The 72,089-nt window shown below is 42.7% G+C and overlaps 2 protein-coding genes, 2 long non-coding RNA genes and 1 pseudogene across 5 annotated transcripts; 4 read left to right on the top strand and 1 right to left on the bottom strand.

Annotated features, from left to right (window-relative positions):
* Positions 1 to 5,482: 5,482 nt before the first annotated feature.
* On the top strand, positions 5,483 to 11,729 carry LOC138957195 (uncharacterized; annotated as a pseudogene).
* A 969-nt stretch (positions 11,730 to 12,698) lies between these two features.
* LOC138957200 (sodium-dependent glucose transporter 1A-like) lies at positions 12,699 to 15,334 on the top strand. The gene has a single exon (XM_070328356.1). The coding sequence runs from the start codon at positions 12,782 to 12,784 to the stop codon at positions 14,324 to 14,326; it is 1,545 nt and encodes a 514-aa protein (XP_070184457.1). The 5' UTR covers positions 12,699 to 12,781; the 3' UTR covers positions 14,327 to 15,334.
* Positions 15,335 to 29,359: 14,025 nt separating this feature from the next.
* On the top strand, positions 29,360 to 41,379 carry LOC138957196 (acyl-coenzyme A thioesterase 2, mitochondrial-like). The gene is made up of 8 exons (XM_070328354.1): positions 29,360 to 29,628; positions 30,198 to 30,367; positions 30,701 to 30,814; positions 33,113 to 33,201; positions 34,877 to 34,945; positions 35,911 to 35,995; positions 37,384 to 37,585; positions 40,488 to 41,379. Exons 1-8 carry the CDS (start codon positions 29,370 to 29,372, stop codon positions 40,592 to 40,594), a joined length of 1,095 nt encoding a protein of 364 aa, XP_070184455.1. The 5' UTR covers positions 29,360 to 29,369; the 3' UTR covers positions 40,595 to 41,379.
* A 5,283-nt stretch (positions 41,380 to 46,662) lies between these two features.
* Positions 46,663 to 52,748, bottom strand: LOC138957198 (uncharacterized). Its single transcript, XR_011452958.1, has 6 exons — positions 52,465 to 52,748; positions 51,891 to 51,986; positions 51,326 to 51,420; positions 50,642 to 50,704; positions 50,206 to 50,299; positions 46,663 to 46,878 (listed from the first exon to the last, which is right to left on the bottom strand). It is a non-coding gene; the product is annotated as an uncharacterized lncRNA (long non-coding RNA).
* A 4,064-nt stretch (positions 52,749 to 56,812) lies between these two features.
* Positions 56,813 to 68,080, top strand: LOC138957201 (uncharacterized). Of its 2 annotated transcripts, XR_011452960.1 has the most exons (6): positions 56,813 to 57,326; positions 58,029 to 58,094; positions 58,627 to 58,707; positions 66,139 to 66,230; positions 66,889 to 66,974; positions 67,568 to 68,080. It is a non-coding gene; the product is annotated as an uncharacterized lncRNA (long non-coding RNA). The 2 variants fall into 2 exon arrangements; XR_011452961.1 differs by lacking the exons at positions 56,813 to 57,326; positions 58,029 to 58,094 and adding an exon at positions 58,382 to 58,403.
* The last annotated feature ends 4,009 nt before the right edge of the window (positions 68,081 to 72,089 follow it).

The raw sequence follows: 72,089 nt of genomic DNA, 5'->3' as shown, positions 1-72,089 counted from the left end.
GGCAGGCATGTGGCGACCCGTGGGAGCTAGAGCCGACGCAGTGTCATTTTTGTGTGTGTGCCGTGTTTGTGTTTTTAACATTTTTGTTTTTACTGTGTGTGTGTGTGTGTGTGTGTGTGTGTGCGTGTGCAGTGTGTGTGTGTTTGTGTGTGAGGTAGTGTGTGTGTGTGTGTGTGTGTGTGCGTGTGTGTGTGTGTGTGTGTGTCACTGTGTGTGTGTGTGTGTGTGTGTGTGTGTGTAAAATGCGTAATTATGCATCAGCCCTTCCCTGAGACTGGGGTGGCCCAAAACGAACATCATATATAGAGAAAAGCGATTACGCTTGGTTTAGTGTTGGACTTAATAATTCGCTTGTACAATTATATTCAGCTCAGAGCTTCTCTTCCTTTAGGCTGAGAAAAAGCGTTTGAAATGTGAGCATAGGTAATCAGTATCTGGGTGGCCGTACTCTGTTTATCAACTCTTCTTGCATCTCGTATTAATCTTATAATTCCTACCCGGCGATAACATCTTTGTTTGTATGGTGTGTGACTAGTTCGCGAGGCACCGATTTAGTTTAATCACAAGGACTTTAATTTAGTAACGATCTCTTCAATAACACACGGCACACACACACGGCACACACACACGGCACACACACACACGGAGCCCCGGAACCCCCCCCCCCCCCTGGATCCGCCCCTGGATATTGATAACACGGACTGTATAAGTAAAAAAGTACCACACTATGTACTATAGTATACCATAGTGGCCGCGAGGCAATGGGGCGTTGCTCTACTCTGACCTTTTATCGGCCACGGTCCGATCAGTACATCCTCACTGTTATGCCCCCTCCCTCCCTTCATTTTTCTCTCCATGAATTTTGTGTGTGTGAAAACATGTTACAGACAGTCCCAGGATTCGTATGTTTAAAGAGAGATGATATGGCTATTGGTAAGCAAGTAAAACTTACCATACACCCTTTATCAAATTATTTTGTTATCTTTTTCCCCCCTCCAAACTATACTTTTATTTCAAATATAAAATGTACGTTCTTTCTAGATCGGGCCAGGAACTCCATACGCAACTTTCGCCGGATCAGTTTTAAAAGTTCCCAAATGTAAAATATGCAACTATGATACTGACATACGATATGAAAGACAAAACAAATCCTTTGCAGAAAAAAACAATGCTTCGGCGGATGATGGCATTATTCAAAAATGCTGCAGAAATTTTTTTTTCTTCTGCAGCAGCATTTCTGTTTTTCTGCAGAATAACCGAATAAAGTCATAATCCGCTTAGGATACAAAACGATAGGGAGAGAAACACAAGGAGCCCAGTCAGTGTTCTCCGTCAAAATGTAATTTGTTTAAAAAGCAGTGTTTACATTAAACTGTGTAAGGTCAGGATATACCTCTCCACCTAGACCGGGCCACAAATCAACACTCAGTCCTGACTCAGGGTGACAATGACCGAGTCAGTGTTCGTTGTTCAGAGTTTCAGTGATTTAACGTTTGTACATGATAAAAGTAAAGTTTCTCAGGCAGTACCAGAGGTTCAAGTTTTAAGCGGAAAGTATATATATTCTAAAAAGAAATTCTGACTTGGAACACTGATATTGACTCGGCAGCCAGACTGTTGAATTTTGGTACGTATCGGGGGTGGGGGGGGGGGGGGGGGGGTGGTATGGTATTAGTCACATATACTGCCAAAAGATGGGATGAGAATATTGAGTACATGACACTTTTGACATGGCCGCCACTTGACCATCAGGTAGGGTGCATACCGCGCAGGATCCTTCCTGTGGTAGGATGCACCAAAGACGCTGCTCAATACCGCTCGGACCAAACGGTAGCAGAAGGGGGGAGAGTGAGAGAGAGAGAGAGAGAGAGAGGGGGGGGGGGCACGACTAAGAGTGGTGGACCAAAGAGACTCCCGAGCTAAACCGTGCAGATCAGTGATCAGCGAAACACTAGCGTATGTGTTTACTCAGACTTTTATTGCGGTGCCTCCGTCTGTCTGTTCAGTGTCTGTCTGTCTGTCTATCTGTCTGTATGTCTGTCTTTCGTGCACACTACTCTCAAACAAAAACGTGACTGGCAGAGATCAATATTCATTGAAACCTTTTGACCGTGAGACCTGGCTCACAGGTGATGACCTTAATTGGCTTGAACGGAGTAAGAACACCCCTGTCTCCCATTTAGAATTCCAAAATGTGGTTTTGGTGACAAAAAACAATGCCCTGTGTAAAAGTATTCCAGTTGTGATTAACTGAGCGGCTGAGGTGCTTTCTTGGCATTATTTTGCTAGCGCATTCTGTTATCAATGTCAAAGTCAGTTTTTAACACTTTCAACTTCTAAAGAGCATACTTAGTTCATGCGAGAAAAAAACACAATAACAACCCACACAAAATATAAACCAACTGCACGCAACCCCCTATCCTCAACTGTATTATGTTAACCAACCATACTCGGCGTAAACTAAGGCAACAACTCCCAACAAAATCTTCACTTCAACCCCCATTTTGAAATATCGCAACAACAGCTTTCCAGAACTATTGCTTTTGTTCCAATTACCAAACCATGGCGCTGTGTGTTTTGTGTGGTGATCCGCTCAACCTTGGAGAGAAGACTGTTGTGCCAACAGACAGAGGAAGAGATACCATAAACAAGGCTAGTCTGGAACGTGGTGATGCCGTTTGTCTATCAGAAGGTGAAGCAGTGCACGAGGTTTGTCGTCGCAATTACACGAATGCACGTAACATTCAGAGCGTTTTGAAGAAGAAAGCAGAAAAAGAGAACGCTTTATCAAATCTAGCACAGAATTTGCGCTCACAGAAAGAATGTTTTGACTTTGCTAAATGTTGCCTTTTTTGCGGCAAGGAAGCAAACCTTGACTCGCGCTCTGGTCCCAAAGTGTATCCAGTTAGGACACTTGACTTTGAACGCACAATTTTTCAAGTTTGTTCGCAGCGCTGTGATGAATGGGCAGACATTGTACGAAGCAGACTGGAGTGTGTATCAGATTTGCCAGCTGCTGATGCAGTCTACCATCAAAACTGTAGTCTTTGCTTTCGGAGCAGGAAAAGACCACCACAGTTTACTCAGTCGCATCAAGGCAACAAACAGGTGAAACTTGGTCGACCGAAAGATGAGAGGAAAGCTGAAGCGTTTGAGAAAGTTGCTACCTACCTGGTTCAAAATGAAAACGAACAGATAACAGTGAACGACCTGATTATCAAAATGAAGGAGTTTACAGATGATGCTTATAGCCACCCCAAGATGAAACTAGAACTTCAAAATTATTTTGGTGAGCAGCTCATCGTCACGGAAGTCAACGGCAAGTCAAATGTCGTAACATTCAGGAAGACGGCCTCTTCGATTCTTCATAACTTTTATGCAAAAAAGGTCAAAGATGAGGATGCACAGAAAGAGCTGATTCTCATCAAAACCGCTGCAGAACTGCTAAAGAGTGACATAAGAGCAGTGCCGACATCCCGTGCAATGTACCCCAGTGATGATGACATTTCATCATGTGGCGTCAACTTAGAGTTTGTTCCAAAGTCCTTACAGATTCTTCTTGAAAACATCTTCAGTGGAAAGGAAACCAGCGTGAAAGTCTCATCGATTGGACAGGCAATTATGCAGGCATCTCGCCCACGATTGTTGCTGTGTCCCCTACAGATCGGACTAGCTGTGCAAATGCATCACTGTTTTGATTCAAAGTTTCTCATTGACACATTGTATTCTCTGGGATTCTGTTCATCGTACAAGGAGGTTCTGACCTATGAAATGAATGCTGCCGTTTCAGAAAACAACGTTGCGTTTCAAGTTGATGGCCATTTTACCCAATATATTGCAGACAACCTCGACCACAACACAGCAACACTTGACGGGTGCAACACATTTCATGGAATGGGAATGATCGCCACTGTCACTCCGACCATCGGAAAAACAGACAGGATCAGAAGAAGAACTGACGTCAAGCCAGAAGAAATAGTGAAAAGAGCGAAAGTTGACATTCAGTACTACAACAGACAAGCGTGTGATGGCCTGCTGAAGCTGAAATTTGAACATCTTGAAAACGTGTTTGTAGAAGATGTAACATCAAAGGTGGATCTGCTGTGGAAAGCTTGCTGGCTGTTGCAACCCGACAGACCATCTTGGTCTGGTTTCATGCAAGCCATCCACAAGGGCAGATATCCCGGACAGTCATCCATAATATTTATGCCAATGATCGACATGAATCCCAGTGACCCCACGTGCATATTTTCTACCCTGCATTTCATCAGTGCTCAGGCAAAGCGCAGCAACACGACACCTGTGTTGACATTTGACCAACCCTTATGGTGGAAAGCTCTTGGCATCATCTCCAGCGAGCCAGATGGCAGCGACCTTAAAGCCATTGTCCTTAAAGCCATTGTCCTTCGCCTTGGACCCTTCCATCTGGAAATGAGTTTCCTGGCGTGTATTGGCCATCTAATGGAAGAAACGGGTCTTCATGAAGTGCTGTCTACTGTGTACGCACCAAACGCAGCGAGCAACATGCTTCAAGGGCACGTTCGAGGACACATACTTGTTGACGCAGCACTAAGTATGCTGTTGCTGTCTGACATATTCCGTGTGCCACTGCCACTGTCACTGCCCGAAAGTGACACAGAAAAGAATAGAGATAAAAACACGCAAGATGAGCAGACAGGAACACTTTCGAACCCTTACGAGTCTGAACTCAATGTGAACCAAGTTGACGCACTGAGCATTGATAAGGACACTGCTGTGCAGCTTCACGGTGTTCTAGAGTTAGAACCAGTTTCCCAGCTCCCCTCTGATGTGAAGGGAATAGTGAGAGATGCACTGCGTGACTTCGAAGGTAGAGAAGATTTGAAGGCTGCTTCTTCTCTTCATGACCAACTTCTGAGGGGAGAGCTGACTCCAGAGTCGATCCAGAACAGCCAACATCTTGTCACAATCAGAACGAAACTACAGGAAAGAACACTTTCATTTTGCAGTAAAACCAGTGAACTCTGGTTACTGTACATGGCAATGGTTGACATCTTGAAGCGCTTTTTGAAAGCTGAGAGGACGGGAGATTGGTTTCTTCACCTTTCTGTTGTAAAGGAGATGCTGCCATATCTAGCAGCAACTGGACACAACTCGTATACCAAGTCAGCCTATCTGTACCTGCAGATGATGAACCAACTTGACAAAACCAGCCCTGATGTCTACAAAAGCTTCACAGAAGGAAATCACGTTGTGAGACGAAGTGACCGCCAATGGGCTGGGATCTCATCAGATCTTGCGATAGAACAGACCCTGATGCGGGATGCAAAGACAACAGGTGGCCTAACAAGAGGGAGAGGCATTCAAAGTGGGTGCTCTCCATGCCAGCCTGCGCTCAGGTGAACAATGCCATGCAAGAAGTCACAGGCACACGGCGACTTTCAAGTGACCAGCATATATAGAAATGGGGTCAGCAAGAACAGCTCGGGACACAAACGACATGATGGCTATCACGTCTTACCTGCTGGACAGAAACCCTTTTGCTGATGATCAGGCCCTCAGGAACATTGCAACTGGAGTTGTTGGGTCAAGTCAAGTCAAGTCAAGTTTTTATTGTTCATTACCCAGGGGCATTATAAACAATATTCGCAAATTCAAAAATGCACAAAGTACCAAGTGATCAAAAAAAGAAAAAGAAAAAAAAGAACACAAAAAGAAAAATAGAAGATAAGAAAAGAAAAAATGAAATAAATATTTGGAAAACAAAAGTACACAAACAGTGAACACAAAATATTATAGTACAGAAAATGCAAACACACACACACACACATTGATTCCTGGCAATGGGAGACACAAAACGAAAATACGGTTAACAAATCCCAGCACTATGAAAAATTGCTACTAATTAATTTTATAAATTCCAAGAGTTTCGTCAACAATTTCTTATTTCTTGATACAAACAGTTTTTTGTATTTAAGTGAATTTGGTTTTTTCCAGTAGAATGGTGGAATAAGTTCTGCTCTTTTTTCATTGAAAAAGTCACAAACAAACAAATAATGATACTCATCTCCTATATCTTCTGATGTACATTTTCTGCAAATGCGATTCGCTCTAGGTATATTAAGGTATCTTTCTTTCTGTACTGGCAGGTTGTTATTTGTAGTTCTAAATTTCATGAGTGTAACGACTTTTTGGAACGACAAGGATTTAATGTAGTCTTCACACACAAAACTATCTTTAAACATTCTATAATTACAAAAAATGTCTTTTGTATCCATTTCTGAGAACCAATTGTGAATATACTGGTCATATAAACACCGCTTTACTTTTTCTTTAAACCAAGTAGATGTATATTGAGAAACAAATTCTTGTTGTATCCAAAGCCCAGAAAGACCTATATCACTTAACGTTTTTTCTATGCATGACAGATAATCAGAAGTAAACATCTTTTGCGAATATAGTCTATAGGTAAATCTGTAAGCAACACTTGAAAATTTATTTTTGTTAACTGGGTCAATTAGTTTATACCAATAACAGAGCATTCTACATTTCATATTGACATCTAAGGGATATTTTCCAAGTTCGCCAAAAACCATTGCATTAGGGGTGGATTTTCTTAGTTTGAAAACTATCTTATAAAAACGCAACTGAAGCTTCGTAGCTAAATCGCAAGAACCTGAACCCCAAATTTCACAGCCATATAGTAAAATCGGAACAATCATTTTGTCAAATAGATCAATCTGTATATCCACGGGCAATGAGAGTTGTCTACATGTGCGAAGAAGAGCAAACATAGCCCTTGACGCACGGTCATACAAATTTTTTTGTGCTACCGAAAATTTATTATTATAATTAATCTGTAACCCTAAGTACATCACATCAAGGACTACCTCAATTGGCTTATCATCATACGTAAATTTAGGTATAATTCTTATTTTACCCCTTGAAAAAACAATGACTTTCGTTTTTTTAACATTAATATTCAGTTTCCATTTCAAGCAGTAGGCATGCATTTTATCTAAACATTCTTGCAATTTCGTTTCAGACTCAGCACAAATCACAGTGTCATCAGCGTACAATAATACAAACAGTTGAAACATTACATTCACATCAGCATCATCCATACCAAGAGAAACAGCTTCTCTAGAGAGAGAAGTCAATCCATCACTAGTTTCCCCTAAATACGGCTTTAGGTCATTTAAAAACAAAGCAAAAAACAAGGGAGGCAAATTTTCTCCTTGTCTGACCCCACAAATGCTAGGAAAATAACCAGAACATTCACCTTTAACTTTAATACATGATTTTGCTTTATCATACATATTTTTAACAGTTTTCAAAAAATTTCCATAAACATCAAAGCTAACTAATTTCTCCCATAAAAGTGCTCGCCGAACTTTATCGAACGCTTTCTCATAGTCGACAAATGCACAATACAAACGCTTTTTCTTTTGGAGAAAAAAATTTATAACGCAATGCAAAGTAAAGATATGATCTAATGTTGAAAAACCAGCACGAAATCCAGTCTGTTCTTGACCTAACTTATCATTAAGTTCCAAGAAAGTCGATAATCTGGTATTTAAAATCTAAGTGAATAGTTTACCAAAGCAGCTAAGTATTGTTATTCCTCTATAATTAGTTGGGTCTGTTTGGGAACCCTTATTTTTATACAGCGGGATAATTTCGCCAATGGACCACTGAGTAGGAACATTACCAGACTGTAACACAACATTAAACAACTTAACAACAATATCAGTCATCCCATCGTTAAAGGCTTTCAAATACTCATTAATAACTTTATCTTGACCACACGCTTTGTTGTTTTTCAATTTTTTTACACATTTTATAAATTCCTCTTTTGTAATGGGTGCATTCAGAACTTCATTATTTACACTATTATCACCAAACAGATCTCTTTCTTCATCCACATCATCTTCGTCACATTCCTGTAACTTTGTAAAGTGTTCTAAAAATGCTGAGCAAGAAGGAAACTTAGTACTTTTGTTATTATTCTTATTCTTATTTAGCTCATTCCAATACGCCTTTGGATCGCAAGTTTTCATTTTTCTTAGTTTCTTCACAAATTCTTTATGATACAACTTACATTCTTTTTTTATTGTTGTTTTATAGTCCTTAAAGGCATTCTTCTTTTCATACTCAGAAAAAATATTTCTAAAACGCTTAACTTTGTTTTTTGCACGTACAAATATTTTCCTTTTTTCTTTACAAACTGCATTGAACCAAGGCTGGTGTGGTTTTCGTTTCTTACTATTTACTTGTTTTATCTTATTCTTTTTCTTAATTACTCCAATTTTTCCGCAGAACGCTTTAGAATGTCACATATATTAGTAGTTACATTATCAATGTCCTCTGCAGACACATCAATAACAGAGCTCAACATGTTTGCTAATTGAATATCTATATCACTAATATCAGTTTCCTCTAAAGAGGTTGTGAAAGCTAACTTACTCCCTTCATTCCAATTTGGTTTTGTATATTCAACGTTATTTTCGATACGCTCTAAGTTCTCATTTGGATTTCTCATGTCATTCACGCAATCAATCCTTTCATCGTTTCTATCAGACTCATCGCACCTAAAGAAAGATAGGGCGAGCGGGCAATGAACGTCCGAGTACATTTCACAAAAATCCAAAACAGCAAAAGTTTCAACTTTAACAAATAAATTGCTTGACAGAATACAATAGTCAACAACACTTTTATCTTTACAAGTACATCTGCCAAGGTTAGCATCATCACCAGCTCTACCGTTAGCAATTATTAAACCAGTTGTCCTACAGAAGTCAATTAACTTAAATCCAAAGTTGTTTGTTCTATTATCTTGTGAAACACGCTCACCAATATCCGTGATATCAAAGCCATTATCTACAACACCTTCTACATACTTATCATCATCGGACAAAATTTCATTCAAATTCCCAGTGCGAGAGTTGAAATCCCCTAAAAAACAAACATAGTCGTTTTCCACACCAAAGTTTATGTATGCTTCCTCTAGTTCACTATAGACATCTTTATTTAGATAAGGCGAGCCTTCAGGAGGAATATATACAGCGCAAAAGAGTGTGTCACGACCAAGCACTTTCTTTCCCAACTTAAAAAATAGGGCATTCTCACACAGTTCAATATCCAAAAATCTATACCACATCTTTACGTCTTCCGTTATCTTATGAGAAAGCTTTCTTTCTTCAAAAACAGTGATACTATCTGCGAAGCATTCACGTATAAGAACTAAGATACCTCCTGATTTTCTTCTAAATTTACCTCTATTTTTATAGAATGCTACATAACCTGGCACGTCAACCTTGTCTACGTCATCTAACTTGCTTTCACTAAGACAAATTACATCATATTTCACAATGAATTCTACAAAATCAGGAAATTTCAATTTTGATATAACTCCACATACGTTCAGCGATAAACAGGAAAGAACATTATTTTTACTACTAAGTAAATCCACACTATCACCCAAGGCATCACTTCCAGACATATCACTACCATATGCGTCGAACGTATCAACCACGTCAACGCTACCCATACTAACATCATCATCACATCTATGCTCATTGTCAACATGCACATCAGACACATCCTCAGTACCAAGCAAAACATCACATCTAATTTCATTATCCACATGCACATCAGACACATCATCAGCACCAAGCAAAACATCACATCTATTTTCATTATCAACATGCACATCAGACACATCTTCAGTACCAAGCAAAACATCATCACATCTAATTTCATTATCCACATGCACATCAGACACATCATCAACGACAAGCAAAACATCATCATCACATCTATTTTCATTATCCACATGCACATCAGACAAATCATCAGCACCATCAACACCAAGTGACACATCAACATTCACCTTTCTCTCTCTACCTTCATCCTCACCGCACATAGTCTTCTCTCCACCTCCCTCTTCATCACCACCAACGCGCAAAGTCCTATCTCCACCTCCCTCTTCATCATCACCACCATCGCACAAAATATTATCGCCACCTCCCTCTTCATCACCACCGCCATCGCGCACAGTCCTACCTCCACCTCCCTCTTCATCATCACCACGCACAGTCCTGTCTCCACCTCCCTCTTCATCATCACCGCCATCGCGCACAGTCCTATCTCCACCTCCCTCTTCATCATCACAACACAAAGTCCTCTCTCCGCCTCCCTTGGGGAAGCGGCTGTAAACGTTACCAAGGCCAGAGAGGTCGGGTGTGGCATAATGCAGGCCATGGAAGGGAAAACAGTGTCGGATCTCGTCTTGAAAAAGAAGGATCAAGTCATAACACTGGGAACAAAAAAGTCACTGAAGGTTGATGGACATCCGATCACAGTCGACCCTCAGCTTCTCTTCCAGAGATTCATAACAGTGGCAAACACAACATACGAGGACAAGAAAGAACTCTTTCAGTTTGAACTGTGCAGCTTCCCCTCAGCCCTGTTTGAATCCCATGAATTTTTGAGACAGCCGAACAAAGCTACCCTGGCGGATGAACTGTGGAAGCTGGTTATTGCCCATGCAGGTTCTCCCAGCTCAAACTTTCCTGCCGACGTACAGTTCGTCATTGACGGTGGCTCTTTGCTTCAAAGACTGCAAGGATCGTGGACGCGGGGAAACACCTTCCAGAGCATCATAGATGGTTATACACAGTTCGTCAACTCCCGGTACCCACATGCCGTCATTGTCTTTGATGGCTATATGTCTGGGCCATCAACGAAGGACAAGACTCACCTGCGGAGGACAAAGGGGCGTAGAGGGGCTGCTGTCCATTTCTCACTGGACATGGTTCTCAGATCCAAAAAAGAGCAGTTTCTTGCAAACGCAGAGAACGAACAGCGTTTCATCTGTGCACTTGGTACAGCTTTGGACAAAAACTGCACAGTTATCCATGCCAAAGCAGACGCTGACGTGCAGATAGTCCTCTCAGCAACACACTGCGCCAGAGAAAAAGTCACTGCAGTAATTGCCGAAGACACGGATCTGTTGGTATTGTTAGGCCACCATGCATGTGCAGACGCACATGACATCCTGCTCTTTTCTGACAAACAGGCCGGTAAATCTTCAAAGTTCTGGAACATCAAACAGCTGATTGCAGCTCTTGGCAACGTGCGCCACTTGCTCCTGTTTCTCCACGCCTTTACCGGCAGCGACACAACCTCTAGGCCCAATGGCCTCGATGAAGAAACTCAGAAACAACCTACAGTTGCAAACACTTGCTGAAGTGTTCCTCCAAGACAATGCGACCTTAGAGGATATCCTATCAGCAGACGAAAAGGCGTTAGTGCTGCTCTACAACGGTAGTTCCAGAGAGGGTCTCGATGAACTTCGCTACCGACTCTTCTGTTCAAAGGTAGCTGTTGGAACAACGTTTGTGCAAGTTCACACTCTGCCACCCACCTCAGCAGCTGCCCGATTCCACAGCATGCGAGTGTACTTGCAAGTACAAGAATGGATGGGACTCAAAGTGGCCATGGATCCCACGGACTACGGCTGGAAACTTGAGCATGGCATCCTTGTTCCAGTGACAACAGATCTGCCGGCAGCACCAGCCGATGTGTTAAAGGTGATTCGCTGCACATGCAAAAGTGGTTGTGACACAAAGCGGTGTAGCTGCAGGCAACACGGACTAGAGTGCACATCTGGATGTGGGGAATGTCGCGGTGTTGGCTGCTGCAACTCGCCTCTACCGTCTTTTGAAATCGAGAGTGAAACATCGTAACCATCATGTTTTCCTCAAAAGGTAGGCCTATTGTGTTATGCACTCTTTTCTTCACCTGTAGATGACTTTGAATGAAAGCCGTCCTAGGAAGTATTCTGCTGAAGAAGACAAAGGGATAGGAATAGGTATAGTCATATTAAAGAATGCGTATTTCTTTTATCGTCCATACGTGAACAACGCATTGCAATGCGTTATTGTTCATTTCATTATTTTATTATCCCAGGGCTGGGAAATTCGGGTAGCTTCCTCCAAATGAAAGCTTGCAGCAACAAGAGTGGTGCTAACCAGGTGTGCGCGTGTTAAGGTGTAATCAGCTAACTGCACTAATAGCAGAAGGACCAAGGTCTTTTACGTTTTACTGTGGTGACACGGGGGTGGGACATGGATACCGTTTCTTAGTCTGCACATACAGTTGACCCTTGTCCGTCCACCGGCTTAATAAAGTGTTCCTTATCGATGATGGTAGGCTAATGAAGCGCCGTAGAGTGGAATTTTGCGGCGTTATTGGCAGAAACAAGGGTTTTTATATGTGACGTAATCAAACCGTCATAAAAAAGTTATGCAGAGGCTGCCAACGGTATAACTTGCTGGGAATGTTGAGACAGGCAACCAAATGCGTTGCAACAAAAAAACTTTCTGTAACCATTTGTTATGGGTCTAAGTATAATTCTGGACTGACAGGCTCCCCACGCTATTACCTTGCAAGTGTGAACAAACATGAGTTGAACAGCGCGCTCTGAAACTTTAAAAAAACAAAATGGCTGACAGTAACTTGTAAGAGGAACTGTAGGAGTTGGGTTAGAATAGTTATATAACTTATAATCATTCGTAATTAAAGGGGTCTTTGATAAAACGGGGAGGAATGTAAGAGAAACCGTGACTATCAAAAGGGTTGTGAATACCAAGACAGCAGACGTAATTAATATAGGGAAGGAATGACGCAATGGAAATGACGTGCAGATTCTCGACTAAGGAAAGATCGCAGTTTATCAGAGAACCAGACAGACGTTACGTCGCCCCGCAAGGGATCCCCGTATCAAATCTGAACTGAAATGGGCGACGGAGAGAGAAGCGACGGTGCAGGAAACAGATCTGAAGCAGTCGAACATTGCAAAGAGAATGCTGGGGGGGATGTCGATCCTCCGGATCCCAAAGCTAGCATCAAGGAAAAGCTGAAGCAGCCTGACTACAGGAGTAAAGTCTGGCGAACAGTTTGGCTGGGTGCTGCTTTCTGGGCACTTGGTTTTGCCATCGGTCAGCGAGGCCCGGCTTTCCTGGACATTCAGATCATCACCCAGACGGACGTGGAGGCCGCCTCGTTCTTCTTCACCTCTAGCTCTGTGGGCTACCTGGTGGGCTCGCTGGTGGCAGGGGTGGTGTACGACAAGCTGAACAAGTCGCTGCTCTTGCTGATGTGTGTGCTGGGCATGGGGGTGACCACTGTGGCCTTGCCCTGGTGCGCCATCTACGCCATGATGATCTTCATCCAATTCATGGTGTCTCTCTTTGGTGGAGGCTTGGACACAGTTGGCAATTCAGAATTGGTGCGCATCTGGGGAAAGGAAGGAGAGACTGCGATGCAAACCATACACTTTGCCTTTGCCTTTGGCGGTATCATTGGTCCTTTAGCTACAGAGCCTTTCCTCACACCAACTCCTGAGGGCAGTCTTGATCTTACCAGTACTGCGGCTCCCTCCCTCTACAACTCAACTCTCAGCATGCTAAATTCAACAGTGACTGCAGAAAGCTCTAACGTCACAACCAACTCCACCGTCCCTGCTGCACCTGTCACCACGATCGTTCACTACGCGTATCTCATCTCCGGAAGCATTATCCTGCTGATTGTGCTACCGTTCGTTGTGCAGCTGTGCACGGACAGGTCGGAGAAAAGAAGACAAGATCATACCGATGAGAAGAAGAGTGTTACCAAGCAACCCTTGCCGACTGGCGTCTTCATCTTCGTTTTGATTACTTTTTGTTGCTTTTACTTCTTGTACTGCTCTGTAGAGGACACGTTTGCAGCGTATCTGTCAACGTTTGTCGTCAAGCATTTGCACTGGAGCAAGACAGAAGCAGCTCAACTTACCTCAGTATTTTGGGCGTCATTTGCCATTGGTCGTTTTTTTGGCATATTTGCAGTTCAGGTCTTGTCTTCGGTCAAACTTCTGTTCCTCCTCGGTCTTTCCTTGGCTCTCTCTTTATTCTCATTTTTGTGGTTTTCACAAGAGGGTGTAGGCTTGGGTGTATGGATATGTACCGTTATGGTAGGGGCATCGATGTCTGCAATTTTTCCAACAGGGTTTTCGTGGATGGAAGAAAAATTTCTCAGAGTAACAGGTCGGGTGGCATCAAGCATACTGATAGCCTCATCATCAGGAACCATGGCAAACCCCATCGTGCTGGGTTATCTGATGCAGGAGTTGACACCCATGTGGTTTTCATACATTCTCTTTGGGCAGGCTGTTCTATGTTTTTGTACCTTTCTCTTTCTCCTAGTTTTGTCTCGCTTTTATATTCAAAAGCATTATTCTGTTAACAGAGAATCAAAATCACTGGAAATTGCTATTCCCACTCTAAATAATGAAGAAAATATTTGAAACAGTACAGCTGCCAATAGCAGTGTAGTATGTAAAGTCACCGGTGAAAGAATTGATTGGAATTAGATAGAAAAGATGACAGTTAAAGATAAGGTGGCTTGTTGTCAGACCAACTTTTTTGTGGGTCTAAGAGGGGAGCATATTGTCTTCTGCAGCCATGGGAATTGAAAAAAGTAAAAACGGCTGAAAATGTGTAAGTAATATCAAAGTCGAAGGCGCGAAGTGCCTAGCCTTACTAGGGGAGGTCCGGGGGCATGCTCTCTCCCCCCCCCCCCCCAACACTTTTTTCTCCAAAGAACCCAAATTGTGCAATTTGGTGTCATGTGAGCTCCAAGTTTGCCATTAAATTCAGTATTCAGAACAATTTTTGCCTCCCCCATTTATTTTTTCGGCGGACACTGAGATTTTTGGCGGAAAAAAAATATATTTCGGCGGAAATTTGCCTTTCGGCGGACAATTCAAATGCCTGCTTCTGATACATCTTTCTCTACACATACTTAGAATTGTCACATATCCACATTATTTTTTGTTACCCAGCTTCTTATGAATGAAAATTTGTGAAAAAATTGTCACAAAATTGTTTGTAGTCCGAGAGTTTTAAGAACATTTTTCAATGAAATTAGTTAGTGTTGGAAATACATGTGCATGTACTGCTGTCTGAAGTTCTTCCTTAAATCAGTGCAATTTGTCCTTGTAACCAGTGCTTTAAAAACATAAAATACATGACTTGAAGCCGTAAGATGAGAAAGATTATATTCTGAGTCATATCTGACTGTGTCATTTTTCCCCCCAAAGAAGAAATAGAGCATACCCCATTATTAGAGGGAAGGAATTTTCTAAAGAGGCGACATTACATTTTTTGTGCTATTTGTCTGAAACACACAATATTGATATATTTTGAAGGCAGAAAGCTTTACCAGGACTAATCTGGTAAATTCTCACTCAGATCTGCCCTTTTCTGTGAGCAATGCCATGCTAAATGTAAAAATAAATTGTTTGAAAAAAGAAGCCGCCTGTTGGAGGGTTGTCAAGTTGTTTCTTTTATCTTTTCCATTCTTTTTACTTTTGTTACTTAGTTTGAAATAACTGTGGGTCCCCGTCCCCCCCCCCCCCCCCCTCCCTCTGTTTGGCTTTTTGTACTTTCTGTTGATTGAAGTATAGTTGGACTTAATATTTTAATTTATTGTTACCACTCTGTGTCATTTTGCTTCATCACAGTGATTTTCGATGAATTTAATGTCCGGTGATCTTTTTAGTCGTGTGATTATTACATGTTTTACATTTTACAGTGTTCCATTGGCACTGTTTCTGTTGGTCCTTTAAGTTTAAACCATTGCTGTCTGTACCTGTAACATCCTCTTGAGACAGCTTGTATTTGTTGTACAGTCGAGATCGCTTTACACGAAATGAAAGGGACCTATATTTTTTTCGAGTTAACGTTTTTTTGCGATAACAAAAATGATCAAACTGATCACGTAGACGGAGCCGCTCTAAATCCTCGTTTTGCCGGGTATCGAGTAGAGGATGGCGCTTTGTCACTAAAACACACTGTCGGCGAATGGTGCATTTGAACACGGAGCATAATCAAAGGCAAGTGGAGACCAAGACGTTCAAATCACATCGAGCTTTGAGTGACACGTAAGAGTGGTCATCTGTAAAACTGTCACAGCCTGAACTGCGGTGGCAGGGCGAACTTATCCGTGCCCATGTTTCCGTTTTTATAGCGGGAGGATAAGGAACTTGAGACCAAGACGCTCAGTTCAACACCAAGTTCCTGGTGTTGGGAAGCTGAGACTAATAAGTTTTGTCTCAGGACACTGACAGTTGCGATCCGTAGTCACATGAGAGTGGTCTTTGTGTTTCTAACATTGTCAGAACTGCAGTGGCAGTCCAATTCTCCATACCCATGTTCCCGTTTTCACAGCGGGTGGAGACAGAATTTGAGACCGATAACACACCCAATTTTGACACATTTCCAAAAAATATCATTAAATATCTGATGCACTTACATTAAATTGGTTTGCTTTTGTGAAATATTTGATTCTTAAATGTTTCTAATTAACATAACATGTACGAGGGTAAATTTAACACATAATCCAAATATTTTCAAAGAAATTGGTATATTATTGGTTTTCGGAAAAAGTTTTGCTCTTTGAGACACCAACACACTTTTGGGTGGGGTTGGAAACACACTTCCAGGTAGAAAACGGTTCATGGGAAACAACTCATCCTTTCTGGCCTATTTAGCAAACTGGCAGTGGAAACGATTGCCTCCCTTTACCTGTCTCTGGTGTCTGTGAATTTTTTTTAATACATTTTTCTTCCTACCGCCAGTATACAGGTGCTATGTCGTGAAAAAGTTTCGGGTAGCTGAGAATAGTTGTGTCTCAGAACACCGCCGCAGCATGCAGTTACGCTCCGTGGTCCTGTTTTTCAGAAAGGGTGAAAAGGGAGACAGTGGCACCAAATGCCTATCGCAGACAGCCTAAGGGTGGGGGCCTGTCTTCAAATACTGGTAGTGCTCCCCAGAGAAGCTTTTATAGGTCAACACCAAAGAAGGAGATACTCAAACATTTCCCAGCAGCTCAAGTTCCCTGCAGTGTTCGGTGGTTTTGCACCAACTGTAGGTAAAAGAAGAGTGGCCATGCACGTGCACATATATATATATCAGTTATCTAGTGTAACGAAGCATTTCACATGTGATGGGGGATGTTTCTATTTCTGCAGGTAGCAGGAAAGCCTGAAGTTTGATATAAGAATGAAGAGGGTGTCTCGTACAGATGAAAAGAAGATACGCAAATAAAAATCATATAAGCTGCTGATCTGCTGATAAAAAGAACAATTCAGGTCTGCAGTGATGTTTAAAAAAACCAAACAAGAGCAGTACACAAAGAAAAAACAGATGCTTGGAAAGGAATTTGACATGTGTTGCAAAATGGAAAGGTATTGCCAAAAAGAGGATGGACATGGAAAGAAGGAGAGGGGTTCACTAGTCCGAGGGTTCACTAGTCCGAGGGTCCACTAGTCCGAGGGTTCACTAGTCCGAGGGTTCACTAGTCCGAGGGTCCACTAGTCCGAGGGTTCACTAGTCCGAGGGTTCACTAGTCCGAGGGTTCACTATAGACGCTTGAACAAAGGATATTCAATTTGATTTGTTTTTATTTTGTGTGTGTATGTGTGCGTGGATGTGCGTGTGCGTGCGTGCGTATGTTTTTCACTACTGTGGGAACCAAATCGAAGAATATTCTCATAAAAACACTGAGTTGTGGTGTTTTATATTTGACTGAAGAAATCTCAGACTATTTCCCCCAAGAAACTTAGTTATTTATATTTTGACTGAAGAAAGGATATTCAATTTATCAGGATACCGCCCCGACTGGACAATTACGTGATCGAACTGCCTACAGTTTTTAGTCATATTATATAGCACCTCGGGTTTCCTTTTGCCCGTGAGGGTCAATTAGTTATCCCACCGACCTGAATTATGGAGAGGATCGAGCCTGGGTTGTACTACAGCCTCACACATAATTTCATTGAAATCGGTTATCAAACATCGGATATCTATTTGCGGACAGACAGACAGACAGACACACACACACACACACACACACACACACACACACACACACACACACACACACACACAGACACACACACAGACAGACAGACACAGTGAAACCTATATACCGCCTTTTAAGGGGCGGTATAATAACTGAAAAATCAAGCGTCTATAGTGAACCCTCGGACTAGTGAACCCTCGGACTAGTGAACCCTCGGACTAGTGGGACGAACTGGAAAATCAAACGTCTATAGTAAACCCTCGGACTAGTAAACCCTCAGACTAGTGAACCCTCGGACTAGTGAACCCTCGGACTAGTGGGACGTTCCCGAAAGGAAGGCTTTGTCCTGGAAAGATGATGGAAATGGAAAAAGAAAAGAAAAAATGGCACTACCATGGAAAGAAATGTATTGTCCTGGAAAGATGCTGGACATGGAAAGAAAAGAAAAAATGGCATTGCCATGGAAAGAAATGTATTGTCCTGGAAAAATGCTGGACATGGAAAGGAAAGAAAAAATGGCATTACCATGAAAAGAAATGTATTGTCCTGGAAAATTGCTGGACATGGAAAGAGAAGAAAAAAATGGCATTGCCGGTGCCATGGAAAGATGCTGGACATGGAAAGAAAAGAAAAAATGGCATTGCCATGGAAAGAAAGGTATTGTCCTGGAAAGATGATGGAAATGAAGAGAACGGTATTGCTGTGGAAATGGAAGAATTTAGAAAGTTTCAGGAATGGTTTCACCATGGTCGGTGCGAACTGCCAGAGAATGGCAACAATGTGAACGTTTTTTAACAAGAACAAGCAAAAGAAGGAAACTTGAAGAAAAATCTAATTTGAAGAACTAGCAGCTCAGGCACACGCCTTTAGCCATATTACATTTACAGTAAATCAGATCTACAGTCACACAGATACACAGTGTCTAACTCATGTTTCTGAGACTGAGATTTTCAGTTGGGTGCTATACAGGGAAACTTATTTGAAGAATCCTTGCAGTCAGTATGCTTTATAGACATCAGAAATTCCGCACTAATTTATTTTCTATAACAGAATTCTGGTTGAACGCTGAAGAACAATAAAATCAGAATTTTACAGCTTTATTGGAAAATGATCAATGTTTCTGGGTTCTTTTAATGTTAGTGAAACCAAATGCAGGAAATGCACATATTTCCACACCTGGAAAAGTTTTGATTGCCTTCTAACTTGAAAATAAGAGATAGATTAGAATAGGGTCATGTCACTTCAGGGAAAAGTGCTCTTGAAATGTTGTGGGATTGTGGTCTCTGGTAATGCCTAAAATGCAATGGGAGAGCAGAAGTAGTGAATTGTAGTGCAAGACCAACTGCCATTTTATTAGAAAGAAGGGTAAGGGGTCCCAAGATTTCTGACGATTGGTCAGGTTTCTCGTCGAGTCGCGACAGGACTAATGTCAAAACACTGAATTACTTGGTATCAAGTGGTAGTTGTGTAAGAATCTACTGAGTGAAGTAGGACTAGGAGACTCAGTCTGTTGCATTCTAGTTCAGGGATGTTTATTTTCATTTAAGTGGAATTAATCTTTGAAAATAGATTGAACAAAATCTGAAAGGTCATGTAACTGAGATTAAGATTTTGGAAAAGCTGTGAATTTAACGCAGAAGAAAGTAGTCCTCTCTAAAGCTATGTGTGCAATGCTCCTTTGTAAAGTTGTAACAGAAAGTTAGCAGTAGCATACTGTATCAACAGAAATTATTATGAGGATAATGTGCACTTTGTGGCTGATTTAGCCAACAGAGAGTTTAGGAACTCATCTACTTGTGTTACCATATTGGAATAGTGAATAATTGATAATTTCGGAAATCAGAAAACCTATTACATCACAGCCGGTATTTTAGAAAATAATGTGGGGTTTACAACTTGGGATGCATATTGTTGTGGAGATCGCTAGATACCACTGGAATCGAATAGAAGGATATAGAACATTATAGAACTTACTTTGATTAAGTGCGCAGTCACTCATGACGTAAGCGTAGACGCTCATCCAACAGACGGAACTGTGTAGATCTAACCAGATTAGTGTCGATGTTTCCCGAATATTCTCGTATGTCCATTAACTATATAAGTAGGGCTGCGCACACGTATTGTTGTTCTTTACCAGTCTTGCACTTGTTCTTTCTTACACTGTGCTGAGAGATATTGTCACCGTTGTTCCAGCTGTTAATAAATCTACAGAACCTACACAAATCGTTGTGTCTCCTTTGCGACTGAGAGTGACGAAAGGAAAAACACGACAACTGGCGTCGCCGACAGTTACTTCCCTTGTCTATTCGGAGTGACTTATTACTGCAAAATGACGGAAACAGAGCAGCTGATAACGCTTTTAAGGGAGCAGTTGGAGCAACAGCAACGCCAACACAAGGAAGATATGGAGCAACAAATGCACCAGATGCAGATGATGATGAAAGTGTTCAGTGGTGCCGCAGCTTCTGCCAGGGAGGAAAGCTACGACGATCCGAGTGCTTCGAATCTACGTTTTCCCATTACTACACAGGCAGCTGCAATCCCATCTTTTGTTGCGTTTGATGCAACATCGGAACTGTGGCCTGACTACTGGTCAAGATTTTGCACGTTTGTGGTCGCCAACTCCGTGCCGGAGCAGCGCAAGGCTCAAGTTTTCTTGACGAATCAGACTGCTACGGTCTACAAACAACTGGCAAATCTGGCTACTCAGCAAAATCCGCCCAAGGACATCAACAGTTTGACAATGGACGAAATTGTCAAATTCATGAAAGAACAGTTCGACCCGAAACTCTTCATAGTGCGTGAACGTTTCAAGTTCTGGAGTGACATGAAACGGAAGCCAGGCGAAACTCTCCAGGAGTTAGCAGCGCGCATACGCCAAGACGCCGCTACCTGTGACTTTCCTTCGATCAAAAACCCACAAGACGAAGCTCTGAGACAGAGATTCATATGTTCTGTCAACAATGAGGCTGTCTTAAAGGCTCTATTCAAGATCAAGGACACAGAGCTGGATTTCGCACGTGCTGTCCAAGTCGCGATTGAGACTGAAGACGCAGCGAAGGTTGCCAAGGAAACTGTCTACGGTTCCAAGACCATGCCAGTCAACAAGGTCCACCAGAACAAGACTACGGGTCCACGAAAGAACCACAAGCAGTCTAATTCCACAGACAGGAAGTGCTACCGATGTGGAAAGGCCCACAAAGCAACAGACTGCCCCTACAAAGAAGCCAAATGCCGATACTGTGACGTCACAGGACATTTGGAAGCTGTCTGTAGAAAAAAGCAACATCAGAATCGGGAACGACATTCCCAGGCTTCCGTGAAGAGAGTCACGAAAGCAGAGCTTGTCAACGCGATCCTCGGTGAAGTTCCCCAAGATACTCCTAGGTTGGATGTACCCATAACAATCCAGGACCGACAGTTCACCATGGAACTGGACACCGCAACTACGGGAAATTTTGTTTCTCTTCCGGTCTGGAGACAACTAGGAAAACCGAAGCTGGATGACGTCACACATCGTTACGAATCTGCCAGCAAGCACGACCTGCCCGTGCTGGGAACTTTCATGGGCCAAACCAAGGATCCAGTGACTGGTAAGCAAAGCTCAATTCCGTACATCGTCACCAAGATTCCTCATCTGAATCTGCTAGGACGCAACGCAATCCAGACTCTGGGAATTTCTGTGGACAATGCTCTAGGACTGAGGAGCATAGAGAGTCACGCTAAGAGTGAGGGTGCAAAACCTACGCATCCAGCGACCTTCAACGCGCCTTATGCTGCCCTGCAACGAGATTGTCACAGACTGTCTGATAAATTCCCAAATCTCTTCAAACAAGAATTGGGATGTCTCAAGGACTTCGAACTGGACGTGAAGTTCAAGTCTGATGCGAAGCCGGTTTTTCACAAGGCACGTCCGGTACCTTTCGCTCTTCGTGATGACCTCGCCAAAGGCTACGAAGAAGGCATCGCCAAAGGAGTCTGGAAGCCAGTCCAGTTCAACGAATACGGAACGCCAGTGGTACCAATTCGTAAGGCACAAACCTCGGGCACCCTGAAGCCCAAGCTACGGATCTGTGGTGACTACTCAGTGGGCATCAATGATCAGCTTGAAGATCACCGTCATCCAATGCCACTCCCAGAGGAACTGATGCAGAAGCTAGGAGGTGGATTCGGATACACCAAGATCGATCTTGCTGATGCCTACAACCAGATCAAGCTGGCACCAGAGAGTCAACGCAGGCTAGCCCTCAGCACTCACCGTGGGGTACTCCTGCAGCAACGACTTCCTTTCGGGATAAAGTCAGCACCTGGTTACTTTCAAGAGATCATGGAAAACCTGACCTGTGATCTACCTGGTGTTGCCGTCTTCCAAGATGATATACTCGTCAGCGGGAAGGACGCCAACGACCACCTGAGCAACCTGGAACGTTTGCTCACTCGTCTGAACGACAAAGGACTCAGATGTCGTCGTGAAAAGTGCGAGTTCGCACAAGCCAGTGTGGAATACCTTGGACATACCTTATCGGCCGAAGGGATCTCCAAAGGATCGAAGGTCGAGGCAGTTTTGAAAATGCCAGCCCCTACGGACGTCTCAAGCTTGAAGTCTTTCTTGGGCTCAGTTCAGTTTTACGGGAAATTCATCCCTAACCTGGCCAGCATGGCAGAGCCGCTTTACCGCCTGACGAAGAAGGCGAACCCCTGGAAGTGGGGAGATGAGGAACAGGCAGCATTTGAACAGTTGAAAAATGTGCTTTCCTCGGATCAAGTTCTGGTACACTTCGATCCAAACAAGACTTTGGGACTAGCTTGTGACGCGTCCAACGTTGGAATTGGAGCAGTCCTATTTCATCGCTATCCAGATGGAAGCGAGCGCCCAATCGCCAACGTGTCCAAGACTCTCACGGCTGCAGAAAGGAACTACAGCCAAATCCACAAGGAAAGGATCGACACTCTGCTGCCCTCGCCAGCCCACATCGCTCAGGGCAAGCAATCCAAGGAGGCATCCAAGTCTCAGATGACTCCAGACTTGAAAGCTGTCGTCAAGGTAACCAGACAGTACAAGGCCGGAGATCCTGTGTATGCTCTGTACCATGGACCTCGCCGAGACAAACAACCCCGATGGGTACCAGCAGTCATCAAGAAGTCTCTGGGTACTCGCTGCTTCAACGTCATGGTCATTCCTCATGGTCCAGTATGGAGACGACACTGGGAACAGCTACAGCCACGCTACACCACTGAGGAAGACAATGAACCTGGTGAGGAAGTGGACACTGTTTCTGAACTTGTAACAGATCACCCCATGGAGATCTTGGAAACTGTGCCACAAACTCGGAGACAGACCAAACCCAAAGGTACTCCATCCGTTCCAGAGTATGGACCAGACAATCCAAGACGGTCAAAGAGAACACGCAAACCCACAGAGAGACTTTGCTGTTGATGCTTGAGGAGTAGCATCAGTTTAGGTGGGGAGGTGTTGTGGAGATCGCTAGATACCACTGGAATCGAATAGAAGGATATAGAACATTATAGAACTTACTTTGATTAAGTGCGCAGTCACTCATGACGTAAGCGTAGACGCTCATCCAACAGACGGAACTGTGTAGATCTAACCAGATTAGTGTCGATGTTTCCCGAATATTCTCGTATGTCCATTAACTATATAAGTAGGGCTGCGCACACGTATTGTTGTTCTTTACCAGTCTTGCACTTGTTCTTTCTTACACTGTGCTGAGAGATATTGTCACCGTTGTTCCAGCTGTTAATAAATCTACAGAACCTACACAAATCGTTGTGTCTCCTTTGCGACTGAGAGTGACGAAAGGAAAAACACGACACATATATATCCCGAAATAGCTGCGGTTTTCCTCCAAATAGCTGTTACAGTCATAAGAATGAAGAATAACTTGCCATTACTAGAGAAGTATACCGTTTAAAAAAATTCAGCCAGGGCAAAACAAGGCTGGAAAGGGGCAGTCGCTGTACTTACATTGCTTTAGACGAAAGGTTTCAGCACTTACATTGAGCAAAGTATACCGGCAAGACAAGCCACTAAAACACTTTGCGGTAGCCGGCGTTGCAGCCTGGCATGGTAAGATCAAAGGGGTATAGCTAGGAAGAAGGAAGATGTACTCAGTGAATCCGTGCAGCTGGAAATCCGAGTCAAGCCGTATCAGTCGCGTGTTTAAAGCTAGTGGAGACTGAAACCATGATTGCAGTGACTCGTCTCAAGTTTGTAGACGTCACATAAACTGCAGGGTCGTTCTGGTCTTTCGCTACCGTTGCGCCGGTCGGGTGGTTGTACGTGAACGAACGGCCAGTGGAGACTTAAACTGAAACCATGATGGTAGTGACTCACATTTGAGGACGTCATATAAACTTCAGGGTCGTTATGGTCTTTCGCTACCGGTGCGTCGGTCGGGTGATTGTTCGAGAACGCCCCAACAGGGTCGTTCTGGTCTTTCGCTACCGTTGCGCCGGTCGGGTGGTTGTACGTGAACGAACGGCCAGTGGAGACTTAAACTGAAACCATGATGGTAGTGACTCTTCTCACATTTGAAGACGTCATATAAACTTCAGGGTCGTTATGGTCTTTCGCTACCGGTGCGTCGGTCGGGTGTTTGGTCGAGAACGAACGAGCGCGTCCTTACGGTTTTGGTCTTGAGCTGACGAGGTTCGTCGGTCCCCTTGATGAATTGAATATTCGTCATTAAATGGTCTTTTAAAGCAGCCCATAGAAGCACTGTTGCTCGTGGTGCATGTTGTGAAGACGTTTGTGTTTTCCAGCTGGGTTGGCAATTGGAGACCAGTGGAGGCCACTTGTTGGTTGATGGACCCAGATTTTGTAGTTCTGTTGTTGTTTAAAAAGTGTTACTGTTGTTAAATTGTTGTTCAGCCGGTAAGCTGAACTCGGTTGTGTTCTACAAATTTGTTCCACATTTGTTTACATATATATCTCGTTGTTCAATGGTTTAGAAGGTAAGCTGGACTTAAATGTTTGATATCCGTAAAACAACTGTTGCTGTTCAGTTTTGGATTGTAATTGATATAAAGTGGGTTTTATGTTCCCTAAATTCATCTAATGTATATTGAGGGCCCCAAACTGAGGGTTTAAAATTGTGATCGTGATTGGCGATTTTTGACCTTTCTGTGACCGTGATTGCCGAAATTTCCATTTCTGTGATCGTGATGGGACTTTGCCCGTGATCCGTGATGACAAAAAAATCAAGTATCGTGATCGTGATCGTCATTTGTTTTCGTGATCGTGATGGGCATTATTGCAAAGCATTTTATTTTCAACGTACATTTTTCACCGCTGTATCACTCTATGATCTTCTATTCGTCAAGGTGTTCGTGATTGTGAAAACAAAAATCAAGGTAACTGTGATCGTGAAAGCTAAAATTTCCCTTCCCGTGATCGTGATGATACCCCCCCTTTGGGGCCCTCTATATTGGGGAATGTACTTTTTTTTTATTCACATTGAGATTTCTATAATTCCATAGCGGGCCGTGGTATTCTCAAATCTTCTGACAAAGTACACAAGTTATTAAAGCATTGTATGAATCAATTTCCAATTGTGGCGTCAGCAAAATATAAACTTTTGCTAAGTTACCAAACAGTCTGGCCTGGCATAGTGCAGTTATGATAAAGTTGAATGGAACACTATATATTTTGATAAATAATAACATTATTTGCAGCACCATTATAGTGGGAGTTTATAAAGAAGAACAAGTTTAAAACGCTATTTAGTTAAGTGCCGGAAAGTAACATAATGGGTCAATGTTGGTTTAGAATGAATAAAACGAGGATTATAGTTGAGAGGAGATTTGATTTGCAATATAATTTGTAATGGAAAAGGGGCTCAAATAAAACGGGGAAGAATGTAAGAGGAACTGTAGGAGTTGGGTTGGAATAGTTATAATCATTCGTAATTAAAGGGGTCTTTGATAAAACGGGGAGGAATGTAAGAGAAACCGTGACTATCAAAAGGGTTGTGAATACCAAGACAGCAGACGTAATTAAATAGGGAAGGAATGACGCAATGGAAATGACGTGCAGATTCTCGACTAAGGAAAGATCGCAGTTTATCAGAGAAATCAGAACCAGAAAGACGTTACGTCGCCCCGCAAGGGATCCCCATATCAAGTAAGTCTCTTGGTAGAACATGGTCGCCAGTGCTTAGCTTGCCGTTCCAGTAGAACATGGTCGCTAGGAACGGACGGCCATACTAGTGAAGGACTTGCGATGGGGCAATCCCGTAAAACCCGTGTAAAATATTACAAACTCACAGTTGTCTGTTTACCGCATTTTACTGTGTGAGCAGAAATGAAGTGCTTAACATTCATTCTTGGAAAAGTGTCCAAAAGGATTAAAGAATGAAATTGAATAAATCATCAATAGAAAAACATTATCTTTTTTTTTTTTTTTATATATTTGCCAAGCACATCATTGTGGGGCTTTTAATCAAAAAATATTCAAGCATCCGTCTACAACGTATCCTCATTCATCCTTCAACATTTACACAATACTGAAATATCTCAATGCTAATTCATATCCTAACATCACATTCAAATCAATAGGTCTACCATATCTATACTTACTGATACACATTTTTGAAATGAGCAAAATATGATTAATAATTTTGTTTATGGGGGTTTGCACTTCTGGAGAGTATCCAAACAATACATCTTTTTCTGTTAATATAATATTTTCTGTTAATATATTATCATTCTGCAGATTTATTCATGTTACATGCACGTTTGCAAAATAAATGGTGCATGTCCGCCGCGCAATGATACGTAGTACTTTTTGAAAAAAGTACGGGCAGTCTCCTAACTAGTACTATAGTACTACTGTAGTACATGGTACATTCACAAAAAGTACCATAGTACACAGTACTAGGTACTACAGTACTACTGTAGTACATGGTACATTCACAAAAAGTACCATAGTACAAAGTACTAGGTACTATGGTACATTCACTAAAAAGTACCATAGTACAAAGTACAAAGTACTCTACTGTACCACAAAGTACTATAGTACATGGTACATTTACTACAAAGTACTATAGTACAAAGTACCATGTACTACAGTATGTACTATAGTACATGGTACATTTACTATAGTTTACTATAGTACAGGGTACATTTACTATAGTTTACTATAGTATACTATAGTACATCGCGTGGTACTTTTTCAGCTGGGTATACTGTGGTCATCAGTATACTGAAACATGTATTTCTAATTCTTATAGAGATTTAACTACCATGGTAAACAGCAAGAAAAATTTCAGATCGCTTCTAAACTTAAAATAAACACAGCCAATTAAATGTACCCTTTATTTGGTTTTTGGAAAACAATAATAAGCAAACAAACAAACAAAAAACTAAAGGAAACATAGAATGTTTCCTTATGTACAATAAACTACTTTTTGTTTTTCACGATAAAAACCTAGGTTCTTATTTTTCACCTTACTTTCTATCTTTCTTACTGTCTTTCCCTTTATTACCTTTTTACTGTCTTTCTTACTCTCTTCTTTTCGGGCTTGAACATCAAAATCATTTTGCAGTAAACTGTTAGCAAAAAACCCAAACTGGGTTGGTTAGTTAAATCCGGGACTAAAACACAAAATATGTTTGTCCGAGTGTTCACAATTTGTGCAGGGGTGCTCAAAATCAAAGGTACCCGACATTGAATTCTTCACCAAGTTGTAAACTTGTATTGCTTTTTCCAGCGTCAATCCGCTTGCGTCAACTTCATTCCGTCCTCAGACAACCATCATCTCAACAGACACTCTCCCACACAACCCCTCCTCCCACCCCAGACCTGTTCAAGGTCACTCCCAAGGTCAGCCTTTTCGACCAAAAGATCGACATCAGGGTTCACGGTCTTCCGAGCAAGGTGAAGGTCACATTGCATGCTGTGGTGGAAGCAACATGGCGACGTGAGCGGGTGCAGTTTGCGTCATGCGGTCATTACGTCACAGACGAACATGGAATGGTGGACGTCAGCAAAGACGAATCCCTTGGAGGAACGTACGCAGGTATTTGTCTTGAAACAAGGAAAAATAAAGTTTTTAATATTTTTTTTTAAAAGAGTTCATTAAAATATCTTTGCTGTTTTCAATACCAAAAGTCAAGCAGGCACCTGATACACGATGAGATGGATTTTTGACTTACATGCGAAGCAAAAGTGAGTCTATGTACTCACCCGAGTCGTCCGTCCGTCCGTCCGTCCGGAAAACTTTAACGTTGGATATTTCTTGGACACTATTCAGTCTATCAGTACCAAATTTGGCAAGATGGTGTATGATGACAAGGCCCCAAAAAACATACATAGCATCTTGACCTTGCTTCAAGGTCAAGGTCGCAGGGGCCATAAATGTTGCCTAAAAAACAGCTATTTTTCATATTTTTCCCATTTTCTCTGAAGTTTTTGAGATTCAATACCTCACCTATATATGATATATAGGGCAAAGTAAGCCCCATCTTTTGATACCAGTTTGGTTTACCTTGCTTCAAGGTCAAGGTCACAGGAGCTCTTCAAAGTTGGATTGTATACATATTTTGAAGTGACCTTGACCCTGAACTATGGAAGATAACTGTTTCAAACTTAAAAATTATGTGGGGCACATGTTATGCTTTCATCATGAGACACATTCGGTCACATGTGATCAAGGTCAAGGTCATTTTGACCCTTATGAAATGTGACCAAAATAAGGTAGTGAACCACTAAAAGTGACCATATCTCATGGTAGAAAGAGCCAATAAGCACCATTGTACTTCCTATGTCTTGAATTAACAGCTTTGTGTTGCATGACCTTGGATGACCTTGACCTTGGGTTAAGGTCACATGTATTTTGGTAGGAAAAATGTGTAAAGCATGTGAGTCGTATGGGCTTTGCCCTTCTTGTTTTTAAAACCGCCCAGTACTAGTTCTGTGCGTTTTATTTGATTTTTTAATGAGTTGACGCGACTGCTTGATCAGTTCCAGATGTTGGGAACATCTTATGTTATCTTCCAGGATTGGTAGTCATGCATTCTACATTTTACTTTTAATAAATGCGAACAATCTTACAAAATTTGAAATGGAACAAGGGACTGCAGGTGAGAGGAAATAGAACAAGATAACAATAAATTAACTCACCAGAAAAAAGCAACATGAACAAATAAACACGCTATAATAATATGAACTATTTGTTCATGCTGCTGTTTTCTGGTGGATGCATGTGTATTGGTATCTTGTTAAAAAAAAATTGGGGCTGACATACTTGAATGGCAAGAAGAGAGAGCTCTATAATCGTTGCTTTAAGCGAAACTGAAAAGTCAAGCAAAAACACTCCCGGAAAGTAATATGTCTAATATAGGTCTATGGTCTAACCCTGTCAAAATAGTCTGGCGGTAAAAGCGGTTCTCCTTCTTTTTTTAATATTATCTTAAAGATGTGAACACTCTTCCTCTTGTTAATACCCGAAGGTGTTGAGCCCATGGGTCTGTTCTGGAGTATGGAAGCAAGCCCAGCCGGTCCTCGCAACATTCGGATGGTGCAGAGGAACGTGGAACGACCTCTTCCCTACCACCTCTTCGTCTATCTGGGTCACCTGTCGCTTAGCGACCTGCACGTGACGCAGCCCTCGCCACGCCCCCTTGCTATAACAACACAGCAGCGATTGGTGAAAGGCGCAGAAGTCAGGAGGTTACCTATAAAAGAGGGATGCGTTCGAGGAACCCTTTTTCTACCGCCAGGTATAAAAGTTTGACCCTTGAACAGTTCAATGTTTATATGCGTAGTCACAAGGTTTGTGTGAATCTTGGCACATTGATTTGTCTAGCTGTCTGACTTAAGGTGATAACGAGTTTTGCTCCAAATCGTAAAACAAAAGATAAATTATCAATGATTGATCGCGTGAATGTTTCAGTGTTGTACAGTTTTGTTTTTTCCAAAGCTCGTATTGTTTTTTATGAACCATATTATTATAACCATGCTAGTGTCGCTATTCAGTGTGTCCGGCCTACGCGGTTTTCTGTCGAACAAATGCCCGTTGAGAGTTCAAAATTACAAACCAGCATCACCACCACGACCTTGACAATAAAACATCCTGCAGTATATATTAAATAGAGATAACACAATGTTCTATTCTTAACTCACATTGGGAATCCCGAGAGACTTTCTTTGTGTGGTCAGGGCAGATCCGTGTCAAATGTCATATTTTGGTCAAAAATACAAATAACGTATACTATGATTACGTCCCTAATTAGCTACTGCTGTCACTGAGGATGTTAAACCTGAATTTTGTACCCAAAATCTGTTTCAGGAGAGGGTCCTTTCCCAGGAGTGATCGACATGTTTGGCTTTGCTGGCGGCCTGATGGAGTCGCGGGCAGCCATGATGGCGTCGCACGGTTTTGCTGCCCTGGCCCTGCCCTTCTTCAACTACCAGGACCTACCCACAACCGTGAAGGACGTCAACTTCAACTACTTTGAGGTGCGGTGTTCTCGTCTCTTAGGGGAGATCCTCAAGAAAGCAGATTGTCTTTAGGGTTGCAACATTAGTTTGGGTTGGTGTGGGGGAGGAAGGGATGAGGGAGTTGGGGCTGGATCTGAAGGTTTTTTCTTTTTCTGGGGTTCGGATGTACCCGGCCCCCCCCCCCCCCCCCCCCATCCTGACATTACCCGGCATGTGTTCCTTTTGTTTTCCTCAAGGAGAAACCCAAGATACTCCTTTCTAATCCTAAATTTCAACACAAATCTTTGGGGGTAGGTAGGGGGTCTTGTCCCCCAGTGCTGCCTGTTGATTGTGTCTCTGTGATTGTTTCAGGAGACAGTCAACTGGTTCGCATCCCACTCTTCAGTGAAGAAGGGCGGTATTGGAGTGGTGGCTGTGTCAGGAGGGGCAACCTTTGCTCTGCTGATGGGATGGAAATTGTCACAGGTGCGCGCACGCATGCATACACGTACGCACACGCGCAGTCGCATGATCGCACACAGGCAAACCGGCTCAGAGCACATGCGTGTACACACACCCATGCACACCCACAGGGCAGATATACACCCACATGTATACAAACACTCAAGGGAATGAACGCATACGCTCACGCACGTTCGCATGCACACCGGCATACACACACACACACACACACACACACACACACACACACACACACACACGTGCGCACGTGCGCACGTTTGCACGTACGTACGCACGCACGCTCACAAGCTAACACAGACATACAAAATAGAGTTTTGTTATAATGTGACCGAGTATGTATATAAATGAGGGAACTGATATATCGACGGCGACCGAATCTATCACCGCAGTATGTTCACGCGTCACATGAACATGAAGTTTTGATATTCAGAACACTGAAAAAAAAAGTCCTCTTCAATCGTGAACGGCGCATGTTACAATACAATACAATACAATACAATACAATACAATACAATAACTTTATTAATCTCTAAAAGAGAAATTGCATTGCTGAGCTTTTGTGTCCGTAATAAAACATACATAAAACATTCAAAAATAAACATTTGTTCTTTGTCATTCATACATTCTTGTGTTCTTATACATTTTTTCAATTCATACATCAATATTCTATCATAAAGGTGTGAGATCGAAAACACATGTATAATACGGCGTTGCTGAAAAGTGCAACATGATTTTTAAGTGCATAATACCACTGGTACTTCTCGTCATTTACTTTGAGCTCATGCCTACCCTTTCCATGTACCTTGTCAGTTATTTGCAAGAAAAAACCCACTCGTGTTTACCGGCGATTATATATACCCTCCTTTCCTTATATATACGGTCATGCTAATCACCATACATCTGGCCAGATCTGAGGTGCACGAAGCAAATCTAGGTGCCACCCACTTGGGTTGGTAAGCAGCCGCGGGGTTGGAATGGCTGTAATTGAGATTTGAAATGATATGCAACACGATGGAAATTTTGTTGTTGTTGACTTAGGCTGCCGCGAAGCCAAGCCATGAGAACAACCTCCAGTAAGCCGTTCATTCAATTTTTAGTCAGTAGCTCACTAAAAAATAGTGATCAACTGCATGGTTTCGTGAGAAATTAGTAACTCACGTGTCATGAATGTGCTTCTAGGATTCATCTTAATCGGCATTTTGCCGAATTGGCCATCACAGTTTTGGCAATGTTCCAAAGTTCGAGGTAGTGCAGCTAAGCCTTACTTTTCCCCAACCGTGCAAAACAGTTGGACATAGATCTGCCAACATGACGTCGGTGATTTGGACAGAAATGTCGGCGTTTTGACTGCCGACGCTAACACGATCCCTGTGTGTGCTTAGACACCTACTTCCTTTTTGACTCACATGCGAAGCAAAAGTGAGTCTATGTACTCACCCGAGTCGTCCGTCCGTCCGTCCCCCCCCCCCCCCCCCCCCCCCCCCGTCCGGCCGTCCGTCCGGCCGTCCGTCCGGCCGTCCGTCCGGCCGGAAAACTTTAACGTTGGATATTTCTTGGACACTATTCAGTCTATCTGTACCAAATTTGGCAAGATGGTGTATGATGACAAGGCCCCAAAAAACATACATAGCATCTTGACCTTGCTTCAAGGTCAAGGTCGCAGGGGCCATAAATGTTGTCTAAAAAACAGCTATTTTTCACATTTTTCCCATTTTCTCTGAAGTTTTTGAGATTTAATACCTCACCTATATATGATATATAGGGCAAAGTAAGCCCCATCTTTTGATACCAGTTTGGTTTACCTTGCTTCAAGGTCAAGGTCACAGGAGCTCTTCAAAGTTGGATTGTATACATATTTTGAAGTGACCTTGACCCTGAACTATGGAAGATAACTGTTTCAAACTTAAACATTATGTGGGGCACATGTTATGCTTTCATCATGAGACACATTTGGTCACATATGATCAAGGTCAAGGTCACTTTGACCCTTATGAAATGTGACCAAAATAAGGTAGTGAACCACTAAAAGTGACCATATCTCATGGTAGAAAAAGCCAATAAGCACCATTGTACTTCCTATGTCTTGAATTAACAGCTTTGTGTTGCATGACCTTGGATGACCTTGACCTTGGGTCAAGGTCACATGTATTTTGGTAGGAAAAATGTGTAAAGCAGTTCTTAGTGTATGATGTCATTGCTAGGTTTAGCTGAAGGTCAAGGTCATGTAAAGGTCAAGGTCAAGCATGTGAGTCGTATGGGCTTTGCCCTTCTTGTTAATTATTTATTTATCTTTTTTTTCAGGTCGTTGCAGTTGTACTCATCAATTCTCCTATCTTCTACGTACTTCCCGACCTTTACTGCGGAGACCGCCATTTTACACGAGGAGGAGAGTATGTACTGCAATTAAGGTGTAAGGAATAAAATGGAGAGAAGGCGGTAATGGGATAATGAACATGTATTTATACCGTTTTGTATAGTTGTCGAGTTATGGTGTGTAGAGATCCGTCGCGATATAACCTTCGTGGTTGAAAACGACGTTAAACACCAAATAAAGAAAGTGTGTAGAGATATGAACTCATCTTTTTTCGTAACTAAAGTTAGTTTCAGATCTTTGTCCACTGATTAGTTAGTGTATTCTTCATTGTTGCAGAAAGTGAATCACAACTCATGAATTCATATTTAGTCTATTTGTTTTGGAATTACATTTTTTTCAAATGAATCAGACAATGCATCTATTGTTATTATATTTCTTTCAAGTGAAGCCAGCATCTCTATTATAGAGAGAGAGAGTTATTCTTTTCAGTGTGTTCAGATGCAAAGTGAGCTTGGCACTGAGTAGGCTTATAAGTAGCATGTCTTGAAGAAGACCTGTTTTCCGTGACACCACCGACGAGGCCCTACACCCCCCCCCCCCCCCCCCATACCCAACCAAGGGTGATAAAATGGCACTCCACCAAATTTTAAAGACTAAAACTAACCTTTTTATAAACTACCACCCAAATCACTTACGTGAAAATCGATTTTACTCTCAAAACCATTTTTGACTCACATGCGAAGCAAAAGTGAGTCTATGTACTCACCCGAGTCGTCCGTCCGTCCGGACGTCCGTCCGGCCGTCCGGAAAACTTTAACGTTGGATATTTCTTGGACACTATTCAGTCTATCAGTACCAAATTTGGCAAGATGGTGTATGATGACAAGGCCCCAAAAAACATACATAGCATCTTGACCTTGCTTCAAGGTCAAGGTCGCAGGGGCCATAAATGTTGTCTAAAAAACAGCTATTTTTCCCATTTTTCCCATTTTCTCTGAAGTTTTTGAGATTGAATATGATATATAGGGCAAAGTAAGCCCCATCTTTTGATACCAGTTTGGTTTACCTTGCTTCAAGGTCAAGGTCACAGGAGCTCTTCAAAGTTGGATTGTATACATATTTTGAAGGGACCTTGACCCTGAACTATAGAAGATAACTGTTTCAAACTTAAAAATTATGGGCTTTCATCATGACACATTTGGTCACATATGATCAAGGTCAAGGTCACTTTGACCCTTATGAAATGTGACCAAAATAAGGTAGTGAACCACTAAAAGTGACCATATCTCATGGTAGAAAGAGCCAATAAGCACCATTGTACTTCCTATGTCTTGAATTAACAGCTTTGTGTTGCATGACCTTGGATGACCTTGACCTTGGGTCAAGGTCACATGTATTTTGGTAGGAAAAATGTGTAAAGCAGTTCTTAGTGTATGATGTCATTGCTAGGTTTAGTTATTTGACCTTGACCCTGAAGGTCAAGGTCATGTAAAGGTCAAGGTCAAGCATGTGAGTCGTATGGGCTTTGCCCTTCTTGTTAGATGTATGTAGTTACTTGTATCTAGTGCTACCACTCTACCACCGATGAGACCTTACCCAGCCAAGGGTTCTAAAATGGCAGTCCACCAAATTTTAATAATTAAATCAACCTTCTTATCATTGATTTGGACGTCAATATACGACAAACTATTTTATACGCAACATTATTTAGATGTCAGTACTATGTGTACCAGGTGTTTTTATTTTTATAGCTGGCACAGTCACTCACGCCGGTCGCGCCGGCAAAGGGACTATCCCGATTGGCTGACGACCGGGCTGCGGTGAGAGTGCCTGCGAGTGTCAGTGAATGTACATATACTCTATATCTGTGTGAGCGAATGTGTTCGGTGTGTCACTGTGGCATAGATAGTAGCTCTTTTAAACTGCAAATGTAATGTAACAAGGCCTACGTGCTGTACATATCTGTTTTTAAGCTCTCTCTGTACAAATCTGAATCACCTTTTTTAACCTTTGATTTTATAAAGTGGCTCTGAAATTTTATCACTTTTTATAAAGTACCATTTCGGAAAATAAACGTATACTTTTAAAATCCTATTCCCAATGCTTTTGGAGACAACGGGTGCCAAACCCAAATATAATACTAAATCACACTATCTAGAAGAAGAATTTATTCCTCTTAATAAACTTTTATCATCACCACTCCTGTCCACCCCGTCATCCTCCCCTCTTTTCTCACTTTTACCAGCCGCTTAGCGCATCACCAACTCATGTCCCTAATAGAAACAGTTTCTGTGAGGACGTAAACTCCCCCTATTGTTTTCAGACCTGTTTTTACTACATATCTTTTACATCTTGTTGTAAACCTGTGCAAATCAACGACGACGAAATCTGTTTATGTGTTTTGTGCAAAATTTATAGAAACCGCCAACATCCTTCCGAAAAAATTGACATAGTTTTAGTCTAAATGAAATTCATATTGCGTCCAAAATCCACTCTCGGCTTCAACACGAAACCCGCAACGTGAATTATGTCCATGAACATTGAACATGAAAATTATAAGGTATTCGGAATGAATCAAATTTCAAAAGTCAAAATTATCGGGTTTCATCACGATTTGACCTCAAATTCAAGACGCTGCCACGGTTGTTGTATTGTGCAAGGTTTGGTACTTTGCAACAGCTTCCTTGGAATTGGGACTGTGACACTATTCTGCATCATTATCGCTTTTACTTTAAGAATGTTTTGCTTGTGTACTTTATTTACCGCTGTGTCTTGTATTTTTCAGATTGAACTACGAGCGTGCTATAATGACAAGTGAAGGTCTCTTGGTGAAAAATGCGTGGATGTACACCGAGGATGTCTTCATTCCTGTAAGACCAGCAAAATGTGTATTACCTAAATGCCAATTAGCGCCAAAGCGAAATATTCTCGTTGTGTGATTTTGTATCATTGCCCACCTGTAGCTCAAAACTTTATCATCTCACATGGAGAAATAGCAGAAGTTACTCAACAAGTTGTTGATGCGGTAGAACGTTTCTTCAAAGCCCTTGCTTTTTCTCAAGACTGCTGGCTCTATACCATGACTACTCCAGGTGTGTTTTGTGTTATGAATCTCTAGTTCACTTACCAGATAGTTCACATGTACTAAGACTATAATTGATATGATCATAATTCGTCCCAACCTCGAGTTCCAATATCTTTCTTCTCTTTTCTTCTCTTCCCTCTTACGTTCTCCAGACCTCTTTCTTCCCCCAAGCTGTTTCCTCCCTTAACGCATCCCATCCCTCAGTTGGGCAGCTTCGCAGTCGGTGATCCTGCTGGCGGTGAGCTCACCACATCCTGTGACTCAGTGTTAGGTGGTGGTGGTGGTGGTGGTGGGGAGGGGGGGGGGGGTGGTTGAGTGGGACTTTGATGTGTGATTTTTATTTTTTTCTATATTTTTAGCTGCATTATTTTAGTCATTCATGAGTGGGTGGGTGGAGGGGATGGGCTAGTTCTAACTATGCATTAGATTATAAAATTGTATTCTGTGTAGACCCTTCCACCAGCATCTTAGACCACTCTTTGTACTTTTTCTTTTAATAGATGATTGTCATTTGTTTTACCTCATGTCTGCCCTGCGTGTGATGGTGTGATCGTGACTGCTGTAGTGTGGGCGTGTGTGTGTTGGTGTGTATGTCAGTGAATGTGTGGGCGTGTGTGTGTGTGTGTCAGTGTGTGTGTGGGTGTGTGTGTGTGCGTGATTTTACCAACACTACGCTAAATTCCTTGTGCTTAAAATGTTTTTTTAATGTCACTTGGCTCAATAAATACTGTATTCTGTATTCTGTATTCTGTATTCAAGGGCCAGTAGATCGAGGTGCCGTCGTGCACGTATGACCTTATAATAACCAATTACTGGGAGAAGATCATACACTGGTCTAACAACATCAAGGACTGGACGCAGATAACCTTTCCTGCAGATCTCCTCAATCTCGAGGGCTGCCTCGAAAACAGACTGAAGGATACTTTCTGCTTCTCAAGTCCTCATTGAGCCCGAAGTTGACCTCGCAAAGTCTTTTTAACATTCAGTGCCAACGCTTCATGCAGCGAGCTTCGTGAAGTAGACTTCCGTTTGCCAAATTAATGACAGGCTTCACAGTTAAGGGACTGAGATAAGCTGAGGAGAAGGTTGTCTTGGTCAGTACTTCAATTTAATTCCCCTAGGCTTTTTGAAACAAGCACATCCCCCTCCACAGTTTTCAATGCGTGTCACCAGATCTGGGAATCCAGTACCCGTGTGTTGGCGCTGATATCCGATGACGACGGGCAGGTGCCTCCGCAACTGGGGGACAAGCTGCAAGCCATGTACCCGGAAGAACGTCGTCACCTGATTGAAGTGGTTCACTACCCGGGTGCAGGTCACCTGTTGGAACCCTCCTACACCCCACACTGCCGCTTCTGTTTTAATCCGCCTTCGGGTAAGCCACCCATACAACGTTTGAAGCTTTGAGTAATCTCGATGTGGTTTATTGGAATATTTGAGAGTGATGGTGATATATTCTTTTTGCGGCAGGTCCCTGTGTGTGTGTGTGTGTGTGTGTGTGTGAGTGTGTGTGTGTATGTGTGTGTGTGTGAGTGAGTGTGTGTGTGTGTGTGTGAGTGTGTGTATGTGTGTAGTGTGGGTGTGCGTGTGTGTGTTTGTGTGTGTGAGACTTAATTCCTGTAACTTGTTACCTGAATTTCTTTTTGTGTGTGAGATGACAAGGTCCCGTTGTATTGTATTATTGTATTGTATTGTATTGTATTGTATTGTATTGGATTGTCGGTGATCTCCGTTCTGTTCTTCACAGTTATGATAAAGACATCGTTCTAAGGTCAAAACAAGTCGACATTTTGAGACTGCTGTGGGAAGGAGACCGTGATATTGTTGCATCACTCCCAACTGGTTACGGAAAAAGTATCGTCCGCATCCGTAGCCATTTTGTTATGATCACGTGACAAAGTTGATTATCACGTGACACTTTTGCCATATTTAGAGTTGTTTGCACAGTAAATACATCCGCGAAAGATAGCTCGCTTGAAACTGTCTTACATAACAATTCCTTTGTAATTTAAAAATTACACAACATCTTAAAAAAATCATTATCGACGATCGCGAATCTGCTGATATCAATAACACATTGTGAAAAGCTCTAAATATGTAAACAAATAGATTTCTTCTCCAGAGAAAGAAAACGAAGGCATCCTGTCAGGGATAAATGAGACCCGAAGGGAAGGAACTCATTTGACCTGAGTTCAGCATGAACTTGAACATATGTCAAAACAATTGTGGACGCACAAACCACAAACCCGTTAGATTGTTTAACTTTGTTGCACTTGTGACAGCGTTCACTCTAAATTTGATGCTTAAAACGGACTAGTTTCTGTCCACATACACAGTCGTTAACAAACACAATTTGCTATATATGACAGCTTAGACTGTAATTGTTACATTTTAACAGTTTGGGCCCCGTCTTTCTAGCGCAAACAAACAATAACGAAAATATCTTAAAGTATGTGTGTGTCCCATAATATGGACCACCTCCAACAAATAGAAGAAAAGATAAGATAAAGACGCACATGTGAATTATTCTGACACGCACACTGAGTATAATGTTATTCTCAAGTGTAAGGGTTTTTACAATGATTTGTGATGGCCTCTTCACTGGTCCATATTAGCACCCAGGCTCCTAATATGGACCAGTAATTTTTGTTTGGATTTACAGGGTGACACGAAAAAAACAGATCCCACCAAAAGTTTAATATTTTCTGAAATAATCAGCCGATTCTTTTATTTTTTCAGGTGAGCCAAGCTGAAATGATGTTCTAACAGCCCACCAAGTTTGAGCTTCAAGATGTCATGGACAACGGAGCATAAGACATTTATAGTCGAGGCCTATTTTCGCCGGCGAACAGATTTGCTCGGGCTGCGCACAACAGACTCTCTGACTGAATCAATATTCCTCGGTGTCCTTGCTGATTTAGGTCGACCAGAGTGGGATCCCCTGTTAGGGTTTTTACTATTGAGGTTATTGACAGTCCCATGGTCTCTGAACTTATCCCTCCATCCATAGATAACTGATTTAACAGGAAAGTCTCTACGTCCAAACTGTCTTTTGAATTCCAGTTGAGCAGCGTGGATAGAATTCGACCGAAAATAGGCCTCGACTATAAATGTCTTATGCTCCGTTGTCCATGACATCTTGAAGCTCAAACTTGGTGGGCTGTTAGAACATCATTTCAGCTTGGCTCACCTGAAAAAATAAAAGAATCGGCTGATTATTTCAGAAAATATTAAACTTTTGGTGGGATCTGTTTTTTTCGTGTCACCCTGTATTTGTTTCTGAATGTCTATTAAGGCTAAGTCGCTCCTATCGGTTAACAAAAGAGAGAACAACTACCAAGCACAAAATGAAACTTCTTCGCAAGAAAACAAGCTAGTTATCAGCATGAAACAAAAAGTGGTCCACATTAGGGGCCCTTCCCCTACCTATGATTGTATCAGTGGTATTGTGAGACGAATGAGACAAAAAACCGAGGTCCCTTCGTGTACACTACATTGGGATGTGCACGTTAAAGATCCCACGATTGACAAAAGGGTCTTTCCTGGCAAAATTGTTTAGGCATAGATAAAAAAAATGTCCACCAAAATACACGTGTGACTTAGAATAATAGGCCGTGAAAAGTAGGATATGCGCCGAAATGGCTGCGATCTGCTGAGGGCCCCAAAGGGGGGGGGGGGGGGGGGGGGGGTATCATCACGATCACGGGGAGGGAAATTTTAGCTTTCACGATCACGGTTACCTTGATTTTTTTTTTCACGATCACAAACACCTTGACGAATAGAGGATCATAGAGTGATACAGCTGTGAAAAATGTACGTTGAAAATAAAATGCTTTGCAATAATGCCCATCACGATCACGAAAACAAATGACGATCACGATCACGAGACTTGATTTTTTTGTCATCACGGATCACGGGCAAAGTCCCATCACGATCACAGAAATGGAAATTTCGGCAATCACGGTCACAGAAAGGTCAAAAAACGCCAATCACGATCACGATGTTAAACCCTTTGGGGCCCTCATCTGCTGGTCGATGTGAATGCGTGATGTATTGTGTAAAAAATTCCATCTCACACGGCATAAATAGATCCCTGCGCCTTGAGTCCGAGTCTGGAGATACGCGCGCGATATAAGACTTCATATAACATTGTATGGTATGGTATGGTATGGTATGGTATTGTATGGTATGGTATGGTATGGTATGGTGTCTTATTGTATGGTATGGTATGGTATGGTATGGTTTGGTATGGTATGGTATTGTATTGTGTGTCTCAGGGTCAGATTTGCTGTGGGGAGGCCGGAAGAAGGAACACGCCAAGGCCCAGGAGGACTCTTGGCACAGAATCATCACATTTCTACATACGCATTTGCCGTCTTCTTGAGCGTCTGTCTTCTGTCCAATACTGAATTACCTGTATATATATTGAAGCAAACAGCATTCGGAACTTAATTAAACCAAGCACTCAAGTATTGAATTAAAGGCAAGTCAAGTTCTGACTAAATGTTTTCAGATACATCAGGAATCCAGACGTGGCCGTCGAAATGTTGGTGGTGTGTGTTGTGTGTGTGTAGTGTGTGTGTGTGTGTGTGTGTGTGTGTGTGTGTGTGTGTGTGTGTGTGTGTAACGCCAGTGTGTGTGTGTGTGTGTGTGTGTGTTGTGCGGGTGTGTGTGTAGTCACGGTGTGCCGTGCCAGTGTGCTTGTGTGTGTGTGTGTGTGAGCTTCTTACCAATTGTGAATTGATTGCCAAGTTCGTGTAAAGCCTTACAAACATTGACTACGTACAATCCGTAAACAACCTTGTTTAAACATATCACGGTACAGACACAAGAGTACCTAACTTTGCGGCCTCTTTACCTGTTTACACCAGTTATAATCGCCGGTTACTGTGGTGCTATTCATTTGTGTACGAAAGGCACATGATGGATTGTTTAGGAAGACTAACAAAACCATAGTGTTTGAGAGCCTTTCTTGTTCTAGTGCGCTCACTACATAGAGTGTGTAATGTCCTGTGCCTGAGTTCAGACGCTCGCGTTTGTGGTTCAATGGTTTCGATTTTAATTGTTCTCTCTGTTCAGTGTGTATTCACATGTGATTTGTGCAATGTTTCCCTGTCAACGTGACAAATTATGTAGAAATATACAAAATATGCAGTTGCATGAACTTGACTTTTGTTTGTGAGTTTCAAGGGTTGAGAGAGAAGAGGAGTGGGAAACATTGGTACTTGCCGCGTGTACGTCACTGCCGAGTCAGTGACAACCGTGGCAACAACAACAACAAACAAACAAACAAGCAAACAACGACGCCCGAACAACTGAAAACAGAGTAATATATATAAAGAAGATCTTCAAAGCAGTCTCTTCGACCAGGGACCTATCTATGCTTCGACTGAGTCTCTGGGGTCTCGCGGCGGCCCGTTTGGGCTCTGCAACAGTGTTATAATGGTGGAGCATATCAAAACGGTTTCTTCATTGCCGTATAAGCGGGAAGTGCCTACGTGAAAAATCGCCAAAAAAATTATAATCAAAACTTGACTAAATATAATAAAAAATGAGGTCGGTAGAACTCCGTGCATTGCACGCCAAGCGGGGTAAGCGAAGGTCGAACTGACCTAATTCACACAACGACTGCCGTGAGTCCTGTATCTCACAAAATAGACGTTTCCTAGTTAGTTCGATTTTACAGATGTCCGCATAGCTCACTGCAGTGGATAGGACTGCGGCGCGGTCTTTGAAGTCGATGGTTCGAGCCCCGTCAATGCCATATTTTGTTAGTGTATTTTTATGAATCATGCGCGCTTTTTCTGTTCAGTTTATAAAACACAGTATACTTTTGATTTTTTTTTTGGGGGGGGGGGGGGGGGGGGGCAAGTTTTTTTTTTGTGGTGCTCAATAATATAAATAAATCGCAAGTCAAGACTCAAATTTATACAATAACATTTCAATGTCCTTATAAAAATGATAATAAATGCCTTGTAGTGCCGGGCGGTTTAAAAAAAATGTTATTCACATTGGTTCTGAATTGCACTAAAATCATCAAATTGTTTTCTTTTATTTTACTTCATTCATTTTTATTCCAATGCAGTATTGGTGATCAATTGCAATACTGACTAACGCTCGCCAGGTACTGATTTGGTATTGATCACTGCGAATTCGTTGCGGCCAACCACTGAAGCAACATGAATCACTGGACCCCATTTTTAAGACCTCCAAAGTTCTGAGAAGTTCAGGTCTTAAAAAGGAGGGAGTCTTAAAAGGAGGTTATGTTTACAGAAGGTATGAACAGAAAGTCTACAAAAGCAAGCCTTTAAAGGGGAGAGGCCTTAAATTGGGGGTGGGGTGGGCTGTCTTAAAAGGGAGGTTTAATTGTACACAAAAACAAGGAAACAAACACAAAATAATGTGTTTTAAATGTTGCAAAACATAAGTCTACAGGGTTAGCATCGAATTACTTCGACAAAATCTCGTACGTGACACTGTACTTACGAACCGCACATCTCGTTACGTGATTGAGTCGCTCAGTCATCAGTCATCGTGCTGTTGCCGAAATACAAGTCTTTCTGAGTCTAAGCCTGATCTAGATGGATATATTTCATCAGATGTTATTAAAATGCAAAAAAGTTGACATAATGCCAAGGCATGTTTTATAACTGAAAACATTAACAGCTATATAGGGAGTTGAGAATAATCCAATCAAAAGAGGGCTGTGGGCAGAACCCGGAGTTTACGAAACCAAAACTATGCACAGACACACTTTTTGAAAATGTCTCTCATAAAACCTCTTTGACATTGTGTTTAATACTGTACCTTAACTCAACAGTAAAAGCAATGAGAATTTACGGCTTGTAAGTGAATTAACTATGTCAGTGAATAATCGCACGCGAAGCCAGTTTAAATTGTTGCACAAGAAAATTGGTTGGTTAAAATCAACAAGGGCCCAAGCTGTGTTTCAATAAAAGAAGGGGTACGGAAACATGTTTTGCTTGGGATACTTGTATTGCAAAATATTTGTTTGTTTGTTTGTTCGTTCATGGGCTTAAACTCCCACGGCTTTTACGTGTATGGCCGTATTTACCCCGCCATTTGGCAGCGGCATACGCCGTTTTTGGGGGAAGCATGTTAATTTTCGTGTTTCTACAACCCACCGAACTCTGACATGGATTACAGGGTCTTAATTCCGTGCGCACTTGGTCTTGTGCTTGCATGATGACAATGCCCTGAACTGCAAAAGATCGCCAACAATAAAAAAAAATATTTTAACGCCTCATCACAAAGCTCGTTTTCTACAACAGTAGATGGTACATGTTTGTAATGAACAGAGTTTGATTATCAGCATATTCCATCAAAAATGTCTGTTTATTCACAACGGACCAAATATAACAATCAGCTTAGTACTGGCATGACTATTACTGCAGGCAGTGAACACTAAAGGATGAACAGAACATGAAAACAACGTAGCAAATCTGTTCAATGTGTATCTGTTAATTGTGACCACGACAAGACACTGTTTGTCTCACATGTGCTTCTAATGTCAACAGTGATCATTCTTACTTTTCTTGACAACTTCAATGGCTTAAAGAACCGATTCATCTTTATAAATGCCTACACTTAGGTTTAGTAGGTTCTAGGCCCTTGTCATGGCTAAAAACTGACAAACCAGATGCTACCACGACACCACCGACGAGGCCTTACCCCCCCCCCCCCCTCCATACCCAGCCAAGGGTTATAAAATGGCAGGCCACCACTTTTAAATAAAACAAACCTTCTTACTTAATAAATACACCTTTCAAAAACCAACCCTTTTACCCTAAAAGTACTTTTAGATATACGTAATTTATGTACTCGGTGTCTCACCGAGCTTTTAAGTTATCCCTGGCACATGCACCCATGCCAGCTGCGCCATTGGCTGACGGCCGGGGCGTAGGCGGAGTGCCTGGCTTGCCAGTAAATGTAGATATACATATTTGTGTGTATGAATGCTCGTTGTGTCACTGGGGCATAGCCTTTTAAAATGTAAATACTGATAACAAGATGTACGTACTGTATATACTTGTTCTTATTTTCTCTCTGTATAAAGCTGGACCATCCTTTTTAAGATTTATAAAGTGGATCCGAAATTTTTATCTTTTTCAAAAGTATTCTTTTTCGAAATAAACGGGTTTTTTTAAACAAAAAACAAACCCTACCCCCAAAACGCGTTTGAAGACAATATACACAGAAACGAAGAAACGAACCAAAATCTTTGAATAAACTTTAATCACCACTCTTACCCGCTCCGACATCCTCCCTCCCTCAATCCTTCCCTCACCCCCCCCCCCCCCCCAACACATTACCTATTTTCATGTCCCTAATAGATATTAGTATCTGTGAGGACGTAAAGGACCCCCAAAGTGTCATAGTATGTTCTAAACTAACAAGGTAATAGTTCTGACATTAGCTTTAACCAGTTTTGACAAAACTTGACATGAAGTGATGGTGCCTGTATGTAATTCTGGTCTTCAGTCAAATTAAGCATCACACTGCATGTTCCTTCTGGAAGAACGCTGTTTGTGCAAAAATCCCTGCATGTCCCTTTGTATATTTCTGTAACTGAAAATGAAGAGCAAATAGCATTTTCTTGGCTTTTCCTTGATGACTAGAATGGCGCCTACAGACATTTCACTGTCAATGTATTTGCAAAAAAAGACGGTTCAACATAGATAGAAGTCGAACTTACGGATACGATGTATTTCCTTCACGGTCCACTGTAGCGTTTGATACATTTCAGCAAAACTAAGTTGCTTAATTTTACATGCAGGTGAAATCTACATTGGCTTCAGGAAGTTTGAACAGAGTGTGTGCACAAGATCTCAAGGATTCTGGTGTCAACCCCGGTGTCTATGACACCTTATACATGTCAGTAAAAAAAAAAACATCAAGAGAACTGCCGCTTGTTTTCGTAAAGGCTGTTCTTAACCAGACGAACCATTGGTTCGCCGAACTAAGGTTCGCGAACCATGGTTTGTGTCTTAACTGGGCGAACTTGTTCGGCAAACTCAAGGTCGAGTTCGTCCAGTTAAGACACGAAACCTGGATCGCCGACATCCGAGTCGACAATAAAAGCAAGTAAGTTATTCCCCTTCCAAAAATGGCTGCCTCCAAGACGAAATCACCGATTGAGTGGTAACTCCGTGCTGGTTGTCGATTTGGGTCTCTCCTTCCCACTTGATCATGGTGCACGAAGCCTGGTAATCTTGAACTTTAGTGTGTTAAATTCATAGCTCAGAATCGAGTGGCATACTTTACTTATTTTAGATCCAAGTACCTGTAATCAAGCCCAAGAACATTTATCATGAAATTAATTGACGGATTAAGCTCCAAACCTAAGCATAATTAATTAATTTGGTTGTTTGATCGGCGAAAATGGCGTAGGTTGTCAACCAAGGGACTTCAATTGCACGACAAAGTTGCCTCCCCTGTCCGCTGACACGGATAATTCCTTCTTTGACGCATGTAATTTGTAAACAAAATGCATTCGTACCAGAGTACGCTATGATTCGTACAGTTAATCGGAGTTCATTCCGTGACTTTAAAGGGATCTAAAAGACTTGTTATGATTACAAGTGCAGGTTCTCCAAATTTGGAGGCTTGAATGCCTCTGAATTATGAGCTATGAATTTAACACATTAAAGTTCAAGATTACCCGAAGCCTTCTATGTCATTTACCCTCCTGGGTTAAAGGTTATAAATTGATTCGAGAAAATAACATGACTGGTATGGACTGATCATTGTGTCTACCGTGGAGCCATCAGGGTTCTATGGAAAATGCTACACAAAAAAACTTGCCTGTGAAAAGGGAAAGACGGTGACCAAAAATAAATGATGATAGCGATATTTCTAATTGTGGATCAGCAGAGTCGAGAAGCATACATGATGTTTACCAAAGTGTGTGTGCGTGTCTGTCTGTCCACGTGTGTGTTTGAGCTCTTTTCAGTACAGAATATGAGTTTGGGGATTGAGTGAAGAGGGAGACCTAAAAAAAAAAACTACTCGGGATTTTGGTTCTTTTTATCACAATTCAGTCTGTTTTAATTTTCAAGTTATATCAGAAATTTTCTATTTGCACTGATACAATGGAATCCCTTGTGGATGTATTGCTTTAAGGGTCTACAAATAGTACTACTGAACCAAAATCATCCTGTTTCTTTACGTTTTGAGCAATTCAATTGGTCTTGGTTTTTGTTTTTAAAAAATTTGATTCCTCTTCATTCTTCTCAAAAAAAAGCTTTCATTGCGATAAACAAAACATTACTGGATAGACGTTTTCTTGGAGAACGTCTGTATTAGCAAGCATTTAAAGTAGGAGGACGATATGGAACGTACGATAAAAGGATGTGCTTTAGCTTTCTGTCTCATCATTTATAAATGTTGCCCTTCAATCACACACACACACACTTTTGATCCAGCTCCAACCATATTTCATAAGGCTTTATTCAGGGTTGTCTCTTGTTCTTAAACATCCGATTTCTAAGCACACGTCTGTGCTGAGCATATGAACATGAACCGATATGAACATCAATGTCAGCCGCCTTTTTATTATGAAATAATGTTCATTTGTGTTCCAAACACTTCCGAAGAATACTTGGTGTGTCTTCAGTCGCCCTGACATCATCACAACTCGACCCTGTCCTGCAAAAATACAAATATATACAGGGTGACACCCAAACATTCAACCCAAACAAATGCTTATTTCTTTTACATCTGTTGACCGAATTAGTTATCTTTCTTTTTTTTTGTTTTTGGTGGTCCCTGTCCTGTCCTGTCTTGTCTTGTCATGCCTTGTCTTGTCTTGTCATCCCTCTATTGGCCTACTGGCAACCTTTTCCTAACTTGTCTTGTCTTGCCATGTCTTGTCTTGTCTTGTATTGTATATATACATTTAGCATACATTTGGGTAAAGGTTTGCGAACAGGTAAGGGGTGTAAGAGAGAGAGAGAGAGAGAGAGAGAGAGAGAGAGAGAGAGAGAGAGAGAGAGAGAGAGAGAGAGAGAGAGAGAGAGAGAGAGAGAGAGAGAGAGAGAGAGAGAAAGAGAGAGAGAGAGAGTGAGAGAGAGAGACAGACAGAGATGGTGGTGGTCTATGTTACATTACACAGGTCAACACAGTTGCAAGTTCATAGGTTAAAGACTGCCCTTTTCGTAGCGTTCATTAATTAATTCCTATTGTTTACATGTGCCAATAATGTTATAAAACTGTACCTAAGGGGATATAATAACGATTGGCTGTAGCTTTCGAAAACAGAAAACATTATTTCAGTATTGCAAAGTGGTGTTGATAGTGTCGAATGTAAACAGAACAGTCTCAAAGTGAAAGTGGATGTTTTCCGGAAATTGCGAAGTTAACAAGAATACAGAAAAGCGCGCTTTCCTGCTTAGCACAATCCGCTACCGCGCTAATCTGGCGTGTCAATATCACTACGTTTTGCACGTGGAAGGTGAGCGATTTCCTTCACGCGGGGATTGACGAAGCTGTACTGTCTGTGTTGACGGTCTAAAAATAGCCCAAGCCCTGGAGAACTGTTTCTAAAGATAGCAATAAACTTTATTAAGAATTGATTATTTCTTGTAATTGGTAAGGACTTCAAACCTAAAACTTTGCAGGAAGCTTAATTTATACATCCCCGCAACGATGGGAAAAGCCCTGGAAGTAAGTACACTAATTAAATAGGACTTTGTCAGCCTTTAAATGAGGTGTTATTGTGTATAGTGAGGAAATAATTTTCTGATGTATTTTTAATTCATTATTGGTGTTTTATGCAAAACGTAAGGTCAATATTGAAAGTTTAAAAAAAAGTACTGCCCTCACATTAATACGAAGGCGGGATCACAGCTGGATAAGACAAGGTACGGCAATTTCGACCCGGAGGTCTCTTTCAGGGCGCACAGAGGATGAGACAACACAGGAGGAAAACAACCCCACAGATAATAGCACACGGAAGGAACGATTACAGCAGTTATAATTAAATTACTTTGTGGGTCAGGGTTTTTTAGGAGTACAGGGGAAACCCCTTTTAAGACCTTAAAAAATGTGAGAAAATCAAGTCTTAAAATGGAAGGGGTCTAAAAATGGGGGTAATTTACAGAGGTTATGAACAGAACATCTTCTTCTTCTTCAGCGTTCCAGAAATTCTGGTGACGTGTGAGCTTGTTTGCCCATTTGGGTTCCCCACACTATACTCTGAGAGCATAGTCAGCTTCATTCCGCTTTCGTTGAGTAGGCATGCTGGGTATTTTCGTGTTTCCATAACCCACCGAACTCCGACATGGTTTACAGGATCTTTTCCGTGCGCACTTGGTCTTGTGCTTGCGTGTACACACGAAGTGGATTAAGTCACTAAGCAGGTCTGCACATAAGTTGACCTGGGAGATCGGAAAAATCTCCACTCTTAACCCACCAGGCGGCAGCGACCGGGATTCGAACTCACGACCTCCCGATTAGGAGGCCGACGTCTTACCACTGCGCGCCACTTCACCCGTCACAGAACATCTAAAGAAGCAAGATCTTAAAAAGGAGGAAGTCTGAAATGAATGGGTCTGAAAGGGGGGTTCCACTGTGGAAAAGTACCTGTCAGTTTACCTGTATGTATTAGGACTGGGTGGCCGAGTGGTAACGCACTTGCGCTCGGAAGCGAGAGGTTGCGAGTTCGACCCTGGGTCAGGGCGTTAGCAATTTTCTCCCCCCTTTCCTAACCTAGGTGGTGGGTTCAAGTGCTAGTCTTTCGGATGAGACGAAAAACCGAGGTCCCTTCCGTGTACACTACACTGGGGTGTGCACGTTAAAGATCCCACGATTGACAAAAGGGTCTTTCCTGGCAAAATTGTATAGGCATAGATAAAAATGTCCACCAAAATACCCGTGTGACTTGGAATAATAGGCCGTGAAAAGTAGGATATGCGCCGAAATGGCTGCGATCTGCTGGCCGATGTGAATGCGTGATGTATTGTGTAAAAAAATTCCATCTCACACGGCATAAATAAATCCCTGCGCCTTGAATATGTGCGCGATATAAATTGCATAAAAATGAAAAAAAATGAAAAAAATAAAAATCCCTGCGCTTAGAACTGTACCCACGGAATACGCGCGATATAAGCCTCATATTGATTGATTGAATAAGACCACCCCTGACATGCGGCACATACCAAATATCTACAAGTGCTTTGTGTGAACAGTAAAAAAAATTGTTTTCCTTTTTGCGAATTCATTTCATTAAACACAACAACAACAAAATTCATCAAATTCCAGCTGAACAGAACGGCTTTCACAATTATGACTGGGCCTTTAAAGGCATGTTCCTCACCATATTACCCAGCATATCAGACACCACATGTTTGACTAGGTTTTTACATGGGAACAACAAGACTATACAGGATGGTAAAAAAACCTCTCTATTTTCTTTTTAATCACATTTTTGACTGCGAAAAAAAAAGAGATCAAAAAGGAAATAGGGCGCTTTTTTTAGACACCCCTTTTTACGTCCAGCTTCTTTTGGTGGAGATTCAAGTTACAGACACATGTGAAATTCATTAAGCAAAAAGGTTCCCACTATGCACTGCCACAGAACACAACCAGGTTATTAATGTGCGGTACAGTGTATAATTATGTTTAAGTAAAAGGATGCCCTTCTTTTGTTTAATTGGAGCATCTATGATGTCTGACATTTTGGTTCTAACGGTAAGGAACGTATGTTTAGGCTCTAATAAGGACAGTTTGTCTTGTCAAAAGCCTCATGCATATTCCTTCCTCCCCATGCAAGACTTTCTTTTATTTGAATATCTGCCTTTATAGTACAAAAATCAAATAAAAAAGCGACAAAAATCGCAATTTTACCAAGAAAACCTCACACTCTTTATGTGGAGAAAGACCCTGACTGTTGCAGTATGTTATGCATTTGAAAACATCTGAAATTGTGTACTTGAATTCTACAGTTTGATCAGTTCTGTGTGTTTAAAAAGTTACCTTGATCATTCTGACATGCTCTTGCTCAAATCACATCCCAGACAATATTGTAGACTCCATTGATAGACGCTGTGGTGCATGGGAGAACTGCATTCTGAGGAAACGAAAAAAATATACACTGAGGAAGAACAGTCACAACAACATTTGCAGCAGCAACAGGCTATATAATTTTATTCAAAGAACACTTAAATAAGGTAAAATGAAAATCAGTGTTGTGTCAGTAAATTTGATTTGGGGGAGATGGAAGGATTGGGGTGGGGGTTTAGAGGCGGGGATAGAAGGATAGCTGGGAACCGGGGAAGGTGGGGTGGCTAACACAGTTTGATCATGTAATGACTGGTACAATGTTTAATATATATCTAAAAAGGCAGCAACTCTGTAATGCATTATGTGAACCAACTTCTCCATAAACTAAATAAAGATCAGTAAAAGTTACCTCTTTCATTCTGGAATCTTTTTGGTCCCATCACAGCTCAGACGCAGACTCAATGGACAGATACTGTAATGATGAAAAAAACACCAGCATTTTAAGGGAGAACAAGAATTATGCAGAGAGGAAAAACAGTAATGAGTAAGAACAACAGCAGCAGCAGCAGCAGACTCAATACTCTTACTCTACATAACACTCTCACTGAATGACTGATTCAGTAACTAAATCCCAGTGAAGTGCAAGTGATCAAAATTACTGATGTAAAAACAGAGAGAGAGAGAGAGAGAGAGACAGAGACAGAGACAGAGAGAGAGACAGACAGACACAGACAGACAGGCAGAGACAATGCGAATGTGTGTGTGTGTGTGTGTGTGTGTGTGTGTGTGTGTGTGTGTGTGTGTACATGGGAAATGCAGTGCCATTGAAAACAAACACTTGCTTCATTTAAATATCAACAGTTATACAACATAAGAGGCACTAGAAAAGTTGTACATGAAAATAAATGTTGCTCTTGCTGATGGAAAAAGAGCAGGGGGAGAGGGTCGATGTTGCTTGCACTTGCAGATAATTATGCACTAACATCCAGCTGTTTTTCTGGGTGTACTGTAACCCTGTAATGTTTAAGCAGAAATGTTTGTGGATCACGTTATGCTTCTGCTTTTAGATCAGTTTGAGTATTTGCAATATTACCTGGATCATTGCGGCATCCTCTTGATCACATCACATTTGAGACTTTGACCTATATAGACTCCATGGGCAGACGCTGAAGTTATTACAAGGGCATTCTGAAAAATGACAATACAAATGCAGAGATGTAGAACTTTACATTACACTTACAGAAGCAACAACCAGAGAGCTGATTTATACAGGTAGAGAGAGAGAGAAAGAGAAGAAGTAAAAGAAAAAAGAGAGCATAGAAAGAGAGAGGGGGTGGGGGATGGGGCAAAGGGAGTGTGTAATGTGACGTGAGGAAGGGGAAGAGCAATGGAAAATGAAACTCTCAGTACTTTTAATTTATATTAACAGTTATGGAACTATTTGAGCACTCCCCATAACCACAAACAAGGTACAGACGGCAACATATGTTGCACGGAAGGGTGGGGGTAGTTGGACTGGAGAGTGTTGTTATGGGTTTAGGGTGGTGCTGGGGCGGAGTGTGTATGTAACTTGATAATAATAAGCATGATCAGTTAGAGCTAACAACTATCTTGATCTTCACAGACATAAATTGCACAATGATTTCACCAGCATGTACCTTTATTTTTGCCCTTGAGTTAGGTGGAAGACAATGTTGAGTAGTGAACGCAAGTTGTATTGATCACTGGGTCATCCTGCGGTCCGGGCCATTAATCTGCACATTGCACCAGCACAAACAAACACAATTTTATGATCTCAATCAGCCTGCATGGTCAGAAAGAACAAAAACACTGTCCAGATCTAATTGAAAACGAGATCATCATTACTTGGGAAATTCAATGAAAATCTAGCAGTCAACGAAGCAGATAGATCTGTCCTTGCGATTGTTGTTGCAAGCAGATAAATGTGTGAACTTCCTTATCTCAACGTTATCATTCAACATATTGATATTTTGCCTGATGGATGTTGTGCCGATGAGATAAACAAACAATAAAAATCAAAGTCATAAACTTTTGAAGAAAAAAATTAAACAAATTGAGCAGAAAGAATCTAGCTTACTGCTGTGCTGATTTCGACAAAATCAATGCGTTTACATGCCGAAGTCATTCCTGCTTTTATTCATATCATACTAGATGATCCTAATGCACAACAATACGAAAACGAGCTCAGCGAAATGAGTAACACTGCCTCACCTGCACTAACACAATGCTGCAGAAGCGAAGGTCGTCTACGACTGGAAATTTCGAAGTCGAACAGCGGCGTTTTTTCACTCTCAGCGGTTGTCTTGCTCGGAAAAGTGAAAAGCTTAACTTGAAATCGAACGGAAGTCACCATTCTACCTTTTCGTTCAAGCGTTGTTTTTATAAAATCTCAGAAAATGTAATTTTGACTTGGGTGATTTCGTCCGCCATTGAGATTCAGTTTTTCAATAATTTGTCTTCCTCCTTGGCAGAAGAGTCAAAGGTTCGGCCCGATCTTCCCGAACCTAGTTCGCCGAACCTCCCAAACCTAGTTCGAAAACTCAGGTTCGTCTGGTTAAGAACCAAGACAAGTTCGCCGAACCAGTCTTGAGGTTCGCCGAACCCCACGAACCTAGTTCGCGAACCAAAGGTTCGTCTGGTTAAGAACAGCCTTAATGCACTGTACGGTTTACTTGCAAGGTTTAAGTCTCTTGGACCACCTATCCTGTTCTTCACACTACCTGGTGATGACATGCCCTGAACTGCAAAAGATCGCTGACAATAATTTCTTATTTTAAAGCTTCATCACAAAGCTCGTTTTCTACAACAGTAATACAAGATCCATTTAAAAGTGCAGCCAGGCCGTGTATCAAATCAAATAATATTAATTGTACTTATTTATCTCCGACAAATACAGGTATTGAAGCTTATGTGTAATAACATAAAGACGAATGAAACACTACAACATTAGCATTACCTTAAAATATACCGTAAACTACCTTGTATATGCCCCCCCCCCACCCCCCAATTTTGTCCAAAAGTTGGCCCGGGTGGGCGTTTAATTGGTACTAAACTCTTTGCATGAGCGGTTCCTTTACTATACCTAATAAGGATATTATGGTCAGTGTTTAAAGGATGCGTTATTGCACAAAACGTTCATCTCTCTCTCACCTACACAAGCACACGCACAAACAGAATTCTGCAAGCAAACCACGAAGGAAATGTTTTATTGTATGTTATTGTCAACAAGTTTATAACTTAAATAGATAGTGATCTGTGGAACAGATTAATTCAGGTCTGCGGTGAACAAACCCATATATCAGCATTTTAATTTTAAGCAAATAAACGCATGTCACAATCAGTTGTAGAATGATAAGGCCAAAAAAAAAATAGGTGTGGTTACGGTAACATAGCCAAAAAAAATAGGGTAGGTAGGTAGGCAATCACTTTTTTTTTTTTTTAAACTTTTTTTTCTAATGTGTACAAATTAAACCTACCCTACTTTCCGGGTGACAAGGCGCTTTGTTATCTAAGACGCACCCCCTTCTTTAAAAAAAAAATTGTAATCCAGTCACCCATTGGACGCAGGGGGCCAATAGGGCGCACCAAAATGACCCAGTTTTTGCCATGAGAGGTGGTTCCCCTGTCATATCTGAGAGAGGAAACACTTCCTGGATCGGGGTCAGTGACTGGTCAGTGACCAAAGGCATTGTGATAGCTGGGTGGCCTTGTTAAAAGACACGACCTTCTTCCCAGGGGTCAATGACCCAGTTTTTGCCATGAGAGGTGGTTCCCCTGTCATATCTGAGAGAGGAAACACTTCCTGCATCCGGGTCAGTGACCGGTCAGTGACCGAGTTTAACAGAGTGGAAATCTGTGTGTGCGGCCAGATCAAAGGCAGGGCAGTACCTAGTAGCTGAAACATGCATTATCACAAGTTGTTTGACTGGTACTCAAGCGGTCTCTTTGATTTTTTTCGTATTTCATACACGGATTAGGCGCTTGAAAGTACGGTACTTGACAGGGAAATAAGTGTGCGACACGGGCGCTTTCGCTTTCATTGCGTTTTTTGCACTGTTTTTTTTTGTTTTTTTGTTTTTTGTTGACAAATGTAATAAAAAGTTATAGGATCGGCCCCTAAAAATAGGGTAGGTCGGGTTACCGTAACCACACCTATTTTTTTTTTAGGCCTAAGTCACGTTTGTCTCGGAAACTAAAAAATATTTGTTGTCAGTGTGTAATAATAAACATGGAATACCGTGCTGTAATTGTTAACAACAAATGTTCATGCCATATTGCACAACACATTTTGACACACACCCAACCTCACACAAGCGCACATACACAAATATTTAAATACATAAAAAGAATTAAGTAAGCGTTTAAAACATATTTTACAAACAACAGTAGTTCGTATATATGGTGTTAAATATGCATTGCGGAAACTGTTGCATCGACTTCGTCGAAAATCCGGCTTTTAACACATAAATTAGGGTGCATGTAGCATGACTTCTCACTAGCATGTCAAATTCTTAACTTTGAAGTTAGATTTAGTTAGTTTAGATAGGGTTTTCGGGGGTTTTCGGAGGTTTTCGGGTTTTTTCGGAGAAAACTTATATATCCCCTGCAGTGCAAGGGGTGACTTTCGAAAAACTAAAGACTCAACTTGAAATGAAGTGAGAATGATCAATTAATTTTGCCCGTCAGCCTTGACGCACGAGCCTAGCTGATACAGAGCAGGAGAAAAATATAGGGCGAATGAGGACTGAAAGTCTGTTTTCATTAGCTGTGTCGGAGTACCGCAAACCATTATGATAAAACAAGGTATATGAAGTCTAAAGGGAAATAACTTCAGCGTCTTTTGTTTATCACTGAGAAAGGCCCTCGACAACAGAGTTGATACTCAAGCAAATCTTGTGTTTAACAGGAGAATTGACGGGTTTTCTGCAATTTTTTAAACGTAGCAGCACGAAGATGGGTGTGTAACGCTCTTTTTGCAGTTTTCAGTTAGCTTTATTAAAACTTAACCATTCACCTCTCTCTCGCTTTCAATCTCCCTCGCTCGATCTCTACTTTCTCTCTCCCCTCTCTCTCTCTCTGTGCATTACACTTGAAGTAGGTCGAATGCATGGGCGCTGAAAACGGATGGGGTTCTCTCGGATCGTGTGTGACTATGCATGACCCAAAAGATAGCATAACGTACAGGACAGAGATACTGCTTGTATTTGAACACACTGTGACACAGTCACACTGCATGTAGATATCAAACAGTTTGTAAAACCATGTGGTCGTGTTTGTTAGGTAGTAATGTGATCATGAGGATTTATCCCTCTTGTAGACAGGGACTATGTCTCAGTAAGTACATGTGTACTATAGTGTTCACTGATTATCCATGCATCCTCTTTGTATCAGCTGTTTAGTGTTACCACTGTTAGTATACCTGTGATAAAAGGACACCCTTGGGACCTTGGTTACTGGAAGTGTACCTACATTGCACTTTGCAGATTGCCTCATGTCTCTCATGGCAGATCATTTTTGGTCAAGATAATAGCAAAAGCAAAAATAAAAGGTGTTCTTTCATGGGAGGTGTCTTCTTACCACAGGGACCTCAAACTGCATTCACCACTGTGTCCATGTGCAATCTTGACAGGTGCATGTTTTTTCTATTCTACCAGAGACTATAGAGTATACAGTCTGTATACTCTATAGTCTCTGATTCTACCCAGGAAGTTAAATGTGGGGAAGGCAACACATTTGTATTACAAACAAGCGGCATGCATGCATGCTTATGTTTTGGAGCCCAATTTTTATATATCAAAACAAAAAGATAAATGAGATTTATAATATGTGCAGTGCTTATAGATATAGATATTACTATAAGTTAGATTTCTTTTTCAATAACTTTCATTATCCTTATCATTGTTACATTTTTTTCCGACTCATCAATACATTCATGCGCTCATTATGAGCAAACATTGTCATCATGCATGCAGAATACATGTCTGAATCTGAGTTTGTAACTGTAATCTGACAATAAACAGCTGTTGATTGTGGTAGGGGACACCGATTTTGACATTCTTGTGGAGTTAATTATTATAAAGCTTTGTAACTGTAATTATACCCTTTCTTTACTTCCTGTAGCTACTAGGCGACTGCGCCAGCTGCAACCTATTCTTCAGAGATGCACGCAGCGGCCATTTTTTCCCCAGCCTGCCCAGTCAGAGCTCATTCAGGTCACTCCCAAGGTCAGCCTCTTCACAGACAAAGTTCACATCAAGGTTCAAGGTCTCCCAAGCAAGGCCAAGGTCACACTCCATGCCATGACGGAACATGAGTGGCGGAGGAAACCAGCACAGTTTGTGTCGTGCAGTCATTATGTTGCCAGTCACAGTGGAGAGGTGGATCTTCAGAAAGACGCCTCTGTCGGAGGCACCTATACAGGTGAGGAGTTAAGATGACCTTGTGTTTTAGATTACGTTTCTGTGCCATGAGCAAAGAGAAAATTAAGCAAAAAAAGGAGCCCTCTTTCTAGCTGTGAACCATGAGTTTTGTTTACATCATAAACATATATAGACTTTAAAGATACTGGACTTGTCAAATCCAGGTGCACGGAGCCCCTGGGGCTTTTAGTCATACCTCAGGCATCTATTCCTTTGAATAAATACCAAGTTTCATTGACTTCCATCCAAGGAGTCAAGAACTTCAATTTTTTTACGAATTAATTTTTAACTCGGACCCGCCGGTCCTTGGCCTATTTCTTAATTATTTTTAGATCTGCATCATCTTGATGATCACCACATGCACATAGAATGACACGTCACAAGCAAACTAGGTCACACATAATTGATGAGCTTGTAGGAAAAAATGGAGGCTCATTCAGTCGTATCGAACCAGGGTGATAAGAAAAGAACAAAACGCAAGGGTCCCCGGCCGACTGTACCGGATTCAACCAAGAAGAAACGAAAACGCACTCGTGCACGTAACTATGACACGTCGCGCGTGTATATCGGTGAGGAGCTTGCGCGTTGGAACGAAGTGAAGAATTAATTTGGATTCATCACCAATCCGCAGTTTGCTCGTCACCTGCTGAACAAGTGGGTATTTTTTCATGCATTTCATGAGATGTTTAGGATGCTATTTATGTTATGTGATGGAAGTGTATATTGGACTTGTTTGTGAAAAGTAAATTGACCAAAGAATTACTGAATTAGGGTGGGAGGGATTTGTTGCGGAGCAGAAATGTATCACCGTGAGTCAGTAAAAGTTAAAGTGCCCGTTGCCCTGACAAACTGTCGATACTTTGCGTTCGGCGTTTGCTTTGATTACTGGGAACTTGCGTAAGCTGCTGTCTTGTTTAGTGTCGTTTAGTCATCATTGCTTGTGGTGTTGGGATTCCCAATTTATAACCTGTAAAAAGGAAAATGTATGCACGAGGTGTTTGACGATTTATTTCGGATAAGCGAACCGTTTCTTTCTGCGGCCATTTGCGTCTGTTATGATACTATTTATAGAACTATGCAAATGAAATATTACAAAACATAGATCGGCGCATTGTGCGATTTCTGCTCTACACTGTGTGTGTGTGTGTGTGTGTGTGTGTGTGTGCCCCTGTGTTCTATGTGCCCTCGTGTGTGTGTGTGTGTGTGTGTGTGTGCCCCTGTGTGAATGTGTGTGTGTGTGTGTGTATGTGGCCATGTCTGTGTATCCCTGTGGTTGTGGCTTGTGTTTTTCATGAGTCTTGAACATTATTTATTTATAGGACATAAATACTTAATTTTTCTTATTTTGTGAATCAGCATTGAGGCTACAGCAACAATGCCAAGCAGAACACAGGCTGGCTGTACTTCTTTTGATCTCAGCAGGTAGTTGTATGTTTTAAATTATCAATAAAATAAATAGTACAAAAAAAGTCATAATTATAGTTGTGAGATATATGAAGATGGAAGTGTGTTTGTTATTGGTGTAAAAGCCAAACAGTTAGTTGATACTAAATAATATTATGATTTGTAAACGATAACAATTAAGCTCAGGCTGCTGGGCCATAGAATATCATGCCTCACGCCTAACGTATATCACGTATACATCATGTCTTTTTTTGGTTGGACGTTGTGGCAGTTGTAGATTAACAAGCATTGAAATGATGATGGTAACCAGGATGTTCTGAGAAGAGGGTGAGCTTGCTTGTTACATAATTCATATTTTGTATTTTTCCATGTTTGAAAATATGTGTCACTATCTGTGTCTAGATCATCAGAAAATAATGAAGAAAGCTGCGTGAAATAACAAATATTCTGAGAAATGGTTTCACTTAGACTAGAGTTAAAGTATAGTGGTATTGTAGTTGAATTTGCAGGAGAGAACTGTTGATTAGTTAACATTATATGCTGCTTTCAGCGACAAGAAGTTTCATGGATCAAGAGCTGGCAGGACTGTGAAGCAGAAAGAGCTATCTCAGTCTTTCATTGACCCACTAGAGTGAGTTGTTTTTCTTTGATAAATATTGTGTGGGTGTGTTCAAAACACATGCTGTTTGTTGTATACGTATTAAAGCAATATTTATAAAATAAAGTTGATTAATGTGAATACTGCAAATTTCTGTGTATGATAAAATCCTTTTATGGTTACAAATGGGTATTGGGATTTGTTTCATTTATGATTGATCAGAACAAATATATTCCTTTTCTATTTTCTTGAACTCTGTGTGTCGATACTGCTTGGCCAAAATATCTCATTCTGATTGAGTGAATGATAAATTCTTCAAATAAGTTTTTCTGTTTTCTGTCAGGAACTGGTTAATTCTGCAGATTCCAATAAGCAATAAATTGTGCATTGTGTAATTATCTTTCAGGTCATTATTCGAAAATTTTTAATTAAATTTTCATTTGATTAATATACTTACCCGAGTCACATATTTAGCATTGACGCAGTCGAGATGCTAGGTACACTGAAACGCTATCCCGTCTATAGTCTAAGGGAAGCAACCCAAGCTAAAAAAGTAGCAAGCTTGCTACCCTGGGTTGCCTCCCGTAGCGTGTCACGCCACAGATCTCGTACCCAGTACGAGACACCCTCATTCGACTTCTAGAATCCAAAGAAACTACAAGCGGGGAAGGTGGGAGGGAATTACTTATGTGACTCGGGTAAGTATATTAATCAAATGAAAATTTAATTAAAAATTTTCGATTAAATTACATATTCTTACTCCGAGTCACATATTTAGCAGATAACTCCAACAAGGTGGTGGGTAAGAAGTAAAAATTTCAAACTCACTGTTAAGATCTGGAGAGGCATTGCCCCGCTGCCACCAGTGCGGGGAGGGTCCTTGAGCCATCACGGCATACCGCGGCGATGTCTCTCAAGTAGAACGAGATAAAGACGTCGTCTGAACGCCAGTATGCTGTGCGCAGGACGTCGTCGAGTCTTCGGGACCTCAAAACAGCCAATGACGATGCCCATGCCCGGGACTCGTGCATTCTAGCCGACTGGAGAGGGAAGGCAGGCTGAGCCCCCCCCTTTTGTGCCAGACTCCACACATAAGCTTGTTTTATGAGAGCCGACACCCACCTGGCCAAGGTAGTCCTCGTGATATCTCTGTCCATGGACGTATTCAAGGAAATAAAGAGGAGCTTCTGGGAGCTCGACCTGATGGGTTGAGTCCGGGCTAAATATGCCTCCAGGGCCCTAACCGGGCAATTGACCATGTCTGGGTCATCTTGTGCCACAATATGAGACAGGGGCCTCACAAGGACACAGGGAGAAGGCTGATCCGGTGTCTGATTCTTGGCCAGAAAGGCCTCCCGGAAATGCAAAGACAAGGAGCCGTCACGCTCTCGGCCGATGTCCTGCGGACTGCATGAAAGAGCGTGTATCTCGCTACCTCTGCGGGCCGAAGCCAGAAGTAGCAAAAACAGAGCCTTACGAGTAAGGTTCGCGAGGCTAGAGCCCTCTAGAGGCTCGAAGTCCGCCGAGCGCAAGAACTCGAGGACAAGGAAAAGATCCCACTTGGGCAGAGGAGAGCGCTTAACGTCCTGCAAAGACGCGCCCTTAATAACCCCAGCGACAACTCCACTAACATTGATGGTATGACCGATCTGTTTAAGAGTCGAGGCAATCGCCGACCTGCGAACCTTCAAAGAGGAGGAAGAAGCCCCCTGGGAAGACAAATCCGCTAAGTGGTTGGCTACGTGCATAGTACGAGGAGCCACCGGGTTCAGCCCATGAGCCTGACACCAGGTGACCCAGGCACGCCAATGCGACGAATACACTGAGGAGGTAGAGGCCCTATGCGAGCGCTGCACCAACTCCAAAGTGCGGTCGGAAGCCCCAGACCGCCTCAGAGCGGACCTCACAGTCTCCACGCGTGAAGATTGAGAGACTGCGGGTGCTCGTGAGGAACTCCGGTGCGAGGCTGAACGAGTTCGCCTGGTACCAGAGCCAGAGGGATTGGAGGGCCGTGTGCGAGTCTCAGAAGGTCCGGAAACCAGGGCTGAGACGGCCACAGAGGGGTGACCAGAAGCAGGGACGGCCTCTCCAATTCCGCCTTCCTGAGGACTTGGCTGAGCAGCTGGAAGGGTGGGAAGGCATAAGCCTCCAGCCCTGTCCAGGGGATGTCCAAGGCGTTGGTCCCCCACGCTTCCGGATCGGGGAAGGGGGAGACAAACACCGGAAGGCGCCTGGAGAATCTGGTGGCGAAGAGATCCACCACAGGCTTCGGGGCCACAGCCCAAAGGCGGAGAAGGGCACCATGCGTGATGGTCCATTCCGCCTGCAACACCCTGTCGGAGCGGCTGAGCGCGTCCGCCAGTGTGTTGAGGCTCCCTGGCAGGTAACGCGCTGAGAGAGAGATCTCCCGCTGGGAGCACCAGGAGAGGATCTCGCACGTTCTGCGGGAGAGAGTGGGGGACCGCGAACCTCCCTGCTTGTTCACGTAGGCAGCCACTGTCGTATTGTCCGTGAACAGACGCACGCGCTTGGCTGCCAGGGAAGGGAGGAACGCGACCAGAGCAAGAAACACGGCCTCCAACTCTAGCGAGTTGATGTGCCATGTGCTCTGTTCCGCAGACCACAGTCCGGAGGCCGTGAGCCGGTCCGTGTGAGCCCCCCAACCCAGCAAGGACGCGTCCGTGAACAGGTCCATGTTGGGAGGGGGGGAAACAATGGGAACCCCCCTGCATACCCATCCCGAGTCCAGCCACGGGAGGGTTGCAGCCTGGAACCAATCCCCAAGGGGAACCAGAGTGTTCCAATCCACACAAGGAGAGTCCACCAACGGCTTCAGCGCGTGCTGAAGCGGGCGTTTGTGAGCTCTCCCTAGTGGAACCAGCAGGGCCATGGACTCCATCTGCCCCAGGATGGAGGCCAAAGTCCGAAGGGAAGCTCTCAGGAGAAGCGAAGTAGAGCGGATGAGAGCCTGGAGCTTGTCCACCCGCTTCTGCGAAGGCTGGACAGTCCAGGTGACCGTATTGAACGTCATCCCCAGGTAAGTGAATGACTGAGACGGCACGAGCTCTGACTTCGTCTGGTTGACCGAGAATCCCAGCAAGCTGGCCTCTCGGAGAACCAAGAGAGTGTGCTGCCTGCAGAGAGCCTCGCTCTGGCCCATGATGAGCCAGTCGTCGAGGTATGCTCGCAGCCGCACCCCCTGTGACCTCACCAGCGCGCAAAGCTGCCTCACCACCATGGTAAAGATCCATGGGGCAAGGGACAGCCCAAAAGGCAGTGCGCGGAACTGGTAGACTTGACTGGCCCACCGGAAACGGAGCCATTTCCGGTCGGCGGGATGCACCAGAATATGGAAGTACGCATCCGTCAAGTCGATCGAGGTCACCCAGTCTCCTGGGCGGAGAGCGTCCCGAACCGAGGCAGGAGTCTCCATCTTGAATCGAATCGTTCTCAAAAACTTGTTGAGAAACGAAAGATCCAAGACGGGACGCCAAGCTCCTGAGGCTTTGGGGACCGCGAAAAGCCGTCCATAAAACCCCGGGGAGCTGTGGTCCGAGACCGCTTCCACCGCGCCCTTCTCTATCAGTGAGGCAACCTCCGACTGGAGGACGGCCCTTGCCTCCTGTGAGAAGGGGGGCTTGAAGGCTGGAGGACACCTGGTAAGAGGGGCCTTGTCCCCCAGCCAAAGCAAGCGGAATCCCGACTTCACAACACCCACTAACCATCGGCTGCGTATGGCGGCCAGCCAATGTGGGAGTGCCCGAGCAAGGCCCCCCGCCATCACCAAGGTGGAGGGCGGGGGGGGCGTGAAGCCGGGAACGCTTCATTGGGGGTGGGGCTTTCCACTGGAAGCGCCCCTACCCCTCCTCGAAAAAGATCTCTTGCCCGACCCGCGGGAAGGGGCAATAGATCTTTTCCGGGAAGCAGGATGTGCCTGAGCAGAGGTCTTAGCCTGTTTGTGCTGAGCCTGCTGAGGAGCAGCCTGCTTGGGCTGCTTCAGGGACTGAAGCGCAAAGGAAGAGAACTGCTGTTCTCTGTTGGTGTCGATCTCCTGCTTCCTGGCATCAGCGGCCAGGTTGCCGAAGAGAGCACCATCCACCAAGGGCGACGATCTGAGAGTGTTTCTCGTCGACTCCTCAGAGAACTGGGAGTGGGTGAGAAACAAGTCCCTTCTGCACGAGACAAAATGTACGTACTGCAGAGAGGACAATCTCATTTGTTCCTCGTTCACCCTTGCCAGCGTGGAGAGGAGTGTGGATACGTCCTCCGAATCTTGCTCCTTACTCAAGGTAAAGGGAGCCAAAGATTCTGTAAGAGCACGTGAAAGAGCCCGCAGGATAGTCTCCGAAATGGAACTGAGTTCCAGGAGCTGCCTTCCCACCTCCTCAGAGGACAGGAGAGACTGCTCCGAAAGAGGGAGAACGGAATCCTTCTTCAAAGGCTTCGTCAAAAGAGGTAGCAATGCCGGCGTGACCGGAAGCGGCGCACGCGGCAGAGCAAAGGACGAAAGAAGGTTCCGTGAAGCCTTAGGCCAAGGCAACTTCCTTTGAGCCGCCAAGGGCACGAAGAAGTCTGCCTGTGTTGCAGCAGCCAGATAAGGCAAAGCATGTTCCGGAGCTGTGCCATACGGCACCAGAAGCGGAACTGCTGCTGGAGGCAACCCGCTGCCGGCAGGAGCGGGCTTGGCGAACAAACGAGAAAGCTGGAAAGCCACTGACGGTGATTCTTCAAACCGGAAGTAGCTGTCCTCCTCCTTCGCCCACCGGAAGTCTGCCATCGCCGACGGACCCGACGCCGAAGGCGTGGTCGAAGACGAAGCCCCTTCCGGGAAATATCGCGAAGTGACTTCCGCGGCCGCTTCAAGCGCTACCCTGAAGCTGGCCGGAGCCGCCGAAGGCAGCTGCTCCTCGTCCACAGACCCAAGGTCCGAAACGCCACATGACGGGGATGGCTCATAGCCCAAGGAACCCGACAAATGACGCTGCGAGGACAGGCCGGAAGCCAAACGCCCCTCCTGTTGGTCATCGACGAAACTCACACCCTGGCTAAGAGGAGGGTGAGAAACGCCAGCAACCGAAGGCAGCTGAAGGGAGGAGCTAGCAGACACCACCGGAGTGTGTGGCTGCTGCTGATCCAACAGAGGCAGAAAGCCCGAATGCCCAGGAGAACGACCGAATTCGAAATCCGCCGGCATCCCAACGGACGCGGCGAGAACCGAACCGGAAGAACCGGGAGGAGCCGGAAGAGCAGACGCAACAGCATAGCTATGCCATGGCTGTGGAGTCTGCCAGCTACAACCCGGAAGCCCTAGGCCGGAACCGGAAGTGACAGAGGACTGTGCACGACCAGCTGGACCCACACTTCCCGCCCAGGCAGGAAGGGCAGCTGCCGGAAACGGCTGCTGAAACTGGGCAAAGCTCGAACCGGAAGGGACCATGGTCTGTCCGCATACCAGTGAACCAACACTTCCGGCCGGAACCGGAAGAGAAGCTGCCGTAAACGACTGCTTACGTAGTTCGTGGCTCGAACCGGATGGGACCATGGTCTGTCCGCTTTCCAGTGAACCACTACTTCCGGCCGGAGCCGGAAGGGAAGCTGCCGTGAACGACTGCTTACGTAATTCGTAGCTCAAACCGGCAGGGACCATGGTCTGTCCGCTGTCCAGTGAACCACTACTTCCAGGAACTAGAAGTGCAGCTGCCGCGGACGGCTGCTGCGAGCACATACCTTGCGACGACCGTGTCCCAAAAGGGACCTGCGCAGGTGCACTCCCGCAAGCGGAAGCCACCGAGCGCCGGCCGAGAAGAGAAACGCCTCCCTGCTCACGGCCTCCAGCACCAACGCCGCCGGAAACAGCAGGAACAAAGGAAGCCAACGACCGAGGGTCGCACACCCCCGGGAGGGAGGCAGAGCTGGAAACAGGGTCCGTCCGCGCCATCTCTGAACGCACAAGCGTCCGAATTTCTGGAAGCAAAGAGGACAAAATGCTAGCCACAAGAGTGCCAGCCTCCGGCACAGGTACCGGGGTCAAAACGGACGTGGTAGTAGAAACGCCCGCCGCCCGCGAGCCAGACGGAGTCTCCTCCGGCGCCGAAATGGGCACCGAAAAAACGAAGTTAGTCTTCGGGTCAGAAACGTGAACCGTGGGGTTCCTAGCCGAAGAAGTAGAAGCCGAGGACTTAGGTTTGCCAGGGCCTTTGCCCTTACTCTCGGCCTTAGCCGCTCTCTTTTTCTCACTATCCGACATGCTGTCGCGCAAGAAAAACAGACTACTGAAAATACACAAGTCTCTAGGACGCAAAATTTCAGCAGAATAAACTAGCACAAAGTACAAGTTACAAGGAGGTAATAGTGCTACTGGTCAACGCTAAAAGTCCGAGCACGGACCCAAACTAACCAGCGAAAAACACCACGTGTAAGCGAAAAATGGCGACCAAAATGGCGGCCACAGCAACAAACTACCGAGTAAAATTCACAAGTCCGCGGACGAGAAAATTCTCAGCAGAATGGCAATGCAAACAACAACAAAATGAAACGATCTCACCGCTAGAAACAGCAATGAGCAGACGGGGAGCCAAGGCCGGTGGGTGTCAAGCAGACAGCAAACAACAGCCTAGGAGCGAAATCAGCACGACCTGTCTCTCTGGCTGAAAGATGTCGAATGAGGGTGTCTCGTACTGGGTACGAGATCTGTGGCGTGACACGCTACGGGAGGCAACCCAGGGTAGCAAGCTTGCTACTTTTTTAGCTTGGGTTGCTTCCCTTAGACTATAGACGGGATAGCGTTTCAGTGTACCTAGCATCTCGACTGCGTCAATGCTAAATATGTGACTCGGAGTAAGAATATGAAATTTAATGGAATGTTCAGAAACTGCTTTGACTATTGTAGGTATAGGGGCTCTTTGTGACACATGTACCCATTCATTAATCTTACTTAATTATCTTAGTTTTCCCTCAATCATTAGCTTTCAGCATTTAATTGTTATGGGTAGCAGCTCAAGACAGCTACACTAATGGTAGTACTAATTGAAAAGTGTAGTGGATCTAAGACTAAGAGTTGATAACATATGTTTCCCATGGCTTTACACAATTTGTACTACCTAAAGCAAGTGAGTGCATGTTAGTTTTAAAACACATAGAGAATACCACATGGTTTGCTGTGCTGTACCAGATTGACAGGAGCTGTTTTTTCACATATTGAACTGCGAGCGAAAGTGAGGTGTACAGGTGCTATGGTCGCATGCTTTGCGGAGACTGCAGGCTTGACCCATCTCAGTCTTTGGGGATGGTTACCCGAGACTATTTAAATGTAGTCTCAGCAATGACTCATGGTTTGTCATGTTAATCTTTTAGTTTGGTAACGACTGACTAAATGTTTTATATTGCTTCACGCACCTTATTTGTTTGTTTTTAGAGCCCTAATAGCTTGTGTAATTTTAACTGATATTGTTTTTCTTTGGTTAGCCTCACAATTGAAGTTACAGTTGAGTCTGGAGAGGATCAGGAGGACTAGATGATCCTGATTATGATCCCAACATCACATTGACAGCGATTCTGTAAGAGATTTGTTATTCTGGTGTTACCTGTGATGGTTGGCCCCTGCGATGAGAGGACACCTCCCTTCAAAGGACACCTAATATTGTCCTTTTTCTATTATCTCTACCAGATTATACCTGTTATGACAGGCCCCCTGCATTGCAGGTACATTTTTGTCCTTTCACCGCAGGTATCACTGTACTTTTTTTTCTACTCCCTTTGGAATATTATGGTGTTAAAATACACAGTCTATAACAGTATTATCACAGAAGGGATGTCGTTTGGGTCGGCCCATCTGCCAATCGCCGATTTATTTTTACTTTATTCGAAACTTTCATGTCCCTATCGGCCAAATGTCCAAAGAGTATTCGCCTAAATCGGCCAAAGTTTGTCCATTTTTTTGTATTGGTCAGGCTTAATGCCCCTCGGACCATGCACCCATACATACATGCGTGTGTACCTGTGTGTGCTTGTGTACACTGTACATGTGTGTGTGTGTGTGCCCTTGGTGTTTGTGGCTCTGTCTGTTAGGCCCTGTGGGTGTTGGTTGTGTTTTCATGAGGTTTTTAAATGATTATTTTATTGGACATAATAATAATATATGCATTGTGTTTTTGAAAGTATTGTACATTTTTTTTAATTGCTCATTTTATTTATGTTTTACATTTTGTGAATCAGCATTGAGGCTACGTTCATACTGCAACTGTGCCAAGCAGAACACAGGCAGGTGGTGCTTCTTCTCTTGATCTAACTTCTATAAGCAGGTAGTTGTATGTTTATATCCAGCAGTTAATAGTACACACAGAATAAAAATCCCCATGCATGGTCTCACATCCACACACAAAATCAGGAATGCATGCAATTTGTTATACATGAAGTGTATTTATTATTTATGAAAAAGCCAAACAAAGTAATAGGTCAGTCAGTTGATAGTTTATATGATCTGTAAACGATGAAAAAAAGACAGTTGCAATCCATCTTATTGTGCAATTGAAGATTGATCGATTCCAAAACAGGTTTATGGGGAAAACGTTGATTGTGAAGTTTCTTTGTTTTCTCGATACAATATGTATGCTGTTTGTTACTTTATGAATATAATCTTGGCTTAAACACAACAATACTTGTTGCCTGTATACTTGTTTCATAACTATGATAAGTTAGTACAGGTGGAGCAAATTAATGCTGAATTAATTTCATTATCAGACTCGGTGATATTCTCAATGACATTGTACGACTTCTTTCCTAATTTGTATATACATGTACCTTGGATCTATTATGTACATGTACTGTCTGTCAGTGTTATTTTAGGTTCAGTGTACTTAACGATCTAAAAATGATTGACCTGAATAATTTTTAGCCACGGTGGTCAGCCTATATACCTGGGACTTCTGGTATGACAACATCAGCACCTGGTGCATTTGCTTATGGACTAAAGGTGCATCCATCTACTCCTGGAGTATGAGACATATCAGCCGCAGAGCCTGAGAGGTACTTGGTTTAAAGATTTTGCCTTTTTAAAGTTCTCAGAATTCACTCGTGTAGAACTTTATCCCATGGTCAAAAGATGTTATGACAAAATTGCTGTCTCAGTGTGACTGAAACTAAAGAATGCACTTGACTTAATTGAATGCAATATGCAATTATGATAAGAATAAAGAAAGAAATATAAAATATAAAATATCTGTTGCAAAAAAATCACACCTACAGATTTGCCACTTTGTGGACAGGCCTTGCATAAGCTGAAATTGATGTAAACCAAATATGAAGTAATTCGGCGGAAGGCTGTATCAGTAATTAGCATTTTTGTGGGTTGCATTTTGCGGTGTCAACCTGTGCAATACATGCTTTCTTATTTCATATCAGATAAGAACCCCACATTTCTACTTTTCTGTTTTTGAAACGTATACACTACTCGTCATAAGAAAAACTACACAGATGCGTTTGAGGTCAGATCTTTCTGATGAGGCTGTTGATTGTAAAACCAAATATATCACTGAAAAGTTCATTAATTCCCATACCTTGTTCACAAAACAGATTGAGTTTACATGAGGTAGTGTCAATACAGTGGAACCTACAACACAGACACATCCCAAAATCGAATTCGCAAAATCAAGGTTCCCGCGATCAAAAAATCTAAAAAATCAGAACTAAATCGAAACATGTTTAGCATGTCCTTAGACAGTACAATCAAATCTGCATCCAAATCAGTCAGTGTTGTTCACATATCTTGTCTAACAAGGACGCTATGGCATGCTGAGCGGTGTAGGCGTCAATCCTCTCGGCAGGCATAAAAGGCAGTTTTTGAAGCCGTTTTAGCGGGTAATGAGACAAAAAAATGGTACATTTGAGTAACTCGCAAAGCATTGCCTTCAAACTTACGAATACGGGGATTTGTGCAAACACATGTCGTAAACTACACACGAAATACCAAGTCATTAGAGATATTAGTTCTGCTGTTAGGGGCGGGGATATAGCTCAGTTGGTAGCGCGCTGGATTTGTATTCAGTTGGCCGCTGTCAGCGCGAGTTCGATCCCAGGTTCGGCGGAAATTTATTTCACAGAGTCAACTTTGTGTGCAGACTCTCTTCGGTGTCCGAACCACCCCCTGTGTATACTACATTGGGTGTGCACGTTAAAGATCCCACGATTGACAAAAGGGTCTTTCCAGGCAAAATTGCTTAGGCACAGTTAAATAATTGTCTACCATACCCGTGTGACTTGGAATAAGGCCGTGAAAGGTAAATATGCGCCGACATGGCTGCAATCTACTGGCCGTATAAAATTTCATCTCACACGGCGAGCGCCTAGAACTGTACCCACGGAATATGCGCGATATAAGCCTCATTGATTGATTGATTGATGTTATGCGACATACCAGAAAGAATTTTGATAATAAAGAGGTACCCTGTCCGATTGAACAGAAACAAATTAAAATTAGCATGCATTTAGAAAAATGAAACCTTCAATTTACCTTTAAATTGAAAACAGTTTTAACATTGGCTGTTTACAGCGCACTTGTTTAAACGCACACACAAATTCTTGAAAAATGCTTTTTCAAGAGCCATTGATCAGTTAAGTGTGTCGGCAGTGAGCTTTGCTAGGCGTAGGCCGACATTTGCGCTCAGCGCTCGGAATGAGTCAACTTCTTAAAAAGTACTTTCGCGTTGAAATCCTCATACCACCCATGTCTGATAAAATATGTACATGAAATGTGAGTATGTGGCGCATCTGTCATTGTTTTTGAAGATTTCAACAAATCATTTTTTTCGATGAGTCAGCAAAAACCTACCGTCAATTTAATTTGTTTCTGACATGACAAATAACAGCAGACCTATTAAATGTCTCAAACAACTTGAAACTTACGACATGTGTTAGCACAAACATCCGAAAGTTTGAAGGCAATGCCAGGGGTGGGATTTCTTCCCTCGGAGACGGATTCCCAGGAAGAATTTGGCAACTTTTTTTTTATACCTTTTTTTTTGTTAATCCCTGGCAGCTGTTGTTTACACTGGGTTCATGTGAGATGTAGTTGTGCCAGGTCAGCCACCTTTCACCATGTCAGAGTGACTAACAGGGGGCAGCAATGTCATGTCATGTCATCCAGGGGAATGTGGCATCATAGTTGCTATTTGTAAACTCGGCTCACCCACATCTTTATATTCTCCTATTGCAGGGATTCACAAACCTTCAGTGCTGTGGAACAGAAAACTTGCATTCCTGATCTATGAACCAGCGGTATTTAGCTTCTGATGCATTGAGCCCTTTAGAAAGTTAGCAAGTGAAACAGACTTAAAATTAAATAAAACATATTTCTCTTTTAATTGAAGCTATGATTCAACAATCATTTTGAAATATAACTCCTGAAATGAATTGAAAAGCAGCATCAGAAGACTGTGTATGGCATTAGCAAGGGATATAACTCTGGTGGTTTCTGTTTTTGTCTAAACCTTCTTCTTTTTTAACCTGAGCAGTTAGCCCTTTTAAGGTGTTCAATTGAAGCAAACTGACTTTAAACTTGTTTCTCATTTGGTTCAAGCTATGGTTAATTTGAGAATATACCACCTGTAATGATAAAATCATAAGCTACATGTAAAAATTTGAAATACAAGGGAGGTGACTGTTATTTTCTGTGTTTGTCTAATTTTTTGTTAGCTAGACGATTTTTCTTTAATGCGGTAAACATTTTTTATATTAAGCATTAATTTACTCCCCCCCCCCCCCCCCCCCCCCCCCCCCCAAAAAAAAAAAAATAAAAAATGGTGTGCTATTTTTGTTGAGGCACAGTAAGCCTCCCGTAAACCATCACAGAGCTCCCCGAGCGTCTGCATACAGTACAAGCATACTTCCATTTGAACGCTCACCGAACGGGAACATCCTGGATGTTTTCTGTCGAGCGTGAGAAATTTTCAAAGAATTTATTTTCGTGGACTTGGTCCTCTACAAATGGCGCCTCGTTTTGGTGCTGGACGGCTGTTATGAACTTTATTCAACTGATACCGGAAATCACGCCCGGACAGTAAGCCTCCCGTAAACCATCACAGATACTGTCAGGCCTTTACACACAGTACAAACACGCTTCCATTTGAACGCTCACCAAACGGGAACATTCTAGGTGCCCTACGTAAAGAGCAAGCAGTTTTTAAAGAATTAATTTTGCAGATTGTCTCGAACACTTTTTGTACCCATCCTGAACTCAGGTCAAAAATTGAGTTACTTCCCTTCGGGTCTGATTCTATCGATGTAAACTGGCGATAGCCGTTAATCGATGATTATTAAAATGTTTTTGGACCAAGGTGCGTTTTTGCGCTAGACCTAACTTTTAAAATCTAAATGATAGATTGACAGCTTGTTACACATACATTCTTTAATCATAAAAGAATTATTTTTTCATCAAGACAAGATCAGTACAAACCCGGAAGCAGGGTCACGCAAGGGTCGTAGCAGACGACGGTTTACAGTGCATATCGCTGTTCCTCTCAACAGTCAAAAGCCATCGCTAGAGTTCTTGTGAACCACAGCCGTTTGTTTCGTGCATAAAAACGTGCTATTGTAGATAAGCTCACATCGAGTCCCATTCAAATGACTAACTGACGACTACATTGTGAAAAAGGGAAACTGGATCACACGGGTTCACGATGGCTCAGGGGTAAGATAAACCACGCAAAAATAAATTCTTTGAAAATTGTTCGCTCTTTACAGAGGGCACCTAGGATGTTCTCAATCGGTGAGTGTTTAAATGAAAGGGTGTTTGTACTGTGTGTAAAAGCCTGACCGTATTTGTGATGGTTTTACGGGAGGCTTACTGTGCCTTTAAGCCAGGAGAGGCTCAAATAGCACCTCTTGATTTGCTAACATTTATTTTCATCTGGTTAGTTCCAAATACCTTCAAGTTTACAAGAATTTTTAATTTTTTGCAGCTCCAATTTAAAGTTTTTGTTTAACTTTAAGGAGATGCTTCTAAAACTCTTCTTCAAATGTGTACCACTTGTTTTTGTAGACCCCCTAGCAAGAGTGATACAACTAAACACATTCAAGTATAGAGGTTTTTGATTTTATGCATTCATTTAACCCCCCCCCCCCCCAATAATATTTTTTAAACAAACAAAATTGTGTGCTGTTTTCAGAGTCAGAAGAGGCTCAAATAACACCTATTGCATTGCTAAAATTCATTTTCAGCTGGATACTTCCAAATACCTTCAAGTTTACAAGATTTTTTTAAATGTTGTGCATCACCAATTTTAAGTTTTGTTTAACTTTAGGCGAGGAGATGCTTCTAAAACCCTTCTTGAAATGTGTATACAACTTGTTTTTGTAGACCCCCTAGCAAGAGTGGTGCAACCAAACACAAATTCAAGTATAGAGGTTTTTGATTGTGTGCA

The sequence above is a fragment of the Littorina saxatilis genome, unplaced genomic scaffold, assembly GCF_037325665.1.
Source record: "Littorina saxatilis isolate snail1 unplaced genomic scaffold, US_GU_Lsax_2.0 scaffold_391, whole genome shotgun sequence".
NCBI lineage: Eukaryota > Metazoa > Mollusca > Gastropoda > Littorinimorpha > Littorinidae > Littorina > Littorina saxatilis.
Note: the sequence above shows the minus strand (reverse complement) of the source record. Positions and strands in the feature narration are given on the sequence as shown.

What these genes read in the sequence shown, in the direction of transcription:
- LOC138957200 (XM_070328356.1), top strand. Translation starts at nt 12,782, where the DNA reads ATGGGCGACGGAGAGAGAAGCGACGGTGCAGGAAACAGATCTGAAGCA.
- LOC138957196 (XM_070328354.1), top strand. Translation starts at nt 29,370, where the DNA reads ATGGGTCTGTTCTGGAGTATGGAAGCAAGCCCAGCCGGTCCTCGCAAC. An exon ending in CATTTTACACGAGGAGGAGA is followed by an intron (nt 33,202 to 34,876) that starts GTATGTACTGCA and finishes TTATTTTTATAG; the next exon opens with CTGGCACAGTCACTCACGCC. An exon ending in CTGTTTTAATCCGCCTTCGG is followed by an intron (nt 37,586 to 40,487) that starts GTAAGCCACCCA and finishes TGTGTGTCTCAG; the next exon opens with GGTCAGATTTGCTGTGGGGA.